The sequence below is a fragment of the Mauremys reevesii genome, linkage group 27 (genome assembly GCF_016161935.1).
Source record: "Mauremys reevesii isolate NIE-2019 linkage group 27, ASM1616193v1, whole genome shotgun sequence".
NCBI lineage: Eukaryota > Metazoa > Chordata > Testudines > Geoemydidae > Mauremys > Mauremys reevesii.
The window spans coordinates 2,536,893-2,605,896 of record NC_052649.1 but is presented as its reverse complement, the minus strand read 5'-3'; the positions used below and the strand labels follow the sequence as shown (position 1 = coordinate 2,605,896).

The 69,004-nt window shown below is 60.1% G+C and overlaps 3 protein-coding genes across 9 annotated transcripts in view; all 3 read right to left on the bottom strand.

The window, feature by feature from the left end:
* LOC120391995 (all-trans-retinol 13,14-reductase-like) overlaps positions 1-14,023 on the bottom strand; it is a 15,552-nt gene extending 1,529 nt beyond the window's left edge. The window contains exons 1-9 of the mRNA XM_039516263.1: positions 13,858-14,023; positions 7,966-8,148; positions 6,834-7,063; positions 6,271-6,466; positions 4,853-5,050; positions 4,647-4,766; positions 3,846-3,984; positions 2,116-2,225; positions 875-1,041 (exon numbers count right to left, since the gene is read on the bottom strand). Coding sequence (XP_039372197.1) covers positions 875-1,041; positions 2,116-2,225; positions 3,846-3,984; positions 4,647-4,766; positions 4,853-5,050; positions 6,271-6,466; positions 6,834-7,063; positions 7,966-8,148; positions 13,858-14,023 — 1,509 coding nt within the window. The remainder of the gene's footprint in view (positions 1-874; positions 1,042-2,115; positions 2,226-3,845; positions 3,985-4,646; positions 4,767-4,852; positions 5,051-6,270; positions 6,467-6,833; positions 7,064-7,965; positions 8,149-13,857) is intronic.
* Positions 14,024-20,682: 6,659 nt separating this feature from the next.
* MPP2 (membrane palmitoylated protein 2) lies at positions 20,683-58,232 on the bottom strand. 7 transcript variants are annotated; one of them, XM_039516894.1, is made up of 13 exons: positions 58,165-58,232; positions 51,859-51,966; positions 40,653-40,771; positions 38,493-38,645; positions 36,855-37,004; positions 35,473-35,700; positions 26,632-26,763; positions 26,024-26,129; positions 25,618-25,686; positions 25,291-25,452; positions 23,456-23,658; positions 22,796-22,924; positions 20,683-21,152 (listed from the first exon to the last, which is right to left on the bottom strand). In XM_039516894.1, the coding sequence occupies exons 2-13, from the start codon at positions 51,887-51,889 to the stop codon at positions 20,976-20,978; spliced, it is 1,659 nt and encodes a 552-aa protein (XP_039372828.1). In that variant the 5' UTR covers positions 51,890-51,966; positions 58,165-58,232; the 3' UTR covers positions 20,683-20,975. The 7 variants fall into 7 exon arrangements, with proteins under 7 accessions (XP_039372828.1, XP_039372829.1, XP_039372830.1 ...); XM_039516895.1 differs by having other exon boundaries at positions 40,671-40,771; XM_039516896.1 differs by lacking the exon at positions 40,653-40,771 and having other exon boundaries at positions 58,165-58,226.
* A 1,021-nt stretch (positions 58,233-59,253) lies between these two features.
* LOC120391994 (pancreatic hormone-like) lies at positions 59,254-66,277 on the bottom strand. Its single transcript, XM_039516262.1, has 5 exons — positions 66,237-66,277; positions 64,628-64,679; positions 62,376-62,563; positions 62,137-62,209; positions 59,254-59,396 (listed from the first exon to the last, which is right to left on the bottom strand). Exons 1-4 carry the CDS (start codon positions 66,275-66,277, stop codon positions 62,146-62,148), a joined length of 345 nt encoding a protein of 114 aa, XP_039372196.1. The 3' UTR covers positions 59,254-59,396; positions 62,137-62,145.
* Positions 66,278-69,004: the final 2,727 nt, after the last annotated feature.

Genomic DNA, 69,004 nt, shown 5'->3' with positions numbered 1-69,004 from the left:
CCTTCCAGCCCCCCGCCCTGCCCCTCAACCCACCCCCCCAGCACGGACTCTAGGGCCCAAGTCCTTCCCGGTCAGGGTCCTTGTCCCACTGCCCTTGGACCCCCACTCCACCCACTCGCTCTCAGGCCTTGGCTTCACTGGGAAGGTGTTAACACGTGAACATCCCAGGGCCGACACGGCAAGTTGTACTTCCCACGTGTGTTCGCTGCGGGAGGCGGGCCCTCGGCTCCCTGCTATGTACATATGTGTGCGTGCATGTACCTGCGTGTGTGCAGTGATCTCTTCACAAGCCGGGGGGCTTCGCCTGGATCCAGTGGCTCCCCCGGAGCGATCAAAGGGGTCTCGGGTTGCTTTTCCGAACCGGGCTTTCGGGTCGGGGTTAAGCCTGGGCCCTGGACCGGCTAGTCCACGTTCAAGCGACAGCTCCCCTTGTCTAGCTTAGGGCTCTAACACGGGTTCCAGTGTGGACATGGCTTCTGGCCGCCACCCGTACCTGGGACACTCCTTGAATGGGCTTTAGCAACGTCCCCTCTGCGCCGGCTAATGGCGGTTATCACGAGGGGGCAGGACCTTCGCTCCCACAATCCCTTGCGGCTCTTCCCCCATCCCATCGAGCTGAGTGCGAACCCTGCACAGCAGTCCCAGGCCCAGAGGCCAAGAGGCTGATCTGAGAACCTGGACCTGCCCTCACCAGCTACGTGCAGGGCCCTGCCTATTTCACCTTGAGCTTTGGGTCCGCCTGGGACCTTCTAGCAGCTAGCCCTTGGGCATAGAGCAATGGGGCTAATGGTTCCAGGGAGCACTGGTCACAGAGCTACTAGCCCCCCAGTGGAAGCCAGCACAGGCCAGCTGGAGGAGTCTACTGGGGCGTCACCTTGCCACGGAGCTGAGGGAACCTCTCCAAGGCCATGTCCAGCAGCCGCTGGGCGATCTCCATCTTGTAGGCGTCGTAGTCTTCCCCTCTGTTCTTCACGCTGGCCCCTGACCACTCTTCGAACCACTCGTAGCGAGCCATGGTCAGGATGGTCATGCAGGAGCGGCCTGGAGCACCGCCGCCAGGGAGAGGACAGAGGAAAGAGCTCTGGTCTCAAAGCTCTGGAGACCCTCCTGAACAGGCCCCTGCCCCTGCCAACGCGCCCCCGCTCTGTAATGCTGGGCCAGCCCCCCAAACGGGAGAAGGGCATCTGAAGCCCCCTGAAACATGCTCAGGGGTGGGAGGGGGAGGCTGGCCGTCCTAGCTGAGCACGTGTGGCCAGGGCGACATATCGCTTGGAGTCCCTGCACTAGGACGGAGCGTTGGCCTGAAAGAGATGGGACCGGGTCTTCAGCCGGCGTGAACCAGGAGGACGCCTGGCCTGCTTTCTAGCTCAGCCACAAGCTACGGGGTTCCACCACATCACCTGCCCAGCAGGGAGCGGCACCTCCCTCCGGGGGCAGCCGGGGTGGCGAAGCTTCGCCCAGACGCGCGGCAGGCAGCATGACCCTGCCACGAGCCTCCCAGCCCGCGGAGCCAGACGTGCACAAGCCGGGCTCCTCAAGCGTCCTGAAAACGAGAGCGGGGGATGTTGTGGCTCGGGCTGGCGCTTGGGCTCTCCCGCCTAGGGGGTCTGGAGAGCGCCGGAGCCCGAGCACAACACCCTGTCTGGCATTTTCTCCAGCCCTCGAATGGCTTGGGTTTGTCCCCAGGACATTTCACCGTTGGCCAGGGGACGGCATGATCCTTAGATCCAGAGGGTGGCAGGGCTTTAAGGATGGGGCAACACGTCTGTGTGAGAAGCGTGAGCCCGCTGGCTACTGGGCAGGGTGGCCAGCAGGTACAGAGACGGCCACTACTTAACCCCTGCAGGACCGGCTCGGTCTTGCTGGTCCTCGGCCAGGCGGCATCTCCTTGACCTTCCATGAACTGGAACCTCCTCAGTCCTCATTTCTACCCCGCTGTGTCCTACCCCCTATGATCGGGGCATCTCAAGGTTGTGCCATCCCAGCATGGCCCCCCTCTCTCACCCTCACCCTGCATGCTGCCCCCTGCCCCACTTCCAAGGGCAGATATCCCCCCGCTCCACCCCCCAATGGTTCCCAGCTCCGGGACACATTTGCCAGTCTCCGGGTGGGTACCTGGGTGCCTCTGCTGGTACGTGGGGTCCTTGGCTGACGGGAAGGTGATGAAGATCATGGGCACGTTCTCACTGATCTCCTCCCTGCGGAGGGCAGCATAGCGGGTCATCCTGAAAGGACCAGAAAGAGCGCAAATGGCACCGCGGGATGCCAGACCTCGGGGAGGAGGGGAAGGGGGGGCTGCACCCCAGCCCTCTGCACCCATGAGCTGCCCTCCCCATCTACCCCTACCCCCTCCTGTGCATGGAGTAACAGCGCTGCCCAGTGGGCGAACGTACAGCACCAAGCACCGCGGGGCCCTGATCTCAGCTGTGTTCTGCCAGGGGGCAATTCCCATCACCTCCCCCTTACAAGTGAAAAAGTCTGAACTCAACCGCCAACCGCTCCCCTGGGAGCTGCCCTCCAGGTCTGACCTCGACCCCTGGCATGCGAGCAGCTCTGGGTCACAGCACATGGTGAGGTGAGGGGCTGAGGTCACAGACTCTGGCTGAGCTGGGACACATCTAGCTCTCGCCCTGTCCCTCCACCACCTCCATCTAGTACGGCCGACCAGTCCGCCCAAGCAGAGGGCTGGTCTGCCCGACGGAGTTAGGTCCCGTGCCTTGCCCTGGGCGGTGTAATTAATCCACCCCGAGCCCCACGCCTAGGTCACCCCTCCCGCCCCTCGGAGCCACCGCTTCTCCAGCAACAGAAGAACCCTTCCATCGCTGCGGCACGAGTCTACACTACAGTGCCACAGCTCTGCCACTGTTGCGTTTGCAGTGCGGCCATCCCCTGGTAGACGTCTCTGCCGCAATCACACCCCACCACAACCGTGCAGACAGACCCTTCGAGCCGGAAGGGAAGCAGAGCGCTTGAAAGCCAGCATGGTCTAGCAGGTAGGCTCTGCCACTGACCTGCCGGGTGACCTTGGGCTAGTTGCGTCCCCGCCCTGTGCCTCAGTTTCCCCTCCCCCTCTTCATCTCTCATTTATTTATATCATAAACTCATTGGAGCCAGGACTGTCTCCTCTTACCAGGTGTCTGTACAGCACCTAGCACAATGGGGCCATTAGCTGCTATTCTAACATCAACAATAACCACTGGAACGTAGAGAGGACAAGGACTAGTAACTTTCACTTCAGTGGCTCCTTCCATCTGCCACACTAAAGTACAGACCCTGCCTATGTCATTCGGTCATTAACAGTGCTCTGGTCAGCGTCGTCAGATGAACGTGGGCGTTTTTCATTTGCATCATGTTTTCCGTTACTACTTCAGTTTCCCATTCACCTCCCCAAGGGTGTGGCAGGTAAGGGACGCGCGGGGATCCCGTCACTCGCCCTTGAAACACACCCACCTCTGGGGAGGGACATAGCAGCTGTTTGCCAGCTCAGCAGCGCCGGGCAGGAAAGGAAGAAAAATCCCACCTGGGAGCCTAGGCGGGCAGCTTGAGGGTGGGCAGAACGGAATCAGCAGAGGTTTGTTTCCAAAGCTCCTCTGTTATTCTGTGCCCAGCTCTCGGCTGGGGTCCCTCAGCGCTACCATAACGCAAATTAAAGGCTAGACTGGGGCCGGGTCACTAGGTCTACCATGAGCTGATCCCTTTTGGCCTTAAGATCTCTGATGCTCTATGGCTCTGAAGAGCAGCACAGGATCTGGACTGACCAAGGCCTGGGGCCAGGACCCGGGTGTCAGAGATGGGACAGACAGAGAAGCAGCCCTGGTCCCAGGGACCTTTGGCCTGTCACTTACATCTCATCCAGATCGTTGCGCAGGTAGATCCAGTAGTTGGTGGATTTGATGCCCAGCTCCTCGGCGGTCCCCTGGAGGCCCACGAAGACCAGGAAGGAGCCCATGCTGTGCTGTACCATGCCGAGCACAGACTGGATCCCTGTAAGAGAGAGCGAGGGGTCGTTAGCCATTGTACCCCAGGCTACTCGTGTCTGGGCCACGGAGGGATCTGCCCCTGTGGGATTGCTCCCGGTCTTTCGGCACAAGCAGGCGAGCCTCGTGCTTTGGGGTATGGAGGCCTAGGCTTCAATTACACAGGGCCACCCTAGGACAGGGGTCGGCAACCTTTCAGCAGTGCTGTGCCGAGTCTTCATTTATTCACTCTCATTTAAGGTTTCCCGTGCCAGTCACACATTTTAACGTTTTTGGAAGGTCTCTGTCTATAAGTCTATAATATCAAACTAAACTATTGTTGTATGTAAAGTAAATAAGGTTTTTAAAATGTTTAAGAAGCTTCGTTTAAAATTAAATTAAAATGCAGAGCCCCCCGGACTGGGGGCCAGGACCCGGGCAGTGTGAGTGCTACTGAAAATCAGCTCATGTGCCGCCTTCGGCACCCGTGCCATAGGTAGCCTACCCCTGCCCTAGGACAGCCCAGATGTGTCCAGGAGAGCAGGACAGGCCGACGCTGGCAGCCACACCCATCTGTTCTCTCTGCCACTGCTCATCTGCAGGGACCAGTCCTCTGCAAGACTGGGCTCCTGGAGAGGAGTGGGGCAGACCCCACCTCTGCTGGGGTCCCAGGGGGCTGCTCCCCTTTACCTGCTTTGCTCCTGATCTCTGGGGGCAGCAGCGTCCCAAAGGTGTTGAATATCCCAGCGTCCGAGATCACAACGGGGGCATAAACCTTCTCCTCCTGGCCCCGCTTCTGCACCGTCACTCCTGCCGGGAGACAAGGACACCAAACCCTAGGAAACGCACTTCCGCCATTTGGGGAGGGGGTAACCCAGGTGCCCCCGGGCACTCACCCACAGCCGCGCCGCCCTTGGACAGCAGGATCCTCCCCACACGGGCTCTCACCAGCACAGCGCCTCCAGCCCGCTGGATCACCGGGACGGCGTGGAAGGCGATCTCGCTGGCACCCCCTCGTGGATACCAGGCGCCGCGCTTGTAGTGGTGCACCATGAGGGCGTTGATGAGGAAGCTGGAGTCCCGGGGCGGAACGCCTGATGGGGAGGGAAAGTGTCACAAACAGTAACCACTCCCCCCACGGCTTTCACTCCAACCCCAGAGGCCACGTCCTTGCCCTGGAATGACCCAGACATCGGCAAGGTCTGAACCTGCTGTTGCCCTGGCTTTGAAGGGGGTACGTACCCCAGAATGTGATCAAGCTAATTGCAACCATAGCAGTGAAGAGTTCATTTGGAGACAGGCTTTTAGAAGCAAAGTCGTAACTGCTGGCAGTTTTGCTAATCAGAATGGGAGGAGGGGAGGAAAAGTAATGAAAGGAGATATGTGGCTGGACAGCCTTGAATCTAGACAGTGCTGATAGTAAAAGTTTCTTGAAAGTTAGCAAAGTGACGATGTAGTAGCGAGTCCTTCTGACCTATGCGTTTTGTAGAAGTTAGTCATAAAACATTTAGATGATCAGAGTGTATTTTAGGAGCAGTCCCGGGGAGCTATCCTGCGGGAGACAATTTCCTGACATCTTTACTCCCCGGCAGGGAGGCGTTGGACCAGCGCTGATCTGTCATGGATTACTCAATACTGTCTCCAAATATTGGTAAATATCTGGGATGTTCTAAACCTATTGCTTACGTCTGCGTGTGCTTAAATCGAATCAAGTGCAGTGTTAGACAAGAGCACATTTAATCCTTGATCCGACAGAATCACTGAGTTCCTGTTGCTTTGTTCCTGGAGTGAAATAGTTAAGTTGCCCCTGTTGGGGGTTCTGACAACCCCGGGTAACACTGGTACCCTCAACACACGCGCCTACTCGCTGAGCTAAGGGAGTAACTCCACCGGCTGTAAGGCAGTAGCAGGCTGTTATATTGCACCATTGAGGGTATTATATATAACGACCCGTTCATTAATCATAACATCACACAACAGCTGAATAAGAAACTAAACTATAAAGTAAAATCATAACTAATGCTTATAATAAATGAATCATAAACTAAAATCATTGGCTACATACTCCAGGACAACGGCTCTCGCCTCCCCCTACCCCACTCAGTCAGTGTATTACACAACCCCACTGACTTCCATGGAGCGGCACCGGTATGGTCAAGACGTCCCCAGGGCCTGGAAAGCTCCTCTGCCATCCGGCGACCCCTGGCGTGGCTCAGCAGCCAGTGGGCACCGCGGTTCCAAGCCCGCTGACCCGGGGCACCCTGCCTCGTGGCGGGGGGGGACCCCGGGGGCAGGCGCCTGGGGCCCACCTCACCGTAGAAGAAGTAGCTGAGGACCACCTGCAGGTCCTTGTTGGCCGTCAGCCGCTCCACGACGTGGCTGTGGCTGGTGTCCGCCATCTTGAAGATGGGGGAGACCCAGTGAACGAGGCCCGTGCGGATCAGCAGCGTGGCCAGCCAGAGGGGGATCATCTTGAGCATGGCGATGAGGGGCACCCTTGTCGCTGCCACCTACGGGAAAGGCGAGAGTAACCCACGGTAACGGGCCTGGCAGAGCCTTCTGCCCCCCCCGGGAAGGGAGGGAGAGGGCCCCAGCCGTCCCCGATCCTGAGCGGGAGCCTCTCCAGCACAATGGCACCTGTGCATCACGAGGCAGCATGGCCCAGTGGTCAGAGCATCAGACTGGGCCTCAGGACTCCAGGGCTCTGCTCTGAGTGACCCTGGGAAAGTCACCTCCCCTCTCTGTGTCTCTGTTTTCCCCACCCAGGCAAGGCCAGGTTCTGTCGCTGGGCGCACGTACAGCACCAAGCACCGCGGGGCCCCGATCTCAGCTGGGGCTGCTGCAGCCAGGGGGCCGTGCCGCGACCTCAGCTCTCACCTTGGTCAGCCTCATGAACTCCCGGATGGCCTCCTTCTCCGCCGGGAACTGCTTCTCCAGCTCCTCCGCAAAGGTCCTTTTCCCCGAGCACAAGTGGTAGTCCCGGTCCCCTACCGTTATGCAGTCATAGGGGTCCTCCAGCCGCACCCACTCCAGCTGCCCGTCCGTGAGCTGGTCCAAAGCTACCCGCAGCATGCCCATCGGGTGCATCTGACCCACGTAGTGGATGCCTGCCAGGCCAGGAGGGCAAGAAAATGGGTTAGCCCCGGTGACATGGAGTGTGGGGTGGGGCTTGGAAGGTGAGATCTTTGTGGGTGGGGCTTGGAGAAAATGGGGAGATCCATAACCCGCTGGGGCTAGCCAGAGGAAGCCTGCCCTGATGCTGGTACACCACCCCCGTGGCTGGCAGACGAGCCCCACCTACCCCAGTGCTGGTAGGCACCTGAGCGGCCTCCCATCCAATTACCGGTGGGGCCCCGTGCTGCTTAGCTTATGAGATCTGACATGAATCTGGCGGCCCACAGGGGTCAGAGCGGCAGATGCTAGGGAATTAAGTAAACCACTTAGCCGTCATCCTGCTCTTGGAGTCACCTTCAGAGAGGTGGAGCTGGGGGGGTTGGGGTTGGGTTTGACCTCATCTAACCTTGCACACTGCAGAGAGGGTGTGCCAGCACCGGGGGAGGGGAGGGGTGGATCTTCACACGACCATCCCCTAGAGGAATCAGACCACCTTCCGGCCTGTTACCGATATTAACTAACTGCCCACCTGGGGGGGCAGGTCATTATCATGACCCCCCCATTTTACAAAAGGGGAAACTGAGGCACAGAGCGGGGACAGGACTTGTCCTCCGCCCCCAGGTCATACAGTGAGACCTCTCCCGCTTTCACATCCCGCCTTCAAACTCTCCTTTACTGGGACACCCACGAAACCCCACGCCAGTGGTGAGGCAGGCGGTGCCCACTGTGCTAGCCAGTATGGCTCATCTATCCCTTCTGCTCCCCCATCTGCTCGCCCCTGGCCAATTGGGGGGGGGTCCCTGGAAAAACAGGCACCTGCACACTCCTGCTGGGGAGTGGGGGAAGCCCCCGCACCCTGACCCCATTTCCCCAGCAGGCTCCTCCCACCGCTTACCCACGTCGAACTCAAAGCCTTTCTCCTGGAAGGTGTGGCAGCACCCCCCGGCCTGGTCGTGCTGCTCCAGCACCAGGACCCGCTTGCCGGCCTTTGCCAAGGCAGCCGCCGCGGCCAGGCCCCCGATCCCGCTGCCGATCACGATGGCGTCCAGGGCGGGCGGCACCTTCTCCAGGGCGAAACCTGGCAAGGGATGGCAAAGGGTTAACGCCAGAGCCCGCAGGATCCCGGGGGGTGTTGGGGGGCGGGGGACCCACGCCATGGCTCTATGCTGGGGTGGGACATGGGGCCGCTGCCACCCCGCCCGAAACCCTCTGTCTCATTCTTCTGGCCCCGCTGCGGCACCTCACCCACCCAGGACAATGGGACCCCCGCCCCCCACAGCGGCTCTGGTGCCTCTTGCGAGGGGCTGTGATGAATCCAAAGGGGGTTTCTTCACATACAGGAAGACCCTGCGGTTCCCTCTGCTCACCAGAACGCCTGGCAGGGTCTCCCTGGAGCACACGGCTGGCTCCAGCCTAGCGGCACAGCCCCGAATGGCTGCAGGGGCCTCGGGGGTGAGGGAGAGGTATGTCCATCTAGGGCCGAGCAACTCCGCCTTGCACTGGAGGGGGGCAGGTACCCCCGTAACTTTCGCCAAGTCTCTCTCGCTGGGGTTTCTCCCTTGGGGCTGGCTGGAGCTAGGGTGAAAGGATTGGCACAGACCCCCGGGGTTAACCCTCGATCTCCCCAAAAGAGGGTCGGGGCTTCGGCAGGGACGGCGGAGCCCATCTGCTGACGTTGGGGCCCTCCAGCGGGTGTCACAAACGAGCTTTGGGGACCACGTCAGAGCAGCCACCCCAACAAAGGGCAGCCTCCACCACCCCAGTGACTACAAAAGACCACATAGAAGCTCCTTGGCTGCCTCAGTTTACCAGGACTGACCAGACAACCCTGGCAGCTTTCAAAGAGGGGCTGGACTCCGCGCGCTGAGTAGACAGCTGCCTGGAGTAGCAGAGAGCTGGGGTCTTGAGAGCCAGCTGGGGGGAGCTGCCCCGAACGAAGTAGGTGCGTGGCCAGCAGAACAAAAGGGCGGAGTGGGAAACGTTTTGCAGCAACTGGGACAGGCGTGTGGGTCCCCGAGCGCCGCCCAGGGCAGGAGGCAGTGCTACTCTCGGCCCCAGCAATCCAGGGAGAGGCTCGGGGAGTCTGCCAGCAGCCTCCGGCTCATCTTCCAGTCCCGCTACAAGCTCCACGCCCAGTGATGAGCTGCCAAAATTTTAACAACCGGTTCCCTATAAAAAGTTCTGATTTAAGGGGGGGGAGCGGGGGAGGGGCCGGGGCAGGTGGAGACATACTTGTGGGGCCGGAGGCCCCTGCAGGGCCTGGGGCAAATTGCCCCACTTGCCCCCCCCCCAGCAGCCCTAGAGCTTGCAGCCCCCTCCCCCCTTACCTTGCTGGCAGCTCAAAGCAACTCCGGAGCTCAGCTGAGCTGCCCAGCTGGTGCCAGTGGCTGGCCACGCTGCAGCTGGGGGGAAGTCGGGGAAGGGCCGGGGGAGCCTCAGCCTCCCCAGCTGGGAATCCTGGGAGCAACAGGATGGTCCGGCCTGCGGACCGGAGTTCTTTGCCCACCCCCTGGCCCTTTAACAACCGGTTCTCCACAGAGGTCTAATTTTAGCAACCGGTTCTTGGGCCGAGGGATAGGGCTGGTCGCGGGAGCTGGTGCTGCCGCGTATGCAGCACGCAGCTGCCTAGGGCACCATGAAATGTGGGGCAATTTGATGCCCCACATTTCATGGTGCCCTACGCAGCTGCAGATGCCTAAGGATGGCCCTGGCTCTGGGGGTTATTTGCTCCCGCAGGACAGGCAGCAGCCTCGAGAGAGAGGAAGAGACAGCCAGAAAGCCCGGGGAGGGTGAATCCCCACGCCACCAAACCGGGCTCTGCCTCAGTATCCCTAGATGGCAGGGGAATGGGCAGAGAGATGGCAGGAAACCCCACCCCAATGTCCCACGGCGGATCTCCGGGGTGAGGGCTGGCTGCTGCAGAGACCAGCAGGCTGAGAGCCAGAGAGCAGCATCGGAGAGACGGAGCTGGGGTTGCACTGGTTGACTGGTACCAGTCAGAGGGCTTGTTCGTGGGTGAACCCCTGCCGCCCCCAAGGCAGGAGGACGGGTCTGCACCCCCAGGCAAGAGCTGATGTGACCCCCCCTGCTAGCCAGGGAACACCCCCCACCCCCCGCCACGCAGGGGTGAAAGTAATTTACAGGATAAGTCCTGAGGGGGCGTGGCCTCATCCGGAAGAGGCGTGGCCTCAAGATTTAAAGGCCCTGGGGCACCGGCTGTGGCTGGGAGCCCCAGGGCCTTTAAATCAACCCAGGGCTCCCAGCTGCAGAGGTGGCTGGGAGCCCCGGGGCTCAGGGGTAAATTAAAGATCCTGGAGCTCCCGCAGTTGTGGGGAACCCCAAGCCTTGCCAGGCTGGGGTCGGGATTTAAAGGGCCCAGAGCTCCTGCCACTGCTGGGGAGCCCCAAACCTTTTAAATCCCGGCCCCAGCCCTGCCACCGGAGCCACGGGCAGGATTTAAAGGGCTCTGGGCTCCCCACCGGGAGCCCTTTAAATCCCCGCCGTGGAAGCCGGTACCGGCTTACTTTCACCTCTGCCCCCCAGGGACACAAGCCCCAGACCGACCCAAAGAGAGAGGATTTGATTCACACTGACACCAAGGCCCCCTTGCATTGCTGGCAGGACCCTCGGCGTGGCCTCCCTCTCCGTGCCGGGGTCTGACTCTAAACCAGGACGGGGCCCAGAGCCAGCCAGACACGGGAGCAGGAGCCAACACACAACTCCAGCACGGGAGCGGAGGGAGATGGAAAAAGCCCAGATTAAACCTAAAAACACAGGCCCAGAAGGGCTCGTTCCGTCTGCCGCGGCAGACGAGGGGGATTATCGTGCTGCTGGAGAACGACAAAATAGGTGGCCGGGCTGAGTCAAAGTCACAGCGCCAGGGGGCAGGGAGGGAGCGGAGGAGGGAGCAGATGGAAACAAAGATTCAAAATTAAACAGGGATCGGGGCAGGGAGGAGGGGAGCGAGCGCGGGGCACCCGCAGGACTGTCCGGACGGGCCATTCGCCCAGACACTGCGAGGCACGAGGGGAGAGTCTGTCGGCCCTCAAATTAGTCAGTGCCTTGGAGAAGTGACGCGGCCCGGCCATGCCCAGGAGCGCCGGCAGCCTTTCTGGCGCCCTAGGCGGTGGAGGGTCCTGCCCCCAGATTGGCGCCCCCGACAGAGGCGGCGGAAGGTCCTGCCCTCGAAATACCGCCGACGACCGAACATCCGGCCACCGTGGTCGCCACCCCCCAAATGTTAGTGCGGTCGCCTAATGGGTTGCGCCGGCCCTGGGCATGCCTCGTCTCTCACCTTGGCTGCCTTGCGCCAGGCTTAGGGGACGTCGCAGGACGTCCCTGTGCGAATCTGGTGTCCTGGGCCAGCTCCTGCTTCCATGGCTGGGCAGGTTTCAAATGAAGCCTCTGGCTCTGGGGAGCGGGTCAGTTACCTGAGTAATACTGACTCGCACAATTAGCACCTTTCAGCCCCGGGGGACTTGACGAATTTTACCTGTGGGAGTAGTGAATCCATTCAAACACATGCTCTGGGGGAAACTGAGGCACGGCGAGGGGGGAGTGACTTGCCCAAGGTCACAGAGTGGTGCAGCAGGGAATGGAACCCAGGAGTCCTGATTCCTAGTCCCCCGCTTTGTGAGCGCTTTGCAGCAGGACCACCTTGTGGTTCTGGGCTCTTTGGCACCCACCCAGGCTGTGCCGGTCCCGCACACAACAAGGGCAAGTGGTCGGCGATGGTGTTGCCCCACATACGGGGAGACAGTCCCTCCTGGGCTGAGACTGCGCCCACCAGACGCCAGCTCTGGGCAAAGACTGCAGCACCCCAGAGCAGGAGTGCGGTGCGAGAAACAATCCCCCCGGTGCGATCAGGCCAGACCAGCGCAGACGCGAGGTGTTTCAGAAGCAGGATCCTATTGTCTAGATTTACTCATAACTTTGAATATTTGTTTCCTGTTATGAGGGACACAAATTTTATACGAAGAGAAATGGGAGCGGCCCCTTTAAGAAAAGACAGGGTGGGGGCACGGTGAGTGAGCTCTTGTGGGGATCTGAAGCAGGCAGAAGGGGGGCTGCTGCCAGAGAAGGCCGGGTTAGGGATGGGTCTCAGCCTGCAAGAAGCTCCTAAGGACAGGTTTCGCTTCCCCACGCGAACAACGTTCTCCTTGCATAACTGGGTCTTGTGATGAAGGGGTGACAAATGTGGGGATTTGTTCTGGGCCCCAGGCTGCAAAACGGAGCTTGCAAATTCTCCCAGGATCTCCTCGCTGTGCGTGGCACAGGCCGATCCAACAAATCTGAGGGGCACGGGCCAGGGAGGTTCAATCAGGGGGATCCATTTAGAAAAGGAACGGAAAGCAGGTTTCTTAGCTTGTCGGAAGATGGAGCAGGTAACGCGGCAGCGACAGAAGGCAAGAGAGTGATTTGGAACCATTGAACACGAGGGGAATAAGGGGGGACAGCCTGGGATCCAGCAGAACCTGCCATCCGTGCTTAGGAACGATTTCAGAACACCACACCAGACTGGTGAGTCCGTGCAACAGGCCAGGTTCAGTTCCAGACGTCTGGTAACCAAACTGATCATGGATTAAAGAGGGGTTATCCCGGGCCGTCAATTCTAGAAGGCGGGCTCCGTGCGCTCAGCCCAGGGCGAAACCTCCGAAGTTTTACGGAGAGTCAGAGCGATCTCCCATTGCCCCTCGTGTCTACACTGCGAATGCTTTGCTGGTATAACTATGCCGGCAGGGCCCCAACTTTAGACCCAGCATATGCCACCAGAAGGAGTTTTTTCCGGCCAGCATAGCCTCACCGCTTCCCCGAATGACACATTAGCTATGCCCACAGAAGCACGCTTCCGCTGACGCAGCTGTGTCTACACTGGGGTTTTGCCGGCACAGCATGCGGTTTTATCACACCCCTCCCCAACCAACCAGTGTAGTGTACACATGCCCCAAGGCAGACGCTAGGGACACATTACCGACAAAAGTGCCCCCAATCTCTATCAAACATTAACAAAGGCAGTTCAAGAACTCAGCGAGGGACACCACTGGATTTCCCGCAGCGCAATGGATCTTGATTTAAAAAAAAAAAGGTCTTTGCACCAGAGAAAGCAGAGTCTGCACTAACATACCCATCTGGAGTGGTTCAAAGTCAGTCGATTTGGACCCGAATATCAGAGCTGACCTAAAACGGTACATCTGGGATTTAAATGGAGCTGACTTCGGTTGGGAAAAGCCTGTAGCTTGGAAGTGAAGCACCGGCAAAAATTAAGAGCATCTGAGCGACTGAGGCTGCTACAAAGAAACGCCATGAGGTCTGTTGTGGAGGATGGAGAAACTAGCAATCTCCCCGTTAGAGAGCATAACTGGATGCCCCTAAATTCACAAGCTTCTCAGGTGGAGCAGGACATTAAAGCAACCAGAGAACTAGCAACCCAGAGCATAAGTTCAGGGAATCCCTAAAGTAATCCCCCCCCCCAGCCACCAGAAAGGACAAATGCAGCGGAATGATCAGCGACGGCGTCAAAACTGCCCCCGGGAAACCTCAGCGGACAGATGCGATCGCTGCTACGCCAGGCACGGGGCTGGCAGGTGCCAGCTGCATCAGCCGTCGGGAAACAGGAGAGGGTCACAACCGGGAGGGGCAGGGAGTGAGCAACCCCCAGGGGAGGTCCGAGGAGACGGGCTCCTACTGCCAGCCAGAAGGTGCCGAGGGACAGGTGCCCGAGCTGCCCAGGTGCCACTTAGCGCTCACGCCCTCCCCGCCCTTGCCACTCTCCCTAGTTCACACTTACCCTGCTTCAGAACCTTGTCCCTGACCTTCTGATCGGTGACCAGCGGCCTGGGGGGCGGCAGGGGGCCCCCGGCAAAGGGGTTTCCCCGCCGGCCGAAGAGCCGGGCGCCCAGCACGCCCAAGGCCAGCAGGCAGAGGACGAGGACGAGGACAAGAACAGGCCACATTGCTGTGGGCTGCAGAGCTCAGCACAAATCCCGAGCAAAGGAGGCCGGCTGGAGTCTACGTGCACTGGGAGCAGCAAGTGGGCGGGGAGCCGGCTTGGCCTCAGTCCCAGCGGAGGAGCCAAGGGCTGTTAACTCTTTGCTCAGCGCTGCCTGGGGATGCCAGGCCTAGCTCCGCAACAGCCGGGCAAACTCACGGCGGATCCAGCCTGCCCAGCCAGGGCCTCCGCTGCTCTCGGATAAACTGAGGCACTGCTCCAGACAAACTTACGCACGCCGCCCTGGAGACAGGCTGACCCCCCACACGCCCCCCTTTGCTCCTTCAGATACAGTGACACACACACACACACACACACACAGCACCGCTGCAGACACGACGGCCGTAAGGCGAGCGTAGAGGAGAACAAACCGTGTTCAGCACAGCTGCTCCTTGGCCCAGTTGGGTTTCACCAGGGTTCCCCACATCAGCCCGGGGGCAGTGGTTTGCATCTGTCCATGGGTGCCACTGGCTCTTGGCACCTGCTCAGCTCCATGTGGCTGACACGCGTCAGCATCAGGCCTGTGACCAATGCCCTAGAGTGTAGCCAAGGCCACATTCACACACACCCGGCTCCCTCCACACCTACTGATTCGCGCACACAGCAAGCCCATACGCACCCCCCCACACACACACACACACACCTCGCCTCCATTCATTCAATTCCACCCAACAGCAAACACACTCTTCCACACATACACACGCTCATCAGGTACTCACTAGCAAATGGCTCTGCCCCATAACAACCTGCCCCTCTCCGGTGCCTTCCCACTGTAGCTCTCCAGGCCTTTCACAGACACGAATATCCATTCGAACCCTTTCCAGTCTCACCTCCCCAGGAGATCAGCCCGTATTATTAACACCGATGGGGAAACTGAGGCACAGAATGCCCACGTCTCCTCTCACACCAATTTTACAACAGTGTAACTCACTTGGCTTCCTTGGAGGATGCCCCTGAAATGCCTGTGCCAAGGAGGACAAGATGAAAACAACACAGCCATCATGTGTGAGGGGTTTTTTTTTTTTTTTTAATTTAATAAAAGTAACTGAAAAGTAACAAAAGGAGTTGTTCACTGGCAGGTACATTGGATCAGCTCACACGACCGTAAAAGAAATGTGCAGCTTCAGGGCTCTGAGCATCTAGCAACACAGCTCAGAAAGTAACTAGGAATAGAAAAGTCAGTACAAAAAAGTCGCTGTCATTCATTCAATCGGACGAGAAGGGCCAGACAGGCAGGGGAGGCCGTGGGGACTTAACATTTTAAATTAGGGGCCAGCTCCTCCCCGGAGTAAAATGCCATTGCTGGCAAAGCCCATCACAGCCCACGGCTACAGGGAACGAGTGGTGCCCGGCCTTTCCACAAGGCGCAGCCTGGCAGAAAGCTCCATGGGGCCATGCCCGCCCCGGAGAGAAACATTCCCACGAGGGCATCTATACCCAAGCCAGGGCCCTCAGCCGGCCTGGGCTGGCGGCACTGGGGGCGAGGGGGGCACCTGTGTAACTTCCCCTCCTGCCCTCACCCCATAGCTCTGAAAATGGTCCTTTTGGGGCAGCAATCAGGCCTGATGTCATATGCCTCATGGACTGGTCGCCCCCCTCCCATACCAAACCAGCCACCCTGGCATGGCACCCCCACCAGAAGGGACATTTCAGACCAATGACCCCTCCCTGTGCCAAGCCCCTCTCGCCAGCCCCATGGAGAGGCAAGCGCCTCCTACCCGCAGCTCCCAGGATCGGGCCCTTTGACCTGCTGGGTGGGAGCGTTTGTGGATCCTGCTGCAAAAGGAGGCTGCCTGGCGAAGTGAGGGGTGTCTTGCCCCTGCAGCCCAGCCTGGCCAAGCGCTGGTCCAGAATCATCACACGCCCCATGGGTCAGGGTCACAGAGGGGACCAGGCCGCAGGGAGGGCTGGCAGGACCCCCACAGGTTCAGAGATTCCACCCTAAAGCACGGCCGCTCCAACGACGTGGTGTAAACACGCCACAAACCATCCAAATTCGCCGGCTTCTAACACGCACGCGCACACAGCAACGCCGACCCGACACGGACATCACGCCGCTGAGCTCTCTAACAAACACGAGTCTAAGAAACGGACAATTCCAGGGAGGCGAAGGGGAACTACCACCACTCACCAAAAACAAAGAGAAGGGGGAAAAAAATCTTTCCACCTTGCCGTTGCTCAGTATTTACATTGAATCATTATGAACACACGTGTGTTTCAAGGAGTCTAACAGAGACGCTCAGAGCCGGGAGCGGACTAGGAAATCGGAGCTCAAACACGTCCATTTCTCTTGCGGGATGGGGGCAGTGCAGGATCATTCACTATAGTGGATTTTAGTGACATCCATATTGTACATCGTCTTTAAATCCAGTTACTCCCACCCTTCAGTAGGAAACAGAGCTTGGGACAGAAAAAGGGTTAGGGTAAAAACTTATTCACCATCCCTGGCAGAGCAAATGTAAAATTAACACGGAGTGAGTCATCATCAGAAGTGACATTCACACACATTAGTGCCCATTTGCCTGCACATGTACTCACGCATGCGCACACACGGAGGGGGAGGAGAGGCCTCAGTGTCGCCAACCTCAACTGTTCAAAAATCATCAGTCCAGCCCCTTCCCCAAAAAATCAGGAGATTGGCTTTAAAGTCGTGCGATTTTAAAAACAATCATTTTTAGTTGCCAAAAGGTGTCGGGGCCTTTCAGGGTTGTGTTTCCCCACAAACATGAGGGATAGACACTTACTTGAAAAAAAGCTAAGCGTCTCATAGAATCACCTGACTCCGGGAGCTGGGGATTTGACTAATAAACAAACAGTGTGAAACGTGATAAAATGGTGAGAACTGGCAATTGTTTGACAGACACACATGCACATACACAACCACACCCCCGTGGGTACAGACACAGAGACACACACACACACAGGGAAACAAACTTACCCCCCTCGGTCCCATTCTCTCATATAACCCCCCAGTCACCTACAGATGCAAAACAGTCCCTGGGGCAAAAAGTCCCGCTGATTCACCCCAAACAAACCAGAACTTTCTGGACCAAATGGACCGAATTGCCCAGCGTGGCAGGTTTCTGCCGGATGCTGAGTCCTTTGGATAATCTAACTGCCAGGCGGTAAAGCCTTCAAGCAAAACATTAAACACCAACTAAAAATAACTCCACCAAAACGCTCCAATTTCAGAGCCTGGCGTTTTCTCTTCTTTACATAGATGGCGGGTTTTTAAACACGGGACATAAATCCTCTCCTTCGTTATCGCTACGATCTTACAATGGAAATACACCCTGTGGACCGGGTTCTTGGCAAGAGACCTGGGGTCACTCCCCCAATGGAGGTGGGAACAGAAAGGAGGGGTACAGCTCAGGGGGTGCATTTTAATAGCAAGGAAGGGCGGTCCATTGAGCCAGGGTAGGGACAGTTTGGAGAGCACCCTCCCAAAGGGGGTCTGCATTGGAATTTGGGGGTTATCACCCCTTCCCAATGGGTGTCTCTCCCTGGCTCCCTCAGCCTCCCCACACCATGATGGCCAGCCGGGGAGACCCTAGCCACAGCTGCTTTTAAAGGGGAACTCCAGCCATTTGAGAAACAAGAACTTAAGGCCCAAATTTTTACGAGGGGCCCCAAATTTGGGGTGCCTGACTTGCGATCAATACAGTAAGTCTGGGGCACCGGAGTAATGGGGGCCACGGGCAAATCGGGGGGAGGGGAGGTCAGTGAATGCGCCACACCTGTGGAAACCAGGCCCCAGTCATCCCAAGTCGGGCACCCAAAACTGGAGGCATCCCAGCTCCACGGGCGGCCATGGGGCCTGTGCATGGACTCCCCTGGTCTGGGTTGCCAGGGGCACACGGCAGCCAGCCCGGTTAGAAACAGGAGACGGAGTTTTGCCTTAAGAGAAAACACTCATCAAATAAAGCCCCTTCTTCGTTTAGGTGCCCGAGCCAAGGCCAGGGCTCCCTTTGCCCTGCTGCAGCTGAGGCATGAGGTAGTTGTGGAGACACAGAAACCTGCACTCCAGAGTCACTTCCCCACCCCTTTGTGCCTCAGTTTCCCCTCCTGCCACTTGTGTATTGAGAGCGGAAGCCCGTCAGGGCAGGAACTCTCTGTGTATATACAGCAACTCGCACAACGGGGCCCTGATCTCACTCGAGGCCTCTAACGGCTTCAGAAATAATAACGATGTCGTGAGGTTCCCAGGGCCTGCGGAGATGTACCAGGCAGCTGTTAGCTAGCATTTTGCACCGGTCAATCTCAAAGCGCTTGACCAAGGAGGGCAACATCGTCGCCATTATCTCAAGGGGAAACTGAGGCCCAGGGCTAAAATCGCCTGTGGCAGGTAAGTCAAAGGAGGGCGGGACCAGGTAGCTTTAACATTTGATGGGGTCAGTTAAGTCTGTGTGGGGATTCGGCTAAAGAAATATGCAAGACCAAAGTCATTACCAAGAAAAGAAATAAATAACCTCCCACCCCTCGCCGGGTTACTACCAAACCCGTCTGGTGATCAGATCAGCCCTTCCCGCCTCGGCTCTCACACCCACGCAGGCAGACAAGGCTGTGCACTGTCCACGCACAACCCCTGCCCCCCTCCTGTTTTACTGATCTTTTTTCTAAGGGTGTTTGAGCAACAAACCCGATCCTAAACCGCAGAGCCGGCTGGCCCCCCATTTTCAGGATTACCGCCTCCCCTCCCCCTGCATTTTGCTGACGGTCTCGGGGGCACCATTTCAGAAACATCCCGGGAACAGGCAAAGTTGCGCTGGCATAGAGAACGGCAGATATGCCCATTTCTCTCCTGCAAAGCTTGGGCAAGGGGCAAACAGTGGAGCCTATGAAAAGTTGGGGTGCGCAAACCGAGGTCTAGGGGTGGCAATTACTCCCCTTAGCGGCTAGCTTGTGATGCCCCTGGCTGGCTCCGCCTAGCCAGTCATTATGGTCTTTATTTAATGCCATAAGTATTTTGCTGTCACTTTATAAATCCTAAAACCTACAGCTGGGGGGTCTATGGTCCAGAACCTGAAAAGTATTTATGTTACTTACCTCTCTAGGTTCCATCACATCCCCAAAGTATCTGAGGGCCTCACCTACATTAACAGTTGTATTCTCAGCCCGCTCGTGGGGGGGGGGTATTAACTTTAGCTCATTGGACAGGCGGGGAAACTGAGGCACTGAGTGATTAAGTGACTTGCCCAGGAGGCTGGAGCAGAGCCGGGAATCGAACCCAGACGTCCTGTGTCCTACACCAGGGATGTAACAACAAGACCCTCCTCAAGGGTTCCTCCTTCAACCATTCGGACCTTAAAGCGATTGATTTTCAGAGACGGCGCAATTCCCCTTCAACAGCCCCACAATCACCTACTCTACGCTGGGGGTAGGGGGGAGAGACAGGGCGGCATTTCGGACCGTCGCTGGGACATCTGCAAACGTTCAGATTGGGAGGGGGGAATAATCCATCCGGCTCGGAGCCGGGAGGTGGGGGCTTGGTCTGTAAAGTGAGCTGAATTGTTGGCAGTGAGATAGCTGGGCAGTTGCTTGGTGCTGATCTCCCCAGAAGATTCCTTCTGCGCTTCTGCCCCGGGGCTCTGGGTCCCACTCCGGACGAATCCATCACGGGTTTCCTGCGGGAGCAGGTGAGGCAGGGCACGTGGTGGCTTCGTCTCTTTCAGGTAGGGCATCGGAGCCCTGCTGATTTCTGTACCGGGCTCCGGCTGTCCTGGCATGGGACTGATCTCCCGCGGCACCAAACTTGTCAGTCGTTTCCTCAGAAATTCTCCCCACCCCGGCCAGCCAGCCCCCAAATAACAAATCGGTCTTTGCTGGGGAGCAGCTGCGGATTCACGGCAGGGAATTAGTGAGTTAGTCTCTAAGGTTTATCCAAGAAGCCCACTGAGCCCACCAAGCTCATTTCCCTGGTGGACACGCCTCCTGCCCCGAACCCCAGAGACAGGTTAAGGGAGAATCTGAGGCTCTAGCCCAGGGAGGTGATGGGCTCCGAACCCCCCCACCACCCTCGTCCCCACCCCGCTGGCCCAGTGGGGAACGATGAAGAAAGATGGCCAGGAACGCCTCTGTTCCTGAGCAGGTTGGTCCATATTGAGATTTCCCCTGGCCTAGACCAGTGCAGAGAGACGCCCTGAGCTGCCTCCAGGCTGCAAAGGGGTCTTGCAGGCACCTCTCAGCTCAGGCTGGACCAGGAAGGTGGATGCAGCCTGGGCACGGAGCGGGCGGCTGGGTGAGGAAGGGAGAAACGCGCAGGGATGGAGGGAGGGGCCAGCTGGCATCCCCAGATCTGTGCACCTCCTGCAGCATGCTTCACGCTGCCCTCCTCATGCCCACCTCCCTCTGCCGGCTGCCGGGATCTGGCCCCAGGCACAGCCCTGGGGCTGGCTGGAAGGGGGACCCGGTGCCCACTCTGGGCACTAAAGTGGCTCTGCTTGGTATCCTGGGCACCGCCCTGCCTTAGGCTGCTCTCTCAACCCTCCCCATGGGCACCCTAACCCTTCCTGGGAGGAAATGGGGGGTCACTGCCCCCCAGCCATGTGTCCGGGGCAGAGAAGGGTCCTCCACTGGGGGTGCCCCTCGGGAATGCCCACAAGAAACTCTCTAACTCTGGCAAAGTTGGTTAAAACTCTGGGTTGGGGGGGGATATTCAACAAGCACCCAGCTCCCTGCCTCGCCGCCCCCTACTGGCAGCTGCAGCTAGCGCCTGCCCTCGGAGGGACAAGACCTGTCTCGGGCCGCTGCTCCCCCGAAGACAGGCCTGGGACGCAGGCAGGGGATCTGGGTTCCTTGGCTTTCAGACGTCGTGGTTTGTGCAGGAGGGAGGGCCGAGGGGAGGCGGGTCGGCAGTGCCCTCTGCGTGGGAGCAGGGTGGGGAGGCCTTCGCTCCCAGCATGCCATCCCCCGTCCTCCTAGTAAACCCAGCTGACGGGGACCCACTGGGGCTCTGCCCGCAGCCTCTCCAGGGCCTCCTGCAGCTGCTGGAATGTCCACTCCAGGTTGTCGTTGACCAGGCTGAGGTCGAAGTAGTGGCCGTAGCCACGCTGGATGCGGCAGCTCTCGTCCACCGTCCGCTTCAGATCCGCCTCCTGCCCAGACACAAGCCCAGATGCCACCCGTTAGCCTTGCCCCAGAGCTCTGGGCACAGGGGAGGCTGGGTAACGAGCACACGCCTCCAGGGAGCTGGGGGCCCCAAAAGAGCTTTGCAAAGGTAAGCAGAGGTGCAAACGAGGCAGAGCTCGCTTCACCCACCACTGGGATGCAGCCACCTCTGGTGAGGAGCGCAGCAAGCTGTCGCTACAGGGATCCCAGCAGTAAGAGGCATCTACCTCTGGGGTGGAGCGTGGCAGCCTTTTATACAGAAATCCTAGAGCTGAGATGCAGCTGCCTGTGGGGAGGGGTATGGCAGCCTTTTGAACGGGTACCCAGAAATGCTACTCAGCCCTTTGGGACAGGACGTGAAGACGGATCCTGTACTCAACTGAAGACAGATGGGGGACTGAGGGAGGCCGAATATGATGAATTATAAGCCAGGAAATGTTCCTGGGGCAGGGACAACCCCAGGCACAATGGGGCCCGCATGCAGAAAGCATCCTTGGCAGGGGTCCCCAACGCGGTGCCCACGGGCGCCATGGTGCCCACGGGGGCATCTAAATGTGCCCACGTCCTGATCGGCGGTCGAGCATCCACCGAAATGCCGCCGAAATATGGCAGCATTTTGGCGGCGACGCCTCTCAATGACGCCGCTTGCCGCTGACAAGCGGTGTCATCGAGAGACGTCACCACCGAAATTCGGCGGCATTTCGGCGGATGCTCAACCGCCGCCACGGCAGCCTTTTGAACGGGAAGCGCTGAGCACCTGCCTCTAAAGGGGCCATGAGGGCCACCAGGAAGAACCAGCGGGGAGGAGCAAGCCCCGATCCCAGTGCATGTCGCACACGTGCTTGTGGACAGAGCCACGTGAATACCTGGGCGCGCCCCGTGGAACCCAAGCCTGCCCCAGCTCAGCCATCCTGGGTCATATGGGCCAAGGACAGAGGTGAAAGGAAGCTGGTCCAGTCCGGTCCGGCGTACCAGCAAGAACCGGTACACAGCCGACCATACCGGCAGGGGGCAGCTTCCCCAGGCCAGCGAGTTAAAGGGCCCGGGGTTCCCGGCAGCAGCCTTTAAATCACCGCCAGAGCCCTGCTGCCGGAGCCCAGGGTAGCGGCGACAGCTGGGAGCCCTGGGGCTCTGGCGGTGATTTAAAGGGCAAGGGGTCAGATTTAAACCGCTGTCAGAGCCCCACTGCCAGAGCCCAGGGGTAACAGCGGCAGCCGGGAGCCCCGGGCCCTTTCAGTCGCCGCCCGAGCCCCGGGGCTTCCAGGCGCCGCTCCAACTACCCCTACCATGGGGCTCCGGCGGTGATTTAAAGGGCCCAGGGCTCCCAGCCACCACTACCCCAGCCAGAGCCCCGGGCCCTTTAAATCTCGATTTAAAGGGCCCAGGATTTAAAGGCCCCGCCTCTTCTGGTTGAGGCCCCACCCCCTTCCAATTGAGGCCCCGCCCCCCTGCTCAGGACCCCGGCATACCGGGGAGTCCTTTAAGTTACTTTCACCCTTGGCCAAGGACATGGCGTGGGCCCGGTGATCGGGGAAGGCCCTGCGACCCCAATGTCTCATGGCACCATGTGAGGGAAGGGGGGCTGGACCCTTGCTCTTGTGGCACCGTGTGGGGGCTGGCGTGGCCTCACCGTGAGCTGCTTCGTGGCCACGCCGCTCTCCAGCGCCGCCTTGTTCATGGCTCGGAGCGTCTCGTAGTCCGGGGCTTCGATAAAGACCACGTAGGGGACGAATTCGGCCGTTCTCAGCACCTTCACCGCCTGAATAACACAGAGCCAGGCTGTCAGTGCAGGCCTAGGACCAGGGGACGGGCATGAAGGGGGACCATGCAGCCAGGGGGGGGCTGGGAATGGGACCCAGAGCTTTTTCCCACTGCTCAGAGCCCTGGTGGGCAGCGACCAATAGCTGTTCCAGCTATGGCCACGGGGAGACAGTGTTTCCCGATGGTTAGGGCACTAGGCTGGGAACCAGGAGACCTGGGTTCTACTCCTGGATCTGTCACTGACCTGCTCTGTGCCTCAGTTTCCCCACCCACCATTTGTCTTGTCAGTTGCATTTCAGGGCAGGGACCCTTTCCCTGCTGGTGGGCACCGCCCCCTAGGAGTGTGACCGGGCTCAGCAGAGAGGTCGGGTACTCAGTGGGCCCCGGACCGCGCTCCCCTCCCAGTCAGGGCTGGGACAGGTGGCTGGGGTGGGTACAGGGGAAGCCTGCCTCGCCTTAGCCTGAGCCCTAACCTCCCCTCCAGGATAACGAGGGGCTTCCCAGCGGGGCCTGTCCCCGTGGCGCAAACCTGCGGGTTCACATCCAGGATGCACATCTTGCCAGACTCCACCACCTCGTGGATGGAGTCGATCTTGGTGCCGTAGAGGTTCCCCTCGTACTCCCCGTGCTCCAGGTAGCGGCCAGCCTTGATGTCCGCCTCCATCTCCCCCCGCGACACGAAGCAGTAGACCTGGCCGTTCCTCTCGTGGTCCTTGGGCTTCCGCGAAGTGTCTGCCAAGGAGCACGGGAATAACATGGCGCGCCCGCGGCAAGCGCGAGTTACTGAATGACCGGAGAGGGGACCGGGCCGGAACCTCAGACCCAAAACAGCCCCCAACTCCGGGAAGCCAGAGAGCCAGTGCCACGCTCTGGGACCTTCCCTGTAATGGGCAGAACCAGAAGCCCAGGTCCAGACACCCCCCAACTCTGGGATCAAGCTGGGGGATCAGCTTGAATCAAAAACTTGGGAACCAGCCCCCAGCCCTCGCCGTGCGGCTGGCCCGTCTCCCTACACTGGGCTGAGCCAGAACCTCAAGCCCAAACACCCACAACCTTTGGGAAACAGCTGCCACCTGGCTGAACGGCGTGTCAGTGTCGGAAGCCACCAAGTCCTGCCTTGCGAGCTCAGGGACAGCTCGCTTGATTTCAAAGCGCTTACGGGCAGATTGGCGCGGCCCGTCCCACTGCACCCCCGGGGGGTTCTTTGTCGGCTGCAGCCCATCTGGCAGCAGCAGGATCCTGAAATTCAAGGGGCGGACGCACCCCACGTTCCACAAGTGGAGGATTCACAGCAACGGGGCCTGCCTGCGGCGGGGGAGGTATCATGCCCCCACCCCTCCAATGACTCAACGGGCAAGGGGTTTGGAGATCGGGTCAGCAGCCTGCTGAGTATCTGGCTGCTTCTTGGATCCCCCCGAGCCTCTTGGGCCTGGCAAAGCTGGCCAGCCTCATTTGCAGAGTCTCAGCACAGGCTGCTTCCCTTGTTCAGCCGGGGACTGGCACCAGAGCCGGCCGACGCAGGGACTCCTTTCCAGGGGCCACATGGGGGCTGGGAGGGCAGGGTGGGGGGTAATAAACCAACCAGATCTCTCAACAGTTCAGTGTTCGGGATCAGATTCGGTCTGACTCTGGATCCATCCTTATTTAATCACCCCCACACCCTGGCTCAATTACATCTCCCCTCACAAAGCCCCCTAGCACAGACCCCCTCCCCTCCCTCCCGCCGCTGCCGCAGGGACGTGGATGGAAGGCAGACGAGGTGCAGGGTGGACTGTTCCTCACCACGGGGTGCTGCTCCATTACAAACAGGCCAACCTGCGCCCTCACCTCCCCGTCAATTACAGTCCCATAGGGCCCCCATGCACCACGAGGCCTCTGGGTGCCCCCATGCCCATCACACCCGCAAGCAGCGGCGCGGCGGCAAGCCAGTTCCGATGAGCCTGGAGGGCTGGAAAGACCTTGCTGGGCAGGACACGCTGCCCTGGCTCCTAGCCAGCGTCAGTCTGCCTGGCTGGCTCTCCAGACCCTGTGCTGAAGGACGGGGCAGGGGCTTTTCGTCCCCAGGATCTGACAGCTGCCCTGCCTGGCGCTCCAGGCGCCTTCATTCCTAACTTCCAAGTGCGTCCCCCAAGGGCCGGCCGTGCGTGGGGCAGGGATGCCCACGCCGGCCCGCCGGCCGCAGGACACGCTAGAGAGGACCCAGCACCATCCAGAGGCGCAAATCACATGAGGCCAGGCCATGTGTCACAGGGAAAAGAGATCAGGGTCCGCGTCAGGCTTAGCACTGGCCCCAGGAGGCAGAGCACCCCCTCCGGAGCCCCTCCCCTGCTCCCAGAAGGGCTGGGGGAGGCCGTCTTTACTCACACGGGATGGTGGTCCCGTAGCGCGCCTGGTCCGACATGATGAGCTTGTTCTTGAGGCTGCGCCGCCCGACGCCCTGGGCCCCGATCAGCACCAGGGTTTTCCTGCGGAACGGGGGCATGCGGGCCACCTCCTCGTAGATCAGCAGCTCGTGCCGGTCAAACTCTGGGCCGGACGGGGAGGAGAAACCAGTCAGCGCCGGGCGGGGGACGGGGCAGCATGCGGTGGCAGGGGGAAGGATTGTTTTGGGATTCGGGGCAAGATCCGGACTAGGAGGCAGGAGGGGGAGGGGGATGCCCGCCCAGGGCGTGGGCAGGCTGGGACACTCACCTGCATTTTTCGTGGTCAGGTACATCATCCTCTTCTTCTTCTTCCCGCTGATGCTGCCGCACAGGGCACCTGCCGAGAGCAGAACGGACTCATTCAGCCGTGAGCAAGGCGAGCGGGAATCAGACGCTGCCACCGGCAACCCCAGCAGGGATCGGGGCGCTGGCCTGGCTGGAGATATTCCTCAGGGTGTGGGGTGTCAGGGCAGTGCCACTGCAAAGCCCTAGGGCACAGCCAGGGTTTGTGGGGGCCCATCATCCCCTCGCGGGCATAGGCCACCAGGCCGGGTGCTGGCCTGGCTTGCTGTGGGGGGCTGCGGGGGTTGGGCAGCAGGGCTCCCCCGCCGCGCTTTGGGGATGGGGAGCAGGGCCCTGCATGCACTGGGGCCGCATCCGTGGGCGCCTCCTACCGGACGTGGGGGGGACTTCGAGGTCGCGCTTCACAAACGCCTTCCGCTTCTCCTCCAGCAGCTGGCTCGGGATGAGGCCAGCACTGCCGCCCTCCACGTGGCAGGCCTGAAACGGCACCCGGGCACGGTGAGCCAGCCAAGGTCCCCACAGCCACCGCCTGTCATACGGGGGCCCCTTACGGCCCCCCACCCCCAGAGCCCCACACCCGGGGCCCACCGGGGCCTCCACCCTCTGGAGCACCCCTGCCCTAGGGCCACCCACAGCCCCATTTTTAACCTCCTCCAGGGGCGACCCACAGCCCCCCTCCCCCACCCTGGGGACACCCACAGCCCCCTTCCAGGGAGCCCCACCCACCCACAGCCCCCATCCCCAGACCCTCACCCCACAGCCGGCTGCCATTGAGCTCCATGGCTGCCATCAGCGCCATCCCTCGATCCCACCAGCAGTGACCATGGGGTCCCCTCGCCAGCCCCTTCGTGCCTTGGGGGGGGGGGTGTTCCATGTGGCTGACCCTCCCGCCCCGGTAACCCGTCCCTCCCATCCAAGCCATCCCAGGCCCGGGTCATGCCAAGCGGTGGGGGATTCGGGACCACCCAGCCGTCCTCACCTGCCACCAGTTGGGGTCGTCCTGGTTGACGATCTGCAGCAGGTCCCCGGCTGTGAATTTTAACCCTGCCTCCTTGCAGGGGATGAGGTTATCGCTGGCCGGGTCGTAGTCAAAGTGGGACTTCACAAACACCTACGGGGAGAGCGGGGAGGGTGGGGTCAGCCCCCGGCAGGGAGAGCAGAGGGGCCAAGCAATTTGGAAAATCCGGGCCCCGCTGGGCAGTGCCAAGGGCCTGGAAATCCATTTCCCCGCTCCCTGGGCCGGGTTGGAGCCGGGCGCGGCTGTGCCAACCGACCCTGCTTGTGAAAAGCCAGGGAAAGCGCGTGACGGAGACCGGCGGGTCTCAGACTGTGGGTCGATGCCCCCGTTGTAATGGGGTCACCAGGGCTGCTGTTAAACTTGCTGGGGGCCCGGGGCTGAAGCCAACATCCGAGCCCCACCGCCCAGGGCCGAAGCCATAGGCGCCGACTTCCCATCTGCCGGGTGGGTGCTCGTGCTCGACACCCCCTGCCCCTGGCCCCGCCTCGTCCCGCCCCACCCCAATTCCACCCCTTCCCCAAAGTCCTCCCCACCCCGCCTTTTCCCACCCCAGCCCCGCCCCCACTCCACCCCTTTCCCCCCAGTTCCCGCCCCGCCCTGCCTCTTCTCTGCCTCCTCCCGAGCGCGCCACATCCCTGATCCTCCCCCTCCCACTTGAAAAGTCCTAAGTGCTGCCAAACAGCTGTTAGGCGGCGAGGGGGCAGGAAGCGCTGGGAGGGAGGGGCAGGGCCACCCAGAGGATTCAGGGGGTCTGGGGCAAAGTGGGGGAGCTGCAGTGCTTGTACTCACCCGGCGGCGGTCCGGGACTTCGGTGGCATTTCGGCAGCGGGGGGCCCTTCAGTCGCTCCGCGACTTCGGCAGCACTGAAGGGCCCCCCACCGCCGAAATGCCACCGAAGACCTGGACCGCCGCCGGGCCAGGGCTTGTGGGGCCTCTGCAGGGCCCGGGGCAAACTGCCCCACTTGCCGCCCCTCACGGGCAGCCCTGGGGAGGGGGAGGAGAAGGTGGCGAGGCCGGGGAGAGCTTGGCTGCTGGTGGATGCAGAGCACCTGCTAATTTTCCCCCCCGGGTGCTCCAGCCTCAGAGCACCCACGGAGTTGGCGCCTATGGCTGAAGCCCTCAAGCTTTGGGGGCCCCCCAAGGCAGGGGGCTCAGGCTTCAGTCCCCCTTCCTGGGGTCTTGTAGTAATTTTGGTTGTCAGGAGGGGGCTTGCGGTGCAATGAACTTTGAGAACCCCTGCCCCAGGCCAAGGAACAGAGCTGGGAGAGAGACGCTGACTTAGACCGGATGAAACAGCCTCCGGCTCTCACTCAACGACGGGGTCACGGTTATGCCTGGCACACAAGAGGAGCCGAGGACCAGAAATCAATGAACCAAAATCAGGGTGTCGGATATTAGGCCTAATTGGTGGACCCAATAACGAGGGGGTGAGATAGTCCACCCACCGCTCCCTCTCTCATAAGCGATTGGCTTAGCTGGCCAAGACTGCGCTGCTGTGATCAGAAAGGCCGTGAAAAGCAACGCCCGGAAGAGCCCCACATTGCTACAAGCGTGCCAGGCCTCCAAGCGCCTGACCAGGCCTCCGAGCGCCTGACCAGGCCTCCGAGCGCCTGACCAGGCCTCCGAGCGCCTGACCAGGCCTCGTGCTGGGCCCGTTCTTCTCCGGTCACGAGGTTGCAAGTGAAGTCGACCCCGCAGAGAGAAGCTGCGTTTTCCAGCTTTGCTGTGCTTTCCTCTCTCCGCTTGTGTTGGTCTCGGCTTGTCCTCTGAGAAAGGGCAGCGGATTGTATCCAGCCCATCCCCGCCAACTTCTCCCATTGGCCCCGGACGGGACAGTCATCACCATCCTGAACACCATCCAGGAGACTGTCCGACCCGGGGCCTTGGCCTCTGGAAACTCCCCCCAGCTCAAGGCAACGCGGGAGGTTGTAACAACGAAAGCCTGACTTCAAACCTTACTCTTCAAATGCTTCTTTTCTGTACCTTTACCAAAGGGGGCCCAGGGTTTCCAGTGGGGGGTGGCCCCAGCTGACGTCTGGGGACACCAAACCCTGACCCGAGTCGGACGCTGTTTAATGTTGGGCAGGGACTGGGTTACAGAAACACCTTGGGCCCACAGAGTCCATCTAGATAACTAGGACAGACCTCAGGGCAAAGCCTCCGTCAACTCCCCACGTGCGGGCCATGGGGCGCTGGGTGGGGGGCACAGCCAGGCCCCTCCATCGCTCCCCAGACTCTCAGCTATTGATAACAAAGAGTCTGAGTCCAGCTGTTAGGGCTGCAAAGAAAACCTTGGACGGGAGAGAGCCGAGCGTAACTGATGCCTGAGCTTGCCCCGCCGGGAGCAGGGGCCGAGGGGGGGCCCCCACAGGGAGCAAATGTGAAGGGGGACCCGGGGAGCCCCATCGGGAGTAGGGGTGGAGGGGCGGGCATGGGTGAGCCCCACATGGAGCAGGGGTGAAGAGAGTGGCTGGGGGGGGCCCTGCCTGGATTAGGGGTGAGGTGGGCCGGGGGAGCCTCTCTGGGATCAGGGGTGAAGGGGGGACCCCACAGGGAGCAAATGTGAAGGGGGACTGGGGGAGCCCCATCAGGAGTAGGGGTGGAGGGGGTGGCTGGGGGGGCCCTGCCTTGATCAGGGGTGAAGGGGGGGCCCCACAGGGAGATGTGGAGGGGGACCGGGGGAGTCCCATTGGGAGTAGGGGTGGAGGGGCGGGCATGGGTGAGCCCCACATGGAGATGGGGTGGAGGGAGTGGCTGGGGGGGGCCCGCTGGGATCAGGGGTCAAGGGGTGGCCGGGGGAGCCCCGCCAGATCAGGGGTGAAAGGGGGCCCCCACAGGGAGAAGTGGAGGGGGGCCGGGGGAGTCCCACTGGGAGTAGGGGTGGAGGTGGTGGTTGGGCTGGCCCCGCCTGGAGCAGGGCTGGAGGGGGTGGCTGCGGGGGTCCCGCTGGAGCGGGGGGGGGGGCCTGGGGAAGATGCGGGGGGACTCTGCCCTGCTCCCCGCTCTGAGGTAACAAGCCGAGACAAGCTCTAAATAGCACATGGAGACACGGGGGCCAGAGCTCAGCCCATCTCCTGCTCGCCCCTCGCTGCCAGGCGCCTTTCAGTGCCCGACCCCGCGGCGCATGACGCTGAGGGAGCAGATGCCAGGGCCAGCTGACAGGCCCCGCTTTGTCCTCAGCCGGGGGCGGAGGGGAGAAACGTGTCCAGAGAGTCAAAGGCAGGTGTCGTGTGCTCCTGTCTGCATCGAGCAGCTCTGCCCTCATGCCCTCCACCCCAGCTCCGTTCCTGCCAGGCGAACAGGCTGGAGCGGGGTGGGGCAGGCAGTGCTGGGACGATGTCTTGGATACAGGCTAGAAGGGAAGATGAGTTGCCTGGAGGAACAGGCCCTGATCTCCCTAAATTTCTCCCCGCCACATATTGCGCCTACCCCAGCCAACCCCAAATTCAACCCCCTGCCATGCCCGCTCTGCCCACCCCTTAAATGTATTCCCCCCCCACGCCTTCCTCAGCAACCCCTTAAATTCCTCCTCCGCTGTGCCGATAACAGCTGGGCTCTATTCCCAGGCCTGCCATCGACTCCTGGTGTGACTCTGAGCAAGTCTCACACACACATGCATGTGCCTCAGTTTCCCCCACCTGGAGAGCACTTCCTGCGGCCAGGCAGCCTGTGCAATGGGAGCGGGGGGTGCTCAGCACCTCTGAAGCCCTTTCAGTGACACGTTGGGTCCAGCCCTGCCCAGACATATGCCACCCGGTTCCCGGGGCAGCCCCGGGCCGGGTGCAGAGCCGGGGTCACGGAGCAGAGCTGGCTGCAGTTCCTGACACTGGGGCTGGAGCTGGCCCAGTGCAAAGCCCACAGGATCGCAGCGGGTGGGAATCAGGGCCAAGCAGGGCCACCCCTTTCCCACCCAGCCCACTGGCTCTCTCAGGGGACGTCTACTACCCTGCAGCCGGAGTGTCATTTCCAGCTTGGGCAGATATCCCCACGCTGGCATTGAGCGAGCTGGTGGGCTGGAAATAGCAGCATGGCTGCAGCCAGCCCGGCGGCGGGAGGGCCAGCCCCCTGCGTACGTACCTAGGAGCTCGGGTGGGACTGTACTCCGGGCACCTAACCTGCCCTGCTCCCTGCCCTGCCACGGCTATGCAGCTAATTCCAGCGCGCCAGCTCGAGCCAAGCGAGTGCGGGTAAGTCTGCCCGAGCTGGGGTTCGCCCCTCCCAGCTGCTGGGTAGACGGACCCTCAGCAACTGCTCCGGTCTACCCCTGCCAGGGCTGCAACGCTCCCCCTGGAATCTGAGAGCCAAGCCAAGAGAACAGCAGCGATTATTACAATAGCATCTATCCATGACCAGGCTCCTAGGCACAATGGTAATACAAATCATTAATAATAATAACAACCCAGCTTGACTCCCAGAGCCCAGGGAGTGTTTGCAGGGGGGGGGCTGCTTTATCTGTAAATAGAGACGATAACATTAACCCCATTACGCCCCTTAGAAGCCCTTCGCAGAGCAGAATCACACTTCAAGTAACCCCTGACAGACACCCCTGCATTAATCATCTGCAGGGGCCCAACCTGCCACCTCTGGATCTAAAAAACACACGTCTCTGCAGCTTCAGCTAAAGCACCAGCTGTGGTACCTTGGAGCCAGGCGTCGACTCCACCCTCTAAATCCAGCCCAGCTACCAGAAGGGAGGAAAAAGTCGCATTTGGCCAGCTTGACTCGTCAACCACAATGACTAAAAAAAATTTTTTTTTTTTAAACAAAAGCCAAGATCCTCACATAATCCCCTGACTCCAGGAGCTGGAGCTTTGAGGGGGGGCAAAAACACCAAATATTGCAGCTGGCAACACTGCTGCCCCGCACAGCGAGGCCCTGATCTCAGCTGGGATCCCTAAGTGCTGCTGTCAGAGAAATAATATTTTTGAGTCGTCTGTGCAGCCCAAAAACCCAACGGGTATGCAATGGGCACCTCAATGCCAACGAATGCTCATCCTGGTGCAGCAGAGAACTCGGGCCCAGCTCCACAGCTGGCTGCCAGCCGCAAGCCCCTGCCCGGCTATGCTTCATGCACCTCCCTCCCTGTTTCTATTTACTGGACCTCCCTTTTAATATTTATTGCTGAGAGATAATCCTCTTTCATTCCACAAAGGGGATGCTTATCCAGCCCTTTTCCCCCCCACCTCCCAGCCAGCAACCGCCGTAGCAGCCCATCAGAAGTGCCCTCTTTCTCTTCACACACCTACCCGCCCACTAACTTCCTGTCTGTCTATTTTGTTAAGATTTTGGCTGCACTTTTCCCCTCACCTCCTTATCTACGCACTCCCCATCCGTGGCCCCACAAAGCCACGGGACCTCCTGGTCAACCCCCTCCTGGGTCCTGGCTAAAACGGCGATCTATAAAACCAGGGAGAAGAGGTTGGCCGACGGGGTCTCCTGTGACTGTGGGACCCATTTCTGATCCTCCATCCGCTCACGCATCCGGGCAGAGCTCCTCTGGGCAGCGTCCACTGGCTCCCTTGACGCCTTCGAGGAGCAGTGGGCGCCGTCCGGGGTTCTCTGCTCGGTGTCCCCGTCAGGTTCCCTTTTTTTGACCCTTTGATCTCACTCCCGTTGTTGTCCCCCGGAATTATCTGGTTTCCAGGCCCTGTGGCTCCTCCCCTTAGGCTGGGGGGAGGGTCCTTTAGCAGTGGGCGGGACTTCCTGGTTTCCAAGAGGCACTTCCTGTCTGTCTGTCTGAGCTTTTATCACAACGCCAGACCCTGCAGTGTCCCCAGCACCTCCCCGATCCAGCAGCCCGGCCCACACTGAGAAAACGGGGGGGTTAGCGTCTCTGGGAGCTCAACGGTGTTAACTGTTAAATCGAACCTTGGCCGCTAGTGCAGAGAGGGGTTTAAAACTCATCTTGGCTGGTCATGGTTAACGCCAAGAGCTTGTCCACACTGGGAAAAGGGGGGGCTTGCTAATATGCTGCACGTTGTCTTGGGATGGTAAAACCGACAGCGCCTACCCCGAAGTCGCCCCCTAGCCTACGCTGATGGGAGGAGTTTTTCTGTTCACCTCTCTGAACGTTTGTTGTGCGGAGAGAAGCAGTCTGTGTTTTGTCTACACTAGGGCTTTCTGCCAGCACAATGGTACCGGTCAGGGATCACACCTCTTCCCGCCTCTGAGCGACACAGCTATGCCAGCAGAAGCCTGAAGTGTAGACAGGGCCCTGGTGCTGAGTGAAGGCAGCTGTAGTTTGAACAGGTGTGAGCTGGCCTAGGTCAGTGGTTCTCACTGTCGTCCGTGGGGTTTGATCCCAGCACCAGCCAACCCCTCTTCCCGTCCCCAGGCCTGTCACACGGGCAGAGCCCACAGCCCAACTTGGAAGGAGCATGGCCAGGAAGGGAGGGGTTATCGGAGCTGCTGAGACAAGGAAATTCTCCTCGGGGTGTGGGGAGAGCTGGGGGATTAGAGAGGTAAACACGCACCCCACCCTCGCCACTGATGGGATTAATTGCCAGCAAATCCAGCACAGACAGATGGGGACGGCAACAACCAGCAAGGAAATACACACGCGCTTTCATATACACTCCACAGCTACACACAAAACCACATACAGGCCTGCATATTACACACACACACACACGTGCCTTCATATATACTACACAGCTGCACACACAACCACATAAAGGCCTGCATATTACACTCACATACACACCTTCATATATACTACACAGCTACACACACAGGCCTGCGTATAACAAACACACACACACACACAGCCCACATATATACCACACAGCTGCACACATGGCCCCCCTATATATACACAGATACATACACACGCACCTGCATATGTACTACACAACTACACACATGCACACACACAGGCCTATCTATATACCACACACACACACACCTGCATATGTATCATCATCTCTCAGTTCTCCATGGTGAAACTGAGGCACAGAGTGGGGGAGGGGCTGTTCCAGGTCACATAGCCAGCGTGTACCTAGACTTGTGAGGCAACAGGCAAACACATGTGCCAGGGGGCGCAAACCCCAAACACACTAGCAATCACACCCCTGCACACCTATCCACCCCACCTCCTGGAGGCAGAGACAAGCCCACGGCACCCGAGAGGCCTGGGATGGAGGGAGCAGGTGATGGGAAGTCTTGGCTCAGACAGGCCAGAACACCGGGCCCGGAGCTGTCACTGGGGTGTCACCGAGCACCCTCATTCCCTGAAAGAGAACCCAACCCCCACCCCAAAGAGAATCCAGCCAGCTGTTGGCCCCTCCCCTGGGTTTATTCAGAGGCCCCTGCAGCCGGGGAAGGCAGGAGAGGTCTGCACCAAGGCCACACTTGATTCAGCTCTATTACGCCGCTGAGCACATTTGAGCCGACAGCTGCTTATTAAATTTTTCCAGTTCCCTGCCCAAAGCATCCCCACACAAATTCCCTGCTGGCCTTCTGGCAGAACACTCCTCAGCTGGGGGCAGCCCGGGGTGGGGAGGAGGAGCAGAGAAGGGTAAGCACATGGAGATTTATAAGGAGGTGCAGCAGCATGTTTCTCAGACACCTGAGGAGGGGTTATAAACAGAGGGTGCCATGCATATGCCCCATGTACCCAGGGGTGGTATAAAGAGGGGGTGCAGTGTTCATATACCTGAAGGGTGGTATAAAGAGGGGGTGCAGTGTTCATATACCTGAAGGGTGGTATAAAGAGGGGGTACAATGCATAAACCCCTGTGACAGCCTGCACCCCATGTTCACCCCTTTCATAGGACTGTGCTAAATGCTGTACAAAGTATACCTTGTCCTTTGAAAACTCATAATCTGCTGAACATTATTGTGCTGGTAAAATGTGTGAATCAACATTGCAGGCAAAGTTATAAGATTCTACTGTATAACATTACTCTGACGTGCTCCAAGTTAAAGAAAAGCAGACCCAGACCAGTTTTTCAGAGACAAAGGCCCCCCTGCTATTACCTACTCAAGCAGCCATTCTCCAGCGAGGGGGAGAGGTAAACAAGAAATTCACATTCAGTCACAGGGACGGTTCAAACACCACGTCCACAACAGACTGCACGTCACCGTGAGTCAGCCAGGATGTTTCTAGCACATGAAATTGAATTATAGAAAAGGGAGGAAAACACCTGACTTCACTCCTCTTCTTACCATCTCTCTGCTGATGCCATCAAGGAATATGCTGAACTAAGTGGGCAGAGTCCCTCCAGCACAAGCTGCTGTAAGCGTTGGTTGAGAAAAACCCTTTTGCTTTTAAGCTCATTTCACTTGCTAAGCTTAGACGTTAGGTGGCATTGTTCTCTCTTTATTTTGCTTTGTAACCGATTCTGACTTTTAAGCCTCATGACTTGCAATCACTTAAAATCTTCCTTTCTATAGTTAATCGATTCGTTTCACTGTTTTATCAGAACCAGCGTCTTTGGGGGATGATGACAAGATGTGTGGATATCGTTTTCCTTTGACGAAATGACGGACTTTATCTGAGTTGTTCTGCACAGCGAGCGGACCGGGCAGTAGAGAACGCACATTTCTCGGGGCAAGGCTGGGGCTGGGAATCTGCTGGTGTCCTGCAGCGTAATGCATGCATGGCTGGCTGATAGCACTCTGTCCTGTTTAGCAGGGAGCGGGTCACACGCTGGAGGCCGTGTGGTCACGTGCCAGGCGTAGCTACTCACCAGCCAAGCAGCGTAAAAGGCATCGCCGTTCGGAGAACCACTGTTCTGCAGCCCAGATCGCCCCCTGGGGAACGTCACACCCCCACATACCCGAGCGAGCAGGGGGCCCTACCTGCCGGGGCGGGGGAGGCTCCTGGTAACTGGGCAGGATCTTGAGGACCACGCTGCCGGTGGCGTTCTTCAGCATCTCCTGCAGCACCTTGGGGTCGTTGCCCACTTCCTTGCCGTTCACCTCCTTGATGACATCGCCCACGTGCAGCAGGCCCTGCTGGTCGATCATGCCGCCATGCAGGATGCGGGCGACCACCAGCTCGCCCCGCTCCACCCGGAAGGTCACGCCCTGCGGGCAGAGGGGCGGCACGCACCTCAGCGCCTGGCCCTGGGATGGCCAGGCCCCCGGGGAATCATGGGGAGCCCTGGAGCCTCAGCTGGGCCCATCGCTGCACCCCATTGCCCCATCGCCTCCCCGTAACAACCAGCCCAGCCCCCCAGCCAGCTGTGTCCGATGGGAGGGTGTGAAAGAGGGCGAGGGGAAGAGGGGAGTGAGGAAGAGGGAGAGGAAGAGGAGAAAACAGAAGAAGAGAGAGGGAGGGGAAGAGAGGGCTGAGCTAGACGGGGAGGGAGGGGTTGATGAGAAGAGGATAAGCCCATTCATCTGTTACCCCATAACCAGACAAGGCTGGGGGCTGGCCCCCCAGGCCCTGGGGTAGGCAAGGACTCTGTGTGACGGTGGAGCCTCTGGGAAGGGACCTTCCATCCCCACACACCCCTATCCTCACACCTCCTCCCCTCAGACTCAGCCTCCCCACACATCTCCTCCCTTCACACCCACACCCACACACCCCATCCCCACACCTCCTCCCCTCACACTCACAGCCCCCACCCAGCCCTCCCCACACATCTCCTCCCCTCACACCCCCACACCCCATGCTCCCACATATCCCATCCCTCCACCCACACACGCAGTCCCCCAACACCTCCGTCCCCAAACAATCCCTCCCCCAGACACACCCCCATGCTCGCACACCTCCTCCCCCACACTCCCATCTCTACACACACACCCCTCCCCACACACTCACACACCCTTCCACACACTCCTCCACCACCCCATCCCAGCCTCCTCCCCCCCACACACACACCCTCCCCTTCCCCTCCCTGTGGCGATGCTGAGCTCCGGCGCCTCGCCGAGCGTGGGACAGACCGATTAATAGAGCGGCACTGATGCCCTGCTGGGCGGGGGGGAGGCCTGGATAGCAGCCAGCGCTGTGGGGGAAGGGGCTGCGGCTGGACCCCGGAGGGGCTTCCCCAGCCTGCGGTGCAGACAGAGCTGGGGGAAAGGGGGCCAGGCCCGCACTGGGCAGCCCATGTTACTAGAGAGCTGGTAATGCTCAGGACCATCCTTCCCGTGGGATGTGCATACCCCTGCCAGGCTCCCCGTGGGCACCCGGCTCGCTGATAGGAGCCCCCACCCCAGGCCCCCCTCCCCAGGCTCACCAGGTGCTCCGCGGCCGTCTTGCGGATCCCCACCATGCGCACGGCATCCGGCGGCACCGGCTGGTTGTTGAACATGGGGTCCAGGAGGGGGCTGGGTGGGGGCGTCTCGTAGCTCTTGGAGGCCACTGAGTCGTGGGTTTCCAGGAGAGACTGAGACCCCAGCGCGAGGGGGGGAAAGGGAGGGATGTTAGCAGGGGAGAAGGGGCTTTGTCCACTGCACACAGAGAGGAAACAGACTGGATCTCCCCCGGATCCCTGCCCACGCGGCACGGACCAGCTCCCAGCCTGTGTGGCACAGACTAGATCCCAGCTCGATCCAAGCCTCTGTGGCACGGACCCGCTCCCAGCCTGCGTGATAAACACCAGACCCCAGCCTGTGTGGCACAGACCAGATCCCAGCCGGATCCGAGCCTCTGTGGCACAGACCAGACCCCAGCCTGTGTGGCACAGACCAGATCCCAACTGGATCCAAGCCCGCATAACACAGACCAGATCCCAGCCGGACCCAAGCCTGCATGGCACAGACCAGATCCCAGCCCACATGGCACAGACCAGATCCCAGCCAGTGTGACACAGACCAGATCCCAGCCAGAATCCAGCCTGCGTGGCACAGACCAGATCCCAGCCAGAATCCAGCCTGCGTGACACAAACCAGATCCCAGCCCACATGGCACAGACCAAATCCCAGTCAGATCCCAGCCTGTGTGACACAGATCAGATCCCAGCTGGATCCAAGCCTGCCTGGCACAGACCAGATCCCAGCCTGCGTGGCACAGACCAGATCCCAGCTGGATCCCAGCCAAACTCTAGCTGATGAGGCTGGAACCAGCTCCCTGCCAGATCCCAACTCCACCCTGTGGCTGCTTTGCTCCCAGTGTCTGTGCTGTTCGCTCCCCACCTTCTCTGTGTATCCAGCTGCGGCCTAGTGTCTAAATCCCAGACCGGGAGCTCCCAGGGGTGGGGGCAGGGGCGGGGGCTGGTTCTGGGGAGCTATTTGCCCAATTGGCCCCTGAGCCCACGAGTGGGTCCCGTCGCGCTACCACCTTCCAGAGGATAAAGCACTGAAAGCAACATCGTCTGGACTATGGCATGACCCAGATCCCAGCTAGAGCCCTCCCCACCCCACCCTGTACACAGCCAGAGGGGCGTGACCCTGGCCAGCCCCCCCGCCCCACAGATCCCAGCCGGACCCCCTGCCCCACACACACAGCCAGAGGGGCGTGACCCTGCCCAGCCCCCCCACCCCACAGATCCCAGCCGGACCCCCTGCCCCACACACACAGCCAGAGGGGAGTGACCCTGACCAGCCCCCACCCCCACTCCCCAGATCCCACCCAGACCCCCCCGCCCCACACTCACACAGCCAGAGGAGTGTGACCCTGGCTAGCCCCCCGCACCCCAGATCCCAGCCAGACCCCCCCTGCCACACACACACAGCCAGAGGGGTGTGACCCTGGCCAGCCCCCCCCCCGCCTCCCAGATCCCAGCCCGACCCCCTGCCACACACACACAGCCAGAGGGGTGACCCTGGCCAGCCCCGCCTCCCAGATCTCAGCCAGACCCCCCTGCCCCCCAACACACACGCAGCCAGAGGGGTGTGACCCTGGCCAGCCCCCCCCCAGCGCCGCGCGGAGGCACCTGGAAGTGGGGCTCCTGCAGGATGCGTGCCAGCTCGGCGGCCGCGCTGTTGCTCCCGGCGACGTGGGCGATGTCCTGCAGGATCTCCTGCACCAGCTCCACGTTATTGTCCCTCACGGCCTCCAGCTTGGTCTCCTCCAGGCGCTCGTGAGCCTGCGGAGGGGGATGAGAGAGCACAAGTAAACCCCCATTAACCTCGGCCGCCTGGAGCCCCCGGCTGGTGAGACCTAGACACCGAGCCCTGCGCGGAAAGGAGGAGACGGGGGGGCTTGTGAGGCCGAACCAGGCCCCCCACCCCGCCCTGTGACACAGACACCCGATCACATGGTGCTTAATACCCCAGCATCTGCTCCCAGGCAACAACAGGATGGCGGGGGGCAAGGGGCCCGTCCGGCTGCGCGGTAGGTGCCCGTCTGCGAGGCCAGCCCCACCCAGCCCAGCAAAATGGGAGGGGCGGGTGGGAATCCGCAGAGACTCGGCCACGCCAGCTGTCACAGCAGCTGATCAGGTCTCCTGGTATCTTGCATGCACCACCCCTCCCCCCGTATTCCTTGCTCGCCCTATAGTGCTGGGTATACACGCGTGCACACACACACACACAGTGCTGATATGCGCACACACACACACACACACACACACAGAGTGCTGGTATGCACACACACACACAGTGCTGGTATGCACACGTACACACACAGTGCTGGTATGCGCACGTGTGCACACACACAAGCCAGCATCCAGGCAGGCACACACACACACACACACACAGTGCTGGTATGCACGCACATGCGCACACACACACACACACACAGTGCTGGTATGCACACACAGAGTGCTGGTATGCACACACACACACACACACCCTGCTGGTATGCACACACACACACACACCCTGCTGGTATGCGCACGCGCACACACACACACACACACACACACAGAGTGCTGGTATGCACACGCACACACACAGTGCTGGTATGCGCACGCACACACACACAAGCCAGCATCCAGGCAGGCACACACACACACACACACACACACACACACGCCAGCATCCAGGCGGGCACACACACCTCCTCCAGCCACTAGTCCTCCGGGAGAGGCAGGTGGTGGTCTGGGCAGAGGAGTGATGAGAGAAGAGTGGGGGAGGGTTTCTAGGGAGCAGAAATCTCCCACTCCTGAGTGCCACCAACCCCTGGGCGTGTGCCCCTGGAACTGTATCGCCTGCCCCCTGCCATGCTCAGCACCCAGCCCCCAGCGGGACCCTGGCAGCCCAAGCCCGGGAGCAGCCCAGCAATCCAGCCCATCTTCAGCCTGCTTGAATCGATGCCTGTCCTCTCCCGCTCTGTCGGTGCCAGTGACGGGGGCTGGCAGGGTGGGAGATTGCTGCCTGGGCACCCAGGGGAGCAATGCACAGATGGGTACTAAAAATAATATCGTCACACACAGACTCACACCCACACACTGGAGCCAGCACACGGGCGCGTGCACAAACACACAGGCTGGAGCCAGCATACAGGCGGGCACCCGTCTGCATACACACACACACACACACACACACACAGGGGCCAGCGTAGAGGCAGGCGCGAGTGCACACCCACCCACCCATGCAACTAGCATGCACCAAAGTGTAACCAGTCGGTGCGCACACACACAAACACCCACACACGCACACCCCTACTCTCAGAGTCTCCCAACCACCTCCTCCCAGTTACACACGCGTCACCACCCCACGCGATCAACTCGTACGCTGACACGCCACATGTTCGTACACGCGTTGCACACGCAGCCACGCTCATGACCCCCGGCTCCAGACCTGTGCACTTTGGAGCTGGATGAGATTGGCCAAGGGGCCTGGAGGAGCCCAGCTGCAGTCCAAGGACACAGGAGGTGGTGACCCTCTCTACCAGTGCAGGGGCCAGGCGAGACACCAGCTGCTCCCGTATTCCCAGGCACACCCAGAAGAACCTGGCCTGGTAGCAGCGACCCCAGCCCACCCCTGGAAATGGAGGTGCCAGGCAGGGAACACCAGGGAGATCCAGGGACGACTTTGTAACACAGGCGCCTGCGGCAGGAAGGTGGGGACAGGGGATGCTGCACTTGATCCGGAAAAGCAGGTTCAAACTCAGCCGCCGCCCCTTCCCCGGCCACCCCGTGCGACTGTACCTTAGCCAAGGATCTTACTATTGGACTCTCCATGATGCCTCGGAGGAAGATGAGATCCAGGTCAGCCGCCCCGGTGGAGTTGGGCAGGTCGCTCAGGTTGTCCAGGACCTGCTGCATGGCTGGGGGAAGAAAGGGGGGTGGGGGAGAAGAGGGCAGGGTGAAAGCAAGGGAATCCCAGCACAAGGAAGAGGGGCAGAGACGGAGGGAGGAGGAGAAGAAAAAGGGGCCGTAACCAGCGCTCAAACGGACGGGTGACCTCTGACCCGATCCCATCACATAAACCCCCCCAAGGGTCCGCTCTTCCCCCAGCCCACAGAATCCCTCCCTGCGGACGAGATTAGGGATGGATCCTCCCCTACCCCTGCCTCTGCCAGGGCACAGAGTTGACACAGCCCCTACCAGCAGGATTCACCCACCCACAGCCTGGCACACTCCATCCCAAGCTGCGACCACCTTTAGAGAAGAATCAGCCACGTAGCTGCCCAGAATCAGCTGCTCGGGCAGGGCGCTGGCAAACAGATGGGAGATGGGGAGGTCTCAGTGGCAGCCCCCGCGCTCCCCCTCTCCCCGGGTCCCTGTCCTTCTGAGACACCCTCAGGCCAATGAGGAGTATGTCGTTTCAGGCCAGAAAGGATCATTAGCTCATCTCGTCCGACCTCCTGTAAGGTACAGGCCATTATCACCCAGATAGACGCCCTGAGCCCAATGACTTGAGTTCCACTTTAGCCAGCCCTCAGCAGACTAAACCCCAGGCACAGCACGGGACAGACCGCGGGGACACCGGAGCCCGAGCCCCCCGCAACCGCAGGGAACTGACTAGGTGAGAGACGCCCAGATGAACCTAGCAAGTGACCCACTCCCCAAGGTGAAGGCAAAAAACTCCGAGGTCCCTGCCAATCTGCCCGGGGAGGGAACTCCTTCCTGACCCCAAATCTGGCAATCAGTGTGACCCCGAGATCGGTCAGAGTAAAGTCATCTTGCTTTGGGACCCCTGGGAGAAAGGCCACTTCCTAACCCCTAAAACGGGGCCACTTCATCACCACTGCCCCCTGCCCTGCCCCCTCTCTGTAGGCAAATGGCTGATCACCCAGTCAGCCATGAGATCCCCCCACTCTTCCACCACCACCCCAACTGGTAACTGGCGACGGTGCATTTCCCCCTTAAAGAAACAAACACCCGAGAATGTCCCAGCACCACCCAGGAGGGCGGGAGGCGGATGTGGCTGTAGGAATGGGTTAGGGTGGAGACTCCGGATGGGGAGGGCAAGCAAGCCGCAGGCTCTGCCATCCGCAACTCGGCTGGCCTCCTGCCCTGTCCCACGTGCCTGGCTCGCTCCCGGGTTGCTGAGAAGTGACCCTAATCGAGGAACAGATGCCGCCACCCCCCAGGATCCTGTCCCTTTAAGGGCATTGGCACTGGCTCCAGGGCTCTGAAAGGGGCAGGTGGTCTCAGATTGGAGCAGAAAGGAGGCGGGTCCAGGGGGGTTCGAGTGAGGCCCATCTCCACTGATGGCCCAACGGTTAAGGCGCTGGCTTGGGTGCTTGCTCTGACACAAACTCCCTGCGTGACCTTGGGGAGGTCAACTAGGGTGCGTCTACACTGCAATGACTCACCCGCCCCTGGCCCGTGCCAGCCGACTCGGTCTCTCGGGGCCTCGGTTCTCCATCCGTAACCCGGGGATCACAGCCCGGCCCTGGCTCACAGGGATGTGATGAGGGTAAATATACTGAAGACTGGGAGGAGCTTGGATGCCAGGGTAATGTAGGAAGCTGCACGGCCCCTGATGGACCTGGGCAGGACGCACCCTTGACTCCAAGCACATATCACCCACCCTCCTGGGGTGAGCTCCCCGCCCCAGGCAACAGCCCCACTGTGGAAGGAGCAGCCCCAACAATCTACCTGGACTCTGCCCAGCAACGATCTCCTTCGGGGGAGCCGGGGAGTTAAATATTAAACACACTGGAATATTTATAGCAACTTTTTTGTGAAGGGCGGGGGGGGGGCGGAAATCAGTGGCTCAGGAGGTTGTCGGGAAAGGAAATATGACGCTTGGGCAGAACCTAGGAGGGGTACAAGTGAGCGGGTGGGGTGAGGGGCAATCCTGGATTTGAGGGGATCCCATTAGGAGTTGGGGGCGTTCTGAGGAGAAAGCCCAGATTTGATAGATCCCTTTATGGGGTGAGGTGGGGAATCCAGGGTTCAGGCGGATCCGCCTCGGGGTTGCAATGGGGGGTGTTATGGGAGAAACCCTGGATTTGGGGATCACTGGTAGGACCGCAGCCTGGACCAGCCGGCTCACTGGAAAACGCCTCGCAATGCCCCTCGACTGCTCAGGAACGAATCAGGGCCCCCACCCCCCCAAAAAGATATGTGCTCAAACCACAAACAAGCCACCGAGGCAGCAAGTGACAAGCGTCTGTCCCCGAATGCCCCATCCACCAAGCTCATTAATAAGTGAAACGACGCGGAGATTTGGCTCCGGGCCACTAAGCGCAGCAGTCGAGTGTGGTGGTGAGGGTGGGGGAGCAGCCAGGCTGGAGGCTGTTTACTGCTCCGTGCTGCCCACGTTCCGGGGGGGTGGCGCTCAGCGGATCAGACCCTTCTCCTGAGCTCCTGCGGTGGGGGGTGGCCGAGTCAGGGTGGCAGCACGAGCCAGCTCCTCTTTACAGACCCTGCAGGGGCTAGGGGAACGCAGCTGCTGCCTGAGGCAAGCCGTGCCCGGGCCCAGGGCGTGCAGAAAAAGGAGCGAGGGCACCAGCCGCCGTACCTGCAGCCAAGGGCCGTAGTGGAGACAGGGAGCAGGGGTAAGGGGACGATTTGCATGGGGATGGAGTGGGACACTCAGAGCATCCCATGAATATTCCCTCTGTGGATGGTTGTATTCATCATGGCAACACCACTCTGGTTAGCAGAGGCTGGGGGCAGACAGACGGCTGTGAACAGAGGCAGTGTTGTCCAGCGGGTAGAGCACTGGACTGCCTTCTATTCCCAGCGAGCTTGGGCGAGTCACGTTCCCTTGCTGTGCCTCAGTTTCCCCTTTACACTGTAAGCTCTTTGGGGGAGGGACATCACCCCGCTGGGCCCGCCCATCTCAGTTGCTACGGTAATGGGAATAAAAATAATGTTTTTGGAGGCAGGGGGGAAATAAACACATCTGTGTGCAAGCCAATGGGGTGGGGGAACACACGCGGCGTTAGGGATGGACGGTACAGATCTGTGAGTTGGCTCATGTGCGAACGCACACGCATGCACCAAGTAGTGACTTTGTTCTGGGTTAGTATAGCACCTCGCACAACGGGGTGCTGGTGCATGACCAGGGTCTCAAGGTGCCACTGGGCAGATGTAGGCGTGCGAGTGCACACACCCGTAGCTGCACGTGCGAATGTGGTTTTGAGTCTGGGCAGGGATGTGCCTAAGCCAGCACCAGGGTATCTGCGTGCAGGTGTCTGAACATACAGGCTGGAGTGTGAGGTCGAGACGTGCACTAGCTCTGTCTCCACGTGTGTATGGGGGTGATAAGTGCGAGTGGGTGACAACGTGTGCGCTACGGAGCCTGGGTAGAAATGTGGGCAAATGTGTGCCCCTCATAGAATGTCAGGGTTGGAAGGGACATCAGGAGGTATCTAGTCCAACCCCCTGCTCTAAGCAGGACCAATCCCCAGACAGATTTTTGCCCCAGATCCCTAAATGGCCCCCTCAAGGATTGAACTCACAACCCTGGGTTTAGCAGGCCAGAGCTCAAACCACTGAGCTATCCCTCCTGCCCCTGTTCCAAACTCTCTGGCACGGCCGCAATTTGCCCCAGGCCCCGGGCCCTGCAGGGGCCCCGCAAGCCGCTCCGGGTTTTCGGCAGCGGACCCTTCACTCACTCCAGGTCTTCGCCAGCGGGCCCTTCAGTGCAGCGGAAGACTTGGAGCGAGTGAAGGACCCGCCGCTGAAGTGCTGCCGAAGCCTCGGAGCGCCGCCCGCTGAGTACAAGCGCTGCAAGCGGCGGGGAAAAGAAAGAAAGAAAGAAAAAAAGCCACGACCGGCTGCTCTACCGCCGCTGCTTCGTTCTTCGGCGGCAATTCGGTGGCGGGTCCTTCCCTCCGAGAGGGACCCGCTGCTGAACTGCAGCCAAAGACCCAGCCCTGCCTCAGGCCCCCTGAATCCTCTGGGCGGCCCTGCTCTCTGGAGCCAGATTTCCACATAAGGGAAGAGCAGAGACGTTTCAACGAACACAGGCTGAGAAGCAGGACCCTGCGGCTCAGCACAATGGCATTTTGACAGTCCTGCCATTACACGGTTAACCCAGAGGCAGTTCGGAAACAAGCAGCAGCTCCAATCGCCAGGGGTCACCAGCCAGCTAAGGGGTCACACCCTCCCAGCAGTCAGTCCCCATTGCATCTCTGGCCTGGGGAGCACAGGAGCTGCCGTCTTAGGCCAGCGTGCAGCCGGCGCAGTAACGACATGGCTTGTGCGTGTCAACACGGCGCTGCTCGTGTCGGCGGCACGCCTCCTCACCAGGAGCGCTTGCTTCGATTGTACTGGCCGCATGGGGCATTGTGGGACGGCTCCCGAAAGCCAGTAACAGTCCTGACGTGAGCAAGGCAGCGTCCACCCTGTGCAGCGGCAGTCCAGAAAGCCAACACAATGGGGAAAGAGAGAGAGAATGAAAGGGAAAATATCATAACGCAGCATCTACACTGACACTGCATTGACCTAGAACAGGGTTTCTCAAACAGGGGTCGCCGCTTGTGTAGGGAAAGCCCCTGGCAGGCCGGGCCGGTGTGTTTACCTGCCCCGTCCGCAGGTCTGGCCGATCGCGGCTCCCACTGGCCGCGGATCGCTGCTCCGGGCCAATGGGAGCTGCTGGAAGCAGCGGCCAGCACATCCCTCGGCCCGTGCCGCTTCCCCTTGTGTCCATCAGTGCGGTGGGTGACAAGACCACCCAGGTCCCAGGCTTTCAGCGCCAGACACCTTGATGCAGGGATCCCCGGTGGATGCCAAGCCCAGAGTCCCAGAGGTGAAAGGCCAAGGAGAGAAAACAGGCTGTTGTAGGTACCATTCTCCAGTCGGGGACGCCAGCCCCTCTCTGTCACCACCTCAGGGACCCCCTGAGGCAGCTGCTCCCAGCACTGCATCTGCCCGTTTATAAACCACTGTCTAAACACAAGGGAAATCATTCGTTTCCAGCCTGCCCCCCAGAGAAACCCCTCTAGTCCTGCGCATTTCAGTGGAGATAAGAGACGTGGACCCAATCTTCCTTCCCCCAAACACCCGTATTAATAACTACAGGCCAACTCCTGCCCACAGGGATACCCCACTAGAGCCAATGGCGGCACCCTAGTGTGCACAGAGCCACCCACAGGGCGAGCGATGCCCTGGTCAGCAAAGTAAAGGGTCCCTGCCGGCACCCAGCTCTTGCACTATATACACCGAACCCCTTCCCCAATACAGACCCCGGGGTGAGCCAAGGGCACAGGGAGACCCCAAAACCCTGGTCCCAGCCCCCCAAGACCCCAGTTAGCAACAATGCCTTCATGTGCCAATACAGAGGTGGGGGGAGCTGAACTGATGTGTCCCACCACCCCAGAGATCAGCTATTGTGTAGCAGGGGGAGGGAATACCTCCCCCCATTCATCTCTTTGGAAGGGATGGGAAAAGCATGACAGATGGGGACCAACCCCCTCCCTCAGAGACCCACCCCCTCCCTGCCCCCCAACTTCCAGGCAGAGCTGCAAAGATCCCAGCCTGCAGCAACCCACCCGCCCAGTGCCCATTCCCGGTGGGCAGAACCTAGATTTCCACCCCTAGGGGAAAGGGGCAGTGGGGGAGGGACATTGGTTCCCCTGGGGCAGGGTTGGCTCATGCACAGCCCCTGCTCCCCACTCATCTCGGTGACCCTTTTCCTTCCTTTGCTGGGGGATTAGCTGCTCCATCGCTGGCCTCCTGTCTCCCCCCGATCCCCGCCCAGCATCTCTGACAGCTCAGCTCGGACAACAGCCCCGGAGGCAGCAGGGAAGGCGGGGGGGGGAGGCAATCCCCCTCATGATGCCAGAAGCAGCCTCCCCCTGCCCCCCCCACCCCCGCCATGCATCTGCTGGGGCGGAGAATCCCTACCTTCCCTGCGGAGCTCGGACTCCTCCGAGGAATCCAGCGAGATCCCCTCTAAGGAGACACCACTGGCAGGGCTGCTGCTCATGGCTGCGGTCAGGGATGCTCAGAGACAGGCTTTTCCGCACTGCTGCTCCGAGACGCGGGTACCCGAGCAGGCTGCCACGGCGACCGTCTCCAGATCCCGCTGCCCTGACAGCTCGCCCGCCCAGGCGATGGATGGGGCTGAGCCCGACGCTTTCGCAGCGCGGGGAAGGGCGGAGGAGGCAGAAGCCACTGGCTGGAGAGAAGACCAGGCATCTCCCCAAAATGCCAGCCAATCAGCCAGCTCGGCTGCCGGCGGCGTGATTGGCACTGGCGCTGCTGGCACCAGATGGCAAAGGTGGGCGAGAGCAGACGCCTAAGGGGGAGTTGTGACCCCACCAGCCCTGCTGCCTGGAGAGGCCAGCCAGCCAATGCAAAGCCCGCCAGTGAGTGGATCGGCACCGGGAACTGGACTCCTGGTTTCTATTCTCAGCACCACGTGTTGCCTAATGGATAGAGCAGAGCCCGTGGGAGCATGACCTAGTAGTTACAGAAGGCACCTGGGTTCTACTGCCAGTTATCTCCCCCGGGTTCCAGCAGGGAGACTGGGAGCCAGGGCTCTTGGGTCCTCCTGCTAGCTCCAGGAACCTAAGAACGGCCAGACTGGGTCTGACCAAAGGTCCACCAAGCCCAACACACACACACACGATTTTCACACGGTGCACAAAACTCACACAGAGCCCCATGCAACACACACACACCATCACACTGGCCCCCACAGCGTCACATGGTGCACAAACATACAGCTACACAAAACACACACACAGCCCCATGCAACACACACACACCTGATCACACTGGCCCCTACAGCTTCACATGCCACACAAATACACATGAGCCCCACCCAGCACACACACACACAACTGATCATACTGACAACCACAGCTCCACACGGTGCACAAACACACAGCTACACAAAACACACACAAAGAGCCCCACCCCACACACATGCCCACAGGGTCACATATCCAGCCCCACATGGCCCCCACGCCCGGCTCAGCCCAGGACCCGGCCAGCTCAGCCTGCCCGCAGGGCTCTGCTCCCCCTGCCCCTTCCCTGCCCTTGCCCCCTTCTCAGGGGGGCAGGGGGTAAGCCTCATGCACCCCTGAATTATTAACCCCTTCCTGCCAGCAGGGGCGTAAGGGCGGCGGGGGATGAGCAGGCCCATAGGGGAGGGGGGAGGGGATGGTGCACCAGGCACCCAGCAGGTGGGAGAGGCCCCGGTCCCGAGTCCCTCCCCAGGGGCAGGGGGCATTGGTGCCTTAACCCCTTTAAGGCGGGCACTGGCATTGGCGCTATTATACCCTCGTTGCCATGGCAGCAGGAAGGGATTACATCCAAGGACGTTAAGCCAGGACGGATACAAATTTAAAGGGACAGCGTCAACCCGCCCCACCCCTAGCCTGAGCCCCTCCCGCCCCAAACCACCTGCTCCCCCTCGCAGGCCTACCCCTGTCCTGCCCCCTTCCCACCCCACCCCACCTGGACCCCATCCCACCCCCCACAGCCTGATCACCAACTCCCCACCCCAGAGCTCACACTCTCACCCCAATCCCCCAACCCAACCCCTTCCCACCCCATCCAGCCTGACCCCATCTCACCCCACCCAGACCCCTTCCCACCCCTATATCTGATCCCACTCTAACCCCATCCCCACCCAACCCCTTCCCACCCCATCCAGCCTGACCCCATCTCACCCCTGCCTGACCATCAACTTCCCCACCCCAGATCCCACTCTAACCCCATCCCCACCCAACCCCCTTCCGATCCCATCCAGCCTGACCCCATCCCACCCCCACCCAGACCCCTTCCCACCCCCCTATATCTGATCCCACTCTGACCCTATCCCCCACCCCAACCTCCTTCCCACCCCACCCAGCCTGACCCCATCCCAAACCCCCACCAGACCCTTTTCCCACCCTACCTTGCCTGCTCAGGGGTCCCAGCCCTTCTCACCCCACCTACTCCTGCCCCCCGCCTAACAACCTCACTCTCACCCACTCCTGCTCCTCCCACCCCAACCCCACCCACCCCCTCCAGTTTTCAGCCTTCCAGCCATGACTGGGAGGGGCAGGGGGGATGGAGAGAAACAGAATCTGCCTGAGACTGGGATTAACCCTTAGAAAGCCAGGTGGACTCAGAGGCAGTTAACACCCAGAGATGGGCCTTTCATGTGGCGGGGGGGGGGGGGGGGAAGAGAGGAGCCTGGGATCTGGCTTGTCGGGCCAGTGTCAGAAATGTACCTGGTCTCTATGCAAACCAGCACCCCCACCTCTGCTGTTCCTGAACCCCCTGGGCTCTGCTCATCCTATTACAGGGGGGAAACAGAGGCACAGAGAGACCAAGTGACTCACACAGAGAGTCTGTGGCAGAGAATGGCTCCCCAAAGTCTCAGGGCCACAGGCTGTCCTGCCTCATTTTACACAGAGGCCCTGAGACCCCACTCAACCCTCTCTGTGTTTCTCCAGCTGTTTCACCCCAAGGGACCCCACTGTGCATGATACATCCACCACTGAGCTGCAGCCAGTGCTGGGGTGGAACACAGCTACTGCTTAGCAGCTCCCTGCAGCGCCACACAGCAGCGCCCTGCTGAAACCACAGGGGGCAGAATGGAGGCACCTGCCTTAGGAAACAGCCTAGATTTTAGATGGAGCAGCGCCATGCACGGGGGTCAGCACTAGCTCTGAGGGCAGAGCGCCCCCTACTGAGCCCCCTACCCCATTCCCTGCAGTGTCTGGGCTGCTCCTGAGAGGTCTCCCATTCAAATGCTGCCCTGGCTCTACTCTCCACCCACACTCTGGTGCGCTGCCGTGCGCTCGCACCCACGCTCTGGTGCGCCGCCGTGCGCTCGCACCCACACTCTGGTGCACAGGCATGCACGTGCCCACAGGCGCACGCCCCATGCCAGACACACATACACGCAGGCATGTGCCCAGCTGTTCCCCAAGCCACACGCTCCCAGCGCCCTCCTCCGGCCTTGGGGGTCTGGCCCAGCCCCATGGCCCGGGTGTGCCATTAAGTGGCTTAGAGCACAGCCCCAGGATTCCTGCCTGGCCTACAATGTAATCACCAGCTAAAGAGAAGAGGTTTAATTAAACGTAAGAGGGTTAGAGACGGGCAGGTAGGGAGCAGAAGCTGTGTGTATGCGCACGCATGCACTGTACACACACACACACACACTGTACACACACACACACACTGTACACACACACACACACTTACTTTGCATTTACTAGCAACAAAGGACATGCAGCCAGCAGGCCTGACAGAGAGAAGATGCAGCCCAGAGCAAGGGGTGCAGCCAGCAGAACCAATCAGGAGCAGGGGGGCCCCCATCCCCACACTCCGATGGGAGCAGCACATGCGCCTGTCCCTGGGGTGAAGCACTGGGGTTTTTAGAGATGCGGGCCCCGTATTTGACTCCTGATGCCCCCGTGGGGCAACCCCACATGCACATCCTCCCTCCAACTCCCCATCCACCTTGAACCCCCCTTACTCACCCAAAGCCCTTCCCCTCATCCCACGGCACCACCACCCCCCATTCTCCCTGCACTGCTCCTCTCCCATTGCCCCCTCCCGGTCTCATTCCCCCCCTTCAGGTTCATTCTGTCCCATCCCCCCCCAGCCTGGGGGGGTAACACACTCCAACGGGGGCAGATGCTTTCGTACTGCCCAGCCCAGAATCTCCGGGCGGCCTCTTTAATTTCTGCAGCTGCGTTTCCATAGACACAGCGAGCAGGCGGTGCGGTCAGTCAGTACCAGCATCCCAGCAAGCGGGTGGAGGGGAAGCAACCTTTGCAGCTGCAGCTGTACTGATGGCAGAGAAGCCAGGGCACCTACCGATCCAGCCTCCATCTCGCCTCAGCCAAAACCCGCTGTGCCAGCCCCTGACCACGGCATCACCTCTTCCCCTTCCAGGGGAGGCAGAGGGGGGTCAGACCGGGAGACAGCAGGAGATCGGGCTCCCAGCCACTCGTCGCCTCCAATGAAGCTGACCCACGTCACCTCACAGGGGGGCGAGCGTTCAGAACAACCTGGTGCCCTGCACGCCCCCGCCCCCCCCAAGTCAGAATAATCAGGGCACCTCTGTTGGAATGACCGAGCTTTGCAGCCCCAAAAACGCAGCTCCCGGCATGGAAGCCAGGTTGTTCATTTCACATACGCCTATAACCCCCATTCCCGTGGCCTCCGAGTGCCTCGCCATCTTTAGTGTATTTATCCTCCTGGCCCCCTGTTACAGATGTGGGAACTGAGGCACAGACAGGCCCGGACTCTTAAAGGTACTTGGGCACCTAACTCCCATTGGTTTCAATAGGAGTTAGGCGCCTCCATACCTTTAAAAATCTGGCCTTAAGTGACTTGCCCAAGGTCACACATGTGGAATGTGGCAGAGCTGGGGATTGAACCTGAGACCCAAGCCAGTGCTCTAATCATTGAGCCATCCTTCCTCTTACTTGGGCACTTATCCCCTCCATTCCCCGCCAGCAGCCAGCTGCTCCTGCAGCACAAGGAACGAACAGCGAGCTCTCTGGGGCACGGATGGCCCCATCCAGTGGGTTTAGAAAGCTCCTGGAGTGCTCTCCCGTAACCCCGCTAATACACCAGTCTCCTGACCAGAGAGATGAAGCAGGCACCTCTAAAATCCAGCTAGATAATCCTAGGGACATAGTGGGACAGAGGCAGGAGCCGCACACGGGGATGGAACCGGCGTTCTGTTACGGGGCAGTCTCCTCTCCCAGCTCAGAGCAGGGTCCAGATCTCACAGCTGAGGAGGCTGTAGAGATGGAGTCGGTCAACCTGCCCCTTCTGGGCAAAGCCTCACCCCCTCAAGAGCTTGTCGTGGGGAGCTCTTAAATCTGAGTCCAAACTTGGCAGCTTGGGCCCATCTCCAGTGTCCACCTATGCCCAAGCCCCATGGGAATTCAGGGGTGGTGAGGGGCACACCCTGAGGGTGCCCTGCGCCCACAATGGAACGCAGGGCCCAGGCGACATTTCCCAATGCCAGCCCGGAGAGGGCGTGTCTTACCCAAGTCGGAGTTGGTAGCAGCCACGGGCATCTCAGCAGCTGGCGCGGTTCGGGCAGGGCTGGGGCGTCAGGTGGCGAGCGCAGCTCTGAACGGGCACACACAGGGCTCTGCGGAGAGAGGAAAAGGTGAAAGGCAGTCACTCGAAGGGGGGAGAGGCGGGGGCTAGCGGGAGGGGGCACAGGACACAGAGGAAAGGAGCTATATGGAGGAAGCCTATAGCCCCAGGATGCCGTCAATCTAGCAACCCCACGGCAGCGCTACCCCTGCTGTGGGCATACAAGTCCCGTCCGGATTCCTGGCACATCAGGGCCCAGTGGGGAATGCCACCCGACTGCCGGGGGGAGGGAGGGAGCGGGATAAGGAGACACAGCACGTAGTGACCGGCCGCCCGCCTTCAGAGCCACTCTCAGCCCTTTCCCACCGGGGGTCACTGGAGCATCATCTCCACGCGCAGGAGCCGAGGAGACGCCGAGTTAACCGGACACCATGTGCCAGAAGGAGGGATGTTTGCGGGGTGAGTCTGAGGCAGGAGCAGCAGGGAGCTCCCCCCGGCAACCACAGCCAGCACCCCTTCTCCATCCCCCACGGCACCCCCTGCTGGGAGGGTCTGGGACTGGAGTACCTGGGAACCCCCCCCCCACAGCCAGCACTCCTGCTCCATCCCCCACAGCACCCCCTGCTGGGAGGGTCTGGGACTGGAGTACCTGGGAACCCCCCCACACAGCCAGCACTCCTGCTCCATCCCCCACGGCACCCCCTGCTGGGAGGGTCTGGGACTGGAGTACCTGGGAACCCCCCACAACCACAGCCAGGGTCTGGGACTGGGAACCCCACAGCCAGCACTCCTGCTCCATCCCCCACAGCGCCCCCTGCTGGGAGGGTCTGGGACTGGAGTACCTGGGAACACACACACACCACCCCCGCAAAGTCTCCAGTCTCCTGGGGCCGGTGAACTCAAGGGGGTTAAAAAAAAAATCTAGTCGGCTCAGGACCCCGGAGCAACAGCAGGCTGCCCTGGATGAGGCCTTGCCCGTCTAGCGCCCCTTGTGGCAGAGAGGAGCCAGTGCCAGTCTATGATGCCTGCAAAGGGGGGGGGCGCATCTGTCCAGGCTGCCGGACACAGCCAGACCCTGTGGTTCTCTCTGCCTCTCCCAGCTCCGAATCCCGGCCTGGAGCCAGCAGCCGAAGAAGGGGGGCTGAGCACACAGCAGCCCCAGGAGCGGGGAGCGAGCCCAGGCCTGCGTCCTGAGGACGGGGCTGCCCAGGGGAAACAGGGCCATGGACGAGCTGCCAGCACACAGAGGAGATGCTCATACCCGGGTTGCCATGGCAACACTGGAGCGGGAGAACGATATGGAAGCAGCGGGAGCCGCCCCATAGCCCACCCCTCATGGTTACAGCCGGCTGCCACCTTTGGAGATGCTGCTAGGGAGCTGGCTAGGGATCCGAGCTGGTGAGGGAGGACGGGGGAGGGCAGGTCACGAGGAGAGGGCCCGTGGGCCCTTCTCCCAGTCCAGGACAGGGCCAGTCCCTATTATGCTAAGTGACGCTGCTCCCGAAGCCATGTGGGCTGCAGGACATCACTCAGCCGCCTCTGCACCTGCCAGGCCATCAGGGTTGAAGCTAGAGAGGCCCCTGGGGCTGCCGCTGCAGATGATCCAGATCCACCGGAGCACAGTGTGAACCGGTCAGCCCGCTTCCCTTCCACCCAGGGGCAATGCAGGCCCATCTAACAGCCCTGTGCTGCTGGGGGAGATTCCAAAAAGGCTGGTTTGCCCGGCTTTGTAACACCCGTGTGCCGGGAGCTGGCCTCCGGGGGCCGCATGTCTCCACACCCTCCTGCCCAAGTACTGTTTGTGAACTCCTCAGGGCAGAGACTCAGCATCAAATTCCTCCCTGATGCGGCAACATGCCACCTCTGGTCACAGGAGGCGACATCCAGGTCAGCTTCTCCTCCAACCCCCACCCCACAACCCCAGCTTTGAAATGCCCCTTGGCTGAAACAACCTCTCCACAAAGCCGGGATGGGCACCACCTTCCCCAGGCTGCTCGCATGCAGGCTGTCCCCAGCCAGCCTCTTTGCTCCACTCTTGCTGTCAAGCTCCAGGCCTCTCCCCCCTACACCCACCCACCCACCCACACACTTGGGAATGCAGCCGGCTCCATGTGAAACGAACACGCCCGGTCTCAGCTTAGCAGCTGCCAGAGCATCAATTCCATTCTTTTTGGGCAAAGCAACAAACACGTCACATTTCGGGGCATGAAGGAGGAGGAGGAGGAGGAGGAATCGGGCCCTCCAGGCTAGGGCACAAGAACTGAAACAGCGACTCAGTTGCTTTCCCTGCCCTGTGCTTTAAGGGTTAACAATCTCTCCCGCCCCACCCACCAGATCACAAATCCAGACACCTGAGCACCTGGGCAGGTGCTTTTGGAATGTTCCCTGGCAAGAAGCCACATGCACATTGGTCTGGGGGCGGGCGGAGCTCAGGAGAGTGAATGGGGCAGATACCAGTTTCAGCCTGAACGCCACGTGGTGCCGGTGGCACTGTGCCCCCGGCCGATCTAGATTCTGCACCGAATCAGACTCATGCCAGTCGGGCATTGCACACCAGCCAACTCTACTGCTGGACCCAGCCGGCCCTAACAAAGAAAACCAGGAAGGAGGGACAAATAGAAACATTATCATTGGCTTCGGTGGGGTGCTCTGGACTCAGAAGGCAGCATGGGAGGAGCATGGGGGATGCTCCCATAGGAGCGTGAAGAGCATCCCGGATGGTCCGTACGAGCCATTCACTGCTGGACTGGAGGTGGTTGGTATGAGATAGCATAGCCATCAGGCAGCTGCCCAGGTTAGCACCTATCTCAGCCATAGCTGGAGTGAGCTTAGATCTGTCCCATTCTGCCCCATCCCTGGTACTGAGGGGCGCAGCCTGGGAGAATCCCGAGTGACAGGCAGAGGGAATCTCCATGGGAAGGATGGAATCGGAGTTCGTTTCATGGAGGGGGTTGCACACTCCAAACCAGGGAACAGGAGGAGAGATTAAAGAGGCTAGGACTCTTCAGCTTGGAAAAGAGGAGAATAAGGGGGGATATGACAGAGGTCTATAAAATCATGAGTGATGTGGAGAAAGTGGATAAGGAAAAATTATTTACTTATTCCCATAATACAAGAACTAGGGGTCACCAAATGAAATTAATGGGCAGCAGGTTTAAAACAAATAAAAGGAAGTTCTTCTTCACGCAGCGCACAGTCAACTTGTGGAACTCCTTGCCTGAGGAGGTTGTGAAGGCTGGGCCTATAACAGTGTTTAAAAGAGAACTGGATAAATTCATGGTGGTTAAGTCGATTAATGGCTATTAGCCAGGGTGGGTAAGGAATGGTGTCCCTAGCCTCTGTTTGTCAGAGGATGGAGATGGATGGCAGGAGAGAGATCACTTGATCATTGCCTGTTAGGTTCCACTCCCTCTGGGACACCTGGCATTGGCCACTGTCGGTAGCCAGGATACTGGGCTAGATGGACCTTTGGTCTGACCTGGTACGGCCTTTCTTCTGTTCTTAGGCCTGCCTGAGGAAACAGGACAGCTATCCTGTTCCCAGCAAAGGCTCCCATTCGGCAGCTTGATTAAAGAAGGCTGAGCCCACAACCCGGACTGCAGCATCTTCATGCATGGGGCCATGAGGAGCTGCGATAGTTCCTGGATCTGGCTGAGCCCAGAGGCTGGGAGCATGAATCTTGGTGTGGCAGCACCGGGATGGGGATGGTTCCATGTAGCTTCCTCCTACCACCCTGGGATGTGCCGCCTGCCCCCCGGCTGTGGCTGGGAATGAGCCCTGCCACGAGCACCCCACTGCGGTTGGGAGTGGGAATCCTGGTACTAGGCCTGGTGGGCAGATCCTGGAGCAGGTTGTGAGTCCTGGCACACTTAGCTGCTGGCTAACGCAGCACCTGGCCCTGGGTCCCCGGATTCTGCTGTGCTTCCTTCGAGGCTCGGAGTGGGAGTCCCAGCTTAGAGCACTGGTGTGTGAATCCGGCTGCAGCCGCATCAGAAAGCCATCCACATTCCTGGGGTGCAGACGCGCGTTCATTGCTCCAGGAGGGATGCTGACACGACCTCACCGGGCGGGATACGTCCCAACCAGGCGGCAGAATGAGAACGTGCATCCCACACGCCCACTAAGGGCAGTTCAGTGGGCGCAGAGTCAGCCACAGACTGGGGGCAGAGGAGATCTACAAGGCCACCTAATGTTTTCTGGCTCCACCCGTGAGCATGGAAATCAGGGTTCCGTCCTAGGTCCTATTCCCAGAGCGAGGAAGGAGTGTGGCCTAGTGGTTAGAACAGGGTACAGGGAGCCAGGACACACCGGTCTCTGTTTCTAATGTATGAATCGCTGATTGTTTCTATTGTCTGTCACTAATTTGCACTGGTTGCACAGCATCCACCTTCATTACAAGTTCCCTTTGATCACACAGACATACAGAGCACTTCCCTGACACAAACACACACACACACAAACACACACACCGCTCCCCTGACAGACTCCAACTCTGATCTAAGAGACACTTGGTGGTGACAGGGGGATCCTGCCTCCAAGCTCAGCACTCCCTGAACCGACAACACAGTCTCGGGAGAATCTACAGGTTCCTACTGCATCCTCCTCAGCCAGTTCTCAGGGCCATGCTGCCTTTGGCAGCAGCTGGGCTCCGAGGGCCCAGTTCTTCATTGCTCTGCACCTTGTCGCAGCATGGGGGCAAAACACTGCCCCGTGATATTCTTTGAACAAGCAGTGGGGAATCAGGCCTGGTGGCTTTCCGCTGCTCATTGCGTTTCGTTTCTTTCACGCTGCCTCTCCACCACCCCACAGCCTTGCCTCTAACCACAGGACGGGGGCAGAGGTTTCTGACTGACAGATGTCAGCGCAGCGGTCCCAGGATCCGAGACAAGCTGAGCGAGGGAATGTCTTCCTTGGGTCCACTTGGAAAGTACCCGCTTGCGAGCGACGCAGGGCTGTTCTGCGGGGCGGACGTACAGCGAGGCGAACAAAGCCGCTGATTGAGCCGTGCCCAGATGGGCAGCCCTGCTGAATCCAGCCATTCTTCAGCGCCAGCGGGGCCCAAAGACGGAAGTGGTGGCGATAGGCAGCGTGGGTCTGCTGCGTATGGGGAAAGGGACTGGCAGTGAGCTCACCCCTCGTAACCCCGCCCCCACCCAGTCTTTATACGGCCCAGGTAATTTGCTCTCATTCGGAATCTCTGGCCCCACACCGGGCAGCGGAGTCGTCAAGCTTCGCAATTGGTTCATGATGTGAAACCCACCGACGCACACCCCAGCTTGGGGGGGAGGAGGGACTCAAACCAAGAGCCATTAAACCAGCCCCCCCCCATTCAGAAAGCAGCTACTTATATTATTACATAACAACATGTTGCTCTTCGACATGCCCGAAGCGACACGCAGCTGGAAGCTGAAATCAGCATCTTTAACCGGGGAGGGACGCAGCTGGGGGAGCGAAACCCACCAGCGGAGAAAATAAAATCCATTACCCCTCCCTCACTCCCCCCAAAACATCAGTGCCCACAAATCAAAGAGAGGATTCCCGCAATAGTAGGAATACGGCAGCCCACGCAAAGCCAGAGGCTGGGCTCAATTTGTGCCAGGGCCACTCTGGGTTTGGCAGTTCAGAGCCCCGGCACCTGTGGGCTGGGCATTTCAGGGCCCCGGCACCTCTGGGTTTGGGAGTTCAGAGCCCCGGCACCTGTGGGCCGGGCATTTCAGGGCCCCGGGGTCCCTCTGGGCCGGGCAGTTCACAGCCCCGGCACCTCTGGGCCTGCTGCATCAGTTATGAATGTAAAACAAAAAATTTGCTTGAGCCCCGGGGCGGCTCTTTCATTACAAATTAAGCCCTGGCCAGAGGGGAGGAGAAGCCGAGGGGATCCGGGGAGAGGGAAAGGGAAGCCGGCTGCCCCGGGGGAGGCGAGGAAGATGGTCAGAGACACGCTCTCTGGGCACCTATGGAAACCACCCCGCCTCGCCCAGCGCCCGGCTGGCAAAGCAAGGAGGCATTTCTCCTGGCAGGGCTCCGGGCGTGAAAACGGGGGGGGGGGGGAGGTTTGAAACTGACCAGCTCAGGGGGGGTGAAACTGGATGATTTAGTTGGGGTTGGTCCTGCTTTGAGCAGGGGGCTGGACTAGGCACCTCCTGGGGTCCCCTCCACCCCTGAGAGCCTCTGAGTCAATGCACCTCAAAGGGGGGGTCGGGGGAGAGGTCAGGTTAGCAGCTGCCCGCAAAGGCGGGGGAGGGGCTCTTACCTGCCCCAGCAGCGCTGCTCCAAAGGCCCCGGGCTCGCTGGGATGCGCGGCGGGGCGGGGCGGTGCTGGGCTCGCTTCGCTCCTGCCGCTGCCGCTGGGCTCTTAAAGCAGCAACGCCGCTGGAAGGGGCTGGCTGGGTCCCACCAGCGAGCCGGGGACCGGGCTGCTGGCTGAGCCGTTTCAACCCAATGGGTTTCAACCGGGGCTCCAGGGACCCCCAGGCTACGTCTGAGATCTCCTGCCTCTGCAGCCGGGTGTGTGAATAACCCGATCTGCCCCCCACCCCTTGCAGATCTGACTTGAGCCAGGCAGGGGCTGCGGGGGGCATCAGTTATCTCCAGCAAACTGGGGGGAAGCAGGGTGCAAGGGGGGTGGGGGAGTGTTTCCAAAAGACCATTTTGAAAGAGCACCAGGGTCATTTTGTAGGGGACGAGGCAGAAGGCAGAGCCAAGGCCAGGCTAAGGCTGTGGGATCGGGCCCGAAGGCGTGGTGGGGTCAGAGTGAAGGGGATGCGGGTGGATGAGTGAACGGGAAGCGGGGGAGTGAATGGGGGGATAGGAGAGCGGAGGGTCCATCGAGGGACGGGGGAATGGGGGAACAGGACCGCGAAGGAGTGAACGGGAGGGGATCGGCTCATTTACATCCCAGGATTGGCAGGGAAGCGCTGATCATTCCTGTCCGCAAAGTGCTGGGCCTCAGTGATACCCCTCTTGCCCCCTGGCCATTCACCCCTGCCAAGCAGATGCTGGCTCCACGCTCCCTCCCCCCAGGGTAAACCGCAACCCCCATCCCTGGTGGTTCGAATCTCAGCAGGCCCCCTGCGACACCCCGCTGTGAATGCACAAACACACACACAGACACGCACGCATGCCCCAGCCATCAAGATGTCTCAGCCCCTGACACCCCACAGCTGTGCTGTCCCCCCCCCACCCCCACCCACACAACTGGGTGTCTGCACTCCCCTCGCTCCAGATCAAAGAGCAGCAAATCGACGGCAACTTACACCCAGATTTATTGTGCTGATCATTATTCACATTAGTCTACCCAGGAACCGAGGGACAAAGAGAGAAGGTGGCAGTTGCGGTGTTGGTTGTCTTTGAAGCAGGCGGCCCCGGGGGGCACAGGAGCGGGGAAGAGAGGAGAATCACAGAGGGATCAGCGCCGGGGTGGGGTTTTCCACCCCGAGGCCTTTTCCTGTTCGCCCCAAGGTGGCTTCCGCTCAGGATCACACCCTGAAATGACCAAAAAGACTCAGTTAGGATCCAAGGGACCCAGTCGGCGCCGCAGCCTAGGGATGCTGTGAGCCCCAATGCCCCATGTCCGCATCTCCTGCCCCCTGGTCTCCCCCCATCCCTCACATCTGTCCTGTCCTCCAAGCCTGCTGCCCCCAAACTTTGCAAGGGTTTCCTGGGCCTAGTCCCTCTCTGCGGGGCTGAACCAGAGGGGTTTGGAGCTAAAAGCAGCAGCTTCCACTGTCCAGGGTAAAGAGCTGCCTGTTAGCTATGGGGCAGCCACAGCCCCATAACTCTCCAGCCAAGAGCCCCACGGCGCTAGCCTGGGTTAGAGATCGATACTTCCCCTGCCCCCAAACCGTCTCCTCGCAGCCTTGCTCCCACGCCTGCTTCTCTCTCCTCTGCTCCTCCCCCCACTCATGTCCCAGCACCCCCGGAGCAGCTCTCGGAGGACGGTGCCCAGCTGTATCCAGGACCCTGCAGAGCCGGCAGGTCTCCTGATTCATGCGGGGCAGGGGGTCCCCCCACCCTGCTTGTGTAAATGTCTTTCCAGGCTGCCGTCCCCCTTGCAGGAGGCTGATTGGTCTTGCGTACCCCAAGTTTCACCTCACTTAAAAACTACTCGCTTACAAAAATCAGACCTCAAACTACAAAAATGTCACAGCCCCACTAGTACTGGGAAATTGCTGCCTGTCTCGTGTTTACCAAGTAATTATCAGATAAATCCATTGGAATATAAATCTTGTCCTTACGTTTCAGTGTTAGAGGCTAGAGTGCCGGATAAACAAGTCACTGTATGAAATTGTAGTTTGCACTGACTTCGCTGGTGCTTTTTATGTAGCCTGTTGTAAAACTAGGCAAGTATCTAGCTGAGCTGATGTACCCCCGGAAGTCCTCTGCGTACCCCAGGGGTACATGTGCCCCTGGTTGAGAATCACTGGTCTAGAGGACCATGGTTTTGTTGGGGGTGAGTCCAGCACTTGGTCCAAGCCTGGGGATACAAATCATACGTTTTAGGGAGCGGGATTTGGATTCCTCATGCCCTATGACCTCTCTGCCCTGCCGCTTCCAACATCCACCGCCGCAGCCAACCGCGATGGGGAAACCCATCCGCTTGACGGGTCTGCTGAGCCGATCAGCTGTCTCTGGCTGGGTCTGTACAGAGCCTTGCACCCCAGAACCCAGGCCTGGGTGGAAGCATCTAGGCACGGCCATAAAACGAACAGTAAAGCAGCAGCGTCAGGGCTGAAATAGTTCAAGCTGCCACGGAAAGGATCCTCCCAGGGGCAGAGTTAACACCCAGCTCAGCAGCACGGGGCAGTTGGGAGAGGGAGGGAGGGGTGGGTGGATATAGGACAGAGAGAGGATATTCCCCTGCAGCTGATGCACCCCAAACAGGACACGCTTGTGCTAGTTTATGAGACTCAGACAATGACACTGACTAGACAGCCTGACACCGATCACCCAGGCAGCTGGGAGAAGTGCTGGGGAGAGGGAACAGGCTCCCTGGGGGAAAGCCAGCGCTGCTGGTCAAACCCTCCCAGTTGCAGGGGTTGCTCCATGATGCTGCTGAGGAGCCGTGTCCTTTTCAACGCTCTGATTTTAGCCCTGCGTCCCTTTCGCTTCCCGGTTCATCCCCGGGGGAAAGCCCCACACCTGGCCCCGTGAGGCTGAACAGGGAGCAGGGTTTGTTCAGCGGCTGGGGCCTGGTCTCCGTCCTCTGCAGCCCCTTCAGCTCCCTCCTCACACAGAGAGCTTGATGCCACCCCTGGCGACATGGTCTGTCAGTGCCATCTAGCGGGCACAGTGGGAGCGCTGAATGCGAAGGCCCCCGCCCCATCCATGTTCCTGTGCCCTTGGGCATAACAACACTGTCTTTATGCAGCACTTTTTCCGGGGGCTCTCTGGGCACTTTGCAAACAGGTATCGACGCAGCCTCACAACGATCCTGGAGGCTCAACAGTATTGATATCCCCACTGTAGAGACGGGGAAACTGAGGCCCCGAGAAGGGAAGTGATTCGCCCAAGGTCACACAGCAGCCCAGTGGTACGGCTGGGAATAGAACCCAGGAGTCCTGACGCCCACTCCCCTCTTCTACCTCCTAAAAATACTCTCTTCCCCGAGCCAAACTGGGATTCCTGGTGCCAAGATCCCTCCTTGACTCCTTTAGAGACATCTGAGGAGAGAACCCAGGCTCCTGCTACAGCCAAGAGGCCACTCTCCTTCCAGAGCTGGGAAATAGAACCCAGGTGTCCTGAGACTCCCAGCCCCCTGCTCTCACCATGCTGCTGCCCATTCTAACACACCCCAAACCTCTCCATGATATTTCCTGCAACTGCAGAGCTCTGAGACACACACACACGCCCCAACCTCTCCTGTGCATCTGCTGCCCCCGTTGCACCTTCTCCTGCAGGCATCTGGTGCGCAGTGGGTAGCGAATCCCTCTGACTTGCCAACATCAAATATCTGATATGTCCTTAATTTGAGGATTGTATATTATTAAATTGATGTTTGAAACAAGGGGATGGAATAGGAGCTTGCTCTGTCCACCCCGTGCATTGACCTGGTATTGCAGTGTCTCAAAAAACACCACAGAACACGGCTCTGGCTGACTCCCTGCTGTGGGATGGGGCTGGCGGGAAGGGCATCTCTTACTGGTCGGCCAGTAACCGGACGGTAACAGATGAACAAGTAGGACGCACGTCCCATTCCTGAGCTCCTTCCCAGAACAGATCTTACCTGTCAGGTTTAGCATCCAGAGGGGTCATAGAGGTCTCCGCAGAGCGTCCGGCTGCTGGATCTCTTGCCGTATCTAGCAGGGTGGGAGAGAAAAACATGCAGCCAGTCATTGCTTCGGAGACGGATAAGCCAGGCCCCAGGGGAGACGGGGCCATGGGACGGGACCGGGAAACCCGTCATCCGGGAGACCAGGCCAGAGGTGCGCAGCCGACTACCCCCGGCTTAGCCGAGCCACCTACCTGGGCCGCGTGACCATGTTGAGATACTGCTGCAGCTCGTTGTAGAACTGGACCAGGTCCTCCACGGGGGCATCGTCCCCGGGGTACTTGGGGTGCATGGGGGCAGCGCCGCCCAGGTGCCCCAGGAGCAGGGCCACGCAGCAGGTGAGGGAGAAGAGGGAAGCCCATCGCCTGCAGGGGGCGACCATCTGGGGGAGGAGAGAAGGGAGAGCGCGCGCCGGTGAGACGAGGCGACGGCCCCCCGAAGCAGCCCCCCGAGTGCGCTGGGACTGGAGGGGAGGCCAGCGCGGGGCTGGGGAGAGAGAGACGGGGCATGGGCACCACCCAGGGGGAGGAGAGAGACAGGCTGAATGGGGCACCAGCGTGGAGAGTGCCGGGCTGGCAGTGCCAGCGTGGGGACGGGCGAAGGCAGGTGGAGCGGAGTGGGGGGAGCTCGTGCCATGCTGAGCGTGAGCTGGACGGGTGGGTGCTCGAGGGGTCCTTGGCGACGGGGGAGAGGGGGATCCAGCCGCGTTGCCATAGAAACAGTTGTGGCGGATGCCATGGGTGCAGGGAGGAGAGGGCAGGCCCAAGGAGAGAAGCCAGTAGGACCCCCGGACAAACAGGGGGTGGGAGGTGGGGGAGCCACTGAGGAGGGGGCTCTTGGGTTTCTCGACTACTCCAGGGGTGGCGGCCGGCCCCAAGGGAAGCAGCAGGGCTCAGGGAGCGCACGGCCCATCTGTCCACTGGGAGGCGGTGGGGCTGGAGGACGTGCCAGCCAGCCCTGGAGGAGGAGAGCACCAGAGGGTGCCTGAATTGTAAGAAGATGGTGCTGGCTTGTGTGGGAATTGCACACGCATGCCCTGTACTCGTGAGCGCACGCAGAAACCTTCACGTGCGCCCTGTGCTCGTGACTGCACTCACTTGCCCTGTGCTCACCACTACACATGCACACACACGGCCAGTCATCCATGTATGTGCATGCACACACGGACACTTGCACGTACACACAGGAATACTTGCAGTCGCTGGCATGCACAGAGCTATCTGCCCCTGCTCACATCTGTGCTCGCACCCCCACTCACAGACGTGCCTCCCCTCGTGCTCGCACGCTGGGATGCGCACACCGACACATCCATACACGCGTACTTCAGACATGCCGACACGCATGCTCACACGCACACAGACACACTCGCCCATTCACACAGACCTAGCCAGACACCCAGCACCACATGCACAGACGTTTCCATCCCCCCAGCTCCAGATCCCGAGCCCCTGATGCTCCCTCCATCTGTCCAGAGGGAAACGTCACGTTTTGTGTCCAAAGGCAGCCAACCCTCCCGCCAGGACCCACCAGCTACTGACCACTCTACCAAGCAACGCTCCCATCCCCGCTGCCCCAGATCCACCCTCTGCTCTTCCTGCATTGGTACTGAGAGAGGGTGTGGGAGCCCTCCTGAGCCAGCCCTCCACCTCCCGGCCCCGGGAATCCCAGGGCACTCTCCAGAACTATGGGGCGTCTGTGCCGCAGATGTGCATGGTGCTGTACAGCACGAATGCAGATACACCCCCCTGCCCTAGGCAGAGGGCACCAATGCTGGGTGCTGGCAGGCTTGCCTGCTGCATGTTGGGAAGGAGGAGGCAGGGACCCATTCCCCCCTCCCAGTGAATCCCCCTGCGCCCCAAGTCCCGGCCCCGTGTGCTTACCCTGATCCAGTCGGGTGCGGTGCAGAGGCACAGTGCGACACAGAGGTGCTGGTGGCCTGGCTGAGTCCCTCCGTGCTCTGCGCTGCAGGAGCCGGCTCCGGAGGTTTATATCTCCCCTTACACCCCCTCCCAAGCCCCCACCTCCCGCCTGTCCCTGCGTCATCACTTCCCCGCTCTGGGCAGATGCTCTGATGTCACCCTGTGCTCGCGCCGCCCACCCCTGCCGGGCAGTGGGTCGAGGTCCCCCTTCCCCAAGCAGTCTCCCTAGCACAGTGGCTGTCTCTTCCCTTTGCTTAACTCTGGGGAGGAACCAGGTGCTATGAAGAGGGCGCCCCACAGACAGACACAGGGTGAGCCAGGATCCCCGTGCCCTTGCCCCCAAGGGGTGAGGCCTGGGCTCTGCGGGGGTCTCCGTCTGGGAAAGGATCTCAGCTCTCCAGGAGATGCCCATTGGGATGATGTGCTAAGGGTGGACTTGGCCTGACATCTCCCTGGGGGAGAGGCCACTGGAGACACCCCAATGTGCCCCCTCTCCTCCCCCAGCCCAGCTCTGGAACCCCACTCACCTGGGAAGGGCGAGCTCCCATGCAGAGGCTGGGAGGCCCCCATGACAGGCTCCTGTGTGGGAACAGGTGCCCATTGTTCAGCGCCAGGGGAGGTGGGGTTAATATTTCACCAGGTCAGTCGACCGCTGAGCCCCTCCGAGCCCCCTGCAGAGAGCGGCCCCCTCCCACCGACCTCCGAGAGCCAAGGGGGACGAGGGGTCCAGACCTTTCACCGGGGAGAAGGGGACTGACAAGACGCCCAGGATGGGCCAGAAGGTGTCTGGCCCAAGACCACCCGGTGAGTCAGGGGCGGATCCCGGCCTAGAACCTGGAAGTCCTGATGTCCCATCCCCTGCTCCCACCACCACCGCCCCATTCAGCTGTTTGCAGAGGGGTCTCTCCCCCCCAGTGCTCTCAGCCCCACACAGGAGCTTCCCTGCATGTGCATGGAGAGACCGGTCAGTTAAGGCTCAGGGTGGTAGAGGGGCAGGGGGTAATGGGGCCACAGATTACGTTACCTTAGAATAAAACAAAAGCCCCAGGGGAAGCCCCCCGGTCTCCGTCAGAGACAGCCTGGCAGATGGGACCCTGCAGCCAGCCCCAGTGCAGGAGGAGAGAAGAACGTAAGAACGGCCACACTGGGTCAGACCAAAGGTCTATCTAGGCCAGTGTCCTGTCTACCGACAGTGGCCAATGCCAGGTGCCGCAGAGGGAATGAACAGAACAGGGAATCACCGAGTGATCCATCCCCTGTCGCCCGTTCCCAGCTTCTGGCAAACAGAGGCTAGAGACACCATCCCTGCCCACCCTGCCTAATAGCCACTGATGGACCTGTTCTCCAGGAACTTATCTAGTTCTTTTCTGAACCCTGTTATAGTCTTGGCCTTCACAACATCCTCTGGCGAGGAGTTCCACAGGTTGATTGTACGTTGTGTGAAGAAATACTTCCTTTTGTTTGTTTTCAACCTGCTGCCCATTAATTTCATTTGGTGCCCCCTGGTTCTTCTGTTAGGAGAGGGAGTAAAGAACACGTCCTTGTTTATCTTCTCCACACCAGTCATGATTTTATAGACCTCAGTCATAGTTGTCTCTTTTCCAAGCTGAAAAGTCCCAGTCTCATTCATCTCTCCTCAGACAGAAGCCGTTCCGCACCCCTCATCATTTTTGTTGCCTTTTTCTGAACCTTTTCCACGTCCAATAGACCTTTTTTGGAGATGGAGCGACCACATCAGTATTCAAGAGCCAGCAGTTGCAGAAGAAACCTGGCATCCGTCAGTGGGCACTTTCCTCCAGCAGGTGGCACCCCAGGCTCATCACAGCCCAGGCAGTCCTGGGAGCCGGCAGCCAGGCCAGGGTCGTGGTAACGGGTCCCAGGGGCTGCCGGGGGAAACCCAGCCCCGGCAGAGTCAGACCCGGCAGGCCCAGATTGGGGTGTTGGAGGCCAAGGGCTGTGGAAACGCTGGATTTGGAGCTGGTGCAACCGCGGGTGCTGGAATCCTGTTTGCGGCGCTGGGCCCACAATTCAAGGATACTGGCAAACTGGAGGGGGGTCCGAGATTAAAGAAAAGACGAAGTCAAAACTGGACCAATTCAGCCTGGCAATAAGTTGTTACCAGTGAGGGGAACTGACCATTGGAACCACGTTCCCCAGGGCTGTGGTGGATTCTCCATCGCTGGCAGTTTCCGAGTCCCGCGTGGACGTTGTTCTGGAAGATCTGCTCTGGTCAAGCCGGGAATTAATCCAGGGCCGCTCTGGGGCCTGTACGATGCAGGAGGTCCCGCTCCATCACAGCGTGGTCCCTCCAAGCTATGAAAAGTGGGGTCGGTGCCTGTGACGGTGCGCGACTCACCCCTGCGGCGCCTCCTGCTGGTTCCTGGGAATTAGCTCTGGTTCCAGCTCCGGAGCGCCCTCTGCAGGCCAATGTCCTGCTTGCCGCAGGGCCCCCTCCCAGGACCCTGATGCCCTTTTACCTAGGGTGCTGCCCCTCCAGGCAATACCCCACAGCTCTGGGTCTCCCCTCCCCAGGGAACCCCCACCCTGCCTCAGCCTATGGGCTACTGCCAGTCACCATCCAGCCCCCTGTCACTGGGGCCGACTGCATCTGTATAAGCCAGTCATCATAGGCAAGGGAGGTTTTGACCTGCTGCCTTTACCTGCAACCCGGGACCCCCAGGGGCCTTGTACCAGGCCCTGCAGCCTGGGGAGTCGCTGGCCCAGAGCTCCTCAGCTCCTCAGGCCTTTCCCCAGCCCTGCTTCGCTCCAGTCCCCTTTCTGCAGGCAGCTGGGTCCATCTCCCTCCTCAGCCAGAGGGAGCCTGCCTGCTCCCGGCCCACTGCCCTCTCCGCTTTCACAGTACCAAAAAAGGCAGGTTTTAGACCTTATGATTAAGAGAAAGCCACGAAAACGTGACACGAGTGCGACCCGCGGGCTCAGCAAGCAAACCAACAGCTCGTGTTTTTGTTAAAATTCTCGTGATTTTTTCGAGACAGTCCTGGGATTTCAGGGGCCTGACCGTTGCTTGTTGAGCGCTCAGAGTCGGGGACGCTGGCAGACAGCACCTGGGTCACAGCTGACAATGGCAAAGTTGGGGACATGGAGGGCAGGTGGTCAGATCAGCGTCTCCCACTCTCACACTGTCACTGCAGATCTCACAAGCGCTGGTGCCGCTCTTAAAGCCCCAGCTGCTGGATTCAGGTGATGAAACGCAGCTGTTGTTAACATTAAGTAGGTTTCTAGTGCTTGTGATTGCAGAGAAAAACAGGAACACGTGACACGAGCTCAACCGCAGGGCTCAGAACTCAGAGGGGCAAGTACAGAGAACACGCCGTTTACTGGGGGCTTATGGTGGGCAGCCCATCCAGGAGGCAGTCCCAGTGCCAATCAAGGGCCCAGTCCTGCCCAAGCCGTGTCCAGCGCTGGGGGTCAGCCCAGCTCCCCAGAATACACCACCTGAGACCTAACTGGAGCAGTCCTGGCTCAAGCCCCTCTCCAGGACGGAGGCCGTGTCCCAGTGACGCCTGGGGAGGATACTCCGTTGTCCAGCGGCTACGAGGAGCTCAGGGGTGTGGGAGGCCACCTCCATTTAAGAGGCTGGAACAACAGGAGCTGCAGCCATATGGCCCAGGGGTGGAGCATCCCTTCGCCCTTGGCACTGCAGGGGGATGAGGCTCGGGGAGGGCTCAGCACAGAGAACGACTCGCACCCGCAACCGAGTTCACTTCTCCTGCCAGGGCTGGGCCTTGCTGGGACACCAGGGCAGGGTGCAGCACGGAGCCTGCTGCTGCTCAGGGTAGGGGGCCGAGGACATGGGACCGGAGGCCAGGACAGCTGGAACAAACAGGACGAAAGACAGGCTCTGCCTGGCAACGAATCAGCCATTGCTATCGCTAGCCAGCTCCAGCCATGGCCCCAGCGGCCCCCCCACGACCGAGGGGCTTCAGGCTTAGCCAAGCGACCTCCCTCCCCAGAGCCGAGACTCCAGCTCCAGCCAGCCCCATGCTCACCCCTATCTGGGCGGCCAGCTCCATGCTAGCCCCCCAGCCCGATGCCGGCCCAGCCCCCCAGCCTGCCTCAGCACAGGCCAAAGAGAAGGAGACCAAGAGTTAAATGCCCCTCCACTCACCCCCACCCCCAGTCAGAGCTCTGCCCTAGCTCATGTATTGCTGGAGGAGGCAGGCAGGCCGGCCGGCTCCTTTCCCTTCAGCAGCTGGGCAGGGCAGGGCAGGGCAGGGCAGGGCAGAAGCAGCTTCGCCCCATTCGCAAGGCCCCGATCTCAGAGCCTGGAGTGAGAACAACCAACCATACAACCCAAAAACAACCCCTGCCAGGCCCCCTGCGGCCAACAGAGCCCAGGCCCCGTCCCTTCCTCAGCCGCCCTCCTGTTTATATCCAGCACCCGCACCCAGGCAGGGCAAGGGCTCCCTGAGTGCACCCAGCTGCTTCTGGCCACTAGCTCCAAATTGTCCCTTAAAGGAGCAGCACCCCCTGCCACACATTCCCCACATGTCCATCGCATCTATCTAGATACCCCCTTGTCCAGCCCCAGATCCATCGATCCCCCCATACGCCATCTACCTACCCAGCCCCAGATTCATCGATCCCCTACACACCCACCTATCTACCCAGCCCCAGAGCCATCGATCCCCTACACACCCACCTATCTACCCAGCCCCAGAGCCATCGATCCCCTACACACCCACCTATCTACCCAGCTCCCGATCCATCGATCCCCTACACACCCACCTATCTACCCAGCTCCCGATCCATCGATCCCCCTACACACCCACCTATCTACCCAGCCCCAGATCCATCGATCCCCCCATATGCCATCTACCTACCCAGCCCCAGATCCATCGATCCCCTACACACCCACCTATCTACCCAGCTCCCGATCCATC

Bases quoted from the DNA above. Each gene is read 5' to 3' on its own strand.
- MPP2 (XM_039516890.1), bottom strand. From the start codon at position 40,925: ATGGGATCGGGTCAGAGGTCACCCGTCCGTTTGAGCGCTGGTTACGGC. The intron at 38,646-40,652 runs GTACAGTCGCAC...CCCCCTCCGCAG, and splicing joins TAGTAAGATCCTTGGCTAAG to GCTCACGAGCGCCTGGAGGA. The intron at 37,005-38,492 runs GTGCCTCCGCGC...CTGGGGTCTCAG, and splicing joins TGCAGGAGCCCCACTTCCAG to TCTCTCCTGGAAACCCACGA.
- LOC120391994 (XM_039516262.1), bottom strand. From the start codon at position 66,277: ATGGAGAATCCACCACAGCCCTGGGGAACGTGGTTCCAATG. The intron at 64,680-66,236 runs GTCAGTTCCCCT...GTTCCCACACAG, and splicing joins TGGGGAACGTGGTTCCAATG to GAGCCTGTCATGGGGGCCTC. The intron at 62,564-64,627 runs GTGAGTGGGGTT...CTCCTCCCCCAG, and splicing joins TGGGAGCTCGCCCTTCCCAG to ATGGTCGCCCCCTGCAGGCG.